Raw genomic sequence first — 60,196 nt, forward strand, 5'->3', positions numbered from 1 at the left:
TATTCGCTTTCTCTTTTGGAGCTCAATGAGATAATCTTGTTTTCTTGAGAGGAAAAAGAAAACGCTTTGAAAATGTTTCTGAAACGATTCCCTGTTCTTAATAGCTGAGAAATTTTAGCTCCTACTTACAAATCTTTTTTTGCAGAGTTTATGCTAGTTAAATTAGTGAATGTGCATCTGCTATATATAGTAAGTATGAACTACAGTATGGCTGTAATTGCTGACGCTGCGTGCAGATTGCACAGACCAAAGATCCATTCAGCCTGAATGGATCCGAGCTTTAGCGTTTTGGATGTAGTCAGGCACCGACAAGGCACCCACACCGCACCTTTAATCACCTTTACGTACTTGACCTTCTGCAATCAATGTATTAGAGCTGGTGTCTCCTCCCCTGTCGTAGTGATCAAGCAGGCTGTGGGCAATGAAGCTGCTTTCTGAATGCAGTGTCTCACACTTTCTGCAGACGAGGATTTCACATTTTGGACACATTTTCCCAGAGTGCGGCTGCCTCAAAGAACATATTTCCTCCCGCGCTGGCTTCAGCTTTTTGGAACCTTTCCTGTGTAAACATCTCCTCTTGTCTTCAAAAAGTTGACTTCTTCCCTGAGGGCTAGAACAGTCAGAAAGAAAGGTGACAAGTTTAACCTGTACACTTCCTAGATGAATGAGATCAGCAGAAGCAATTAGTGTGTGATTTATGAACCCTTCCTGAGGCTGTAGCTATGACACGCCAGGAGCAGGTGCAATGCGTGGTCACCTGCAGAAAACAGGAAGGGACAGAAAAAGTAGAGTCTGGCTCTGGTGCTGTGATGGTAGTGACAAGCCCTTAGATTTAAAACATAGACTTATTAAAAAGATTGTCACCATTTAAACAAACACATAAAAAAAAAATAAGTCAACTAGCTAGGTAGGAGCTTTCTATTCAGTTCTTTAATACACAGCTTTCCCGTGCGTGATCGTGGCGTGAGCCTTGTGTTTGCATGAAAACAAATTTCATACAGCTCTGTGTATCTAAATTACCGGCTTCGGACGTAGTAGACCTCACCTATGCTGTCATAAAGGTGCTTTTTCCACTTGCATGCACTAGTAATTACGCTGGCTAGTAGATAAGCCCTATATTGTGCTATCCTTGAATAGAGATGGCAGGGGTGAAAGAAAAGCACTCTTCATTGAATTATATACCATTGTGTTTTATATAAAATAGTACTTCAAGATCAAGACACTAACCTACATAATTCCTTACGAGAGCTTGCGAACCAGTGCTGCACTGTAGAGACAAGCTGATTTGGCCACACCCTGTGAGAGTTCTGTAGGCCCTAGTGACTTGAATGATTTTAAAAACCACTGCTACGCAATGCGTGTGTAGAAACACATCCAACAAAAGCTGAAGACTGAGTCTTTCCATTAACGTGCGAGTAGCACGGGAGGAGGATGCTGTGTTGCTATTTTGGGGTTTTTTTTAGATCAAACTGGGAAAAATCCATATTCATCACAAATAAGGATCAAGGAAAGCATGGTTTTACTGCTTCAGTTGTACTTCTCTGCCTCCCAAATGCATGCTTCAGTGAAATTATGGACAACAGAGAGAACTCACAGCTGTAATTCACTAACTCCTTGGATGTTTGACTATGTTTCCAGTCCAGTTCCTCAGCAGTGCAGCAAGACAAATCCCAAAGCAAAGCCCTCAGTATTAGCTGTTCTGCAATTGGATCAGTCCAAGAGAAGAATCTGGCTCTCGGGATCATTTCTGGGTAGTGTACTTTAATCTTCTGTCGAGCTTGTAACCAGCTGCTGTGGCTATCAAGCGTAATGTAGTTAGCTGAGTAATTGCTGGGACTTGTGTGCACTTCCTGCTAAGACGGTAATTTCATGTAATTATCAAAGACAGACTCTTTTTAGGAGATCTGTGTAGAAAACAGCTCTTGTAATGGATAAGAAAAGACACTTTTTGGAAACTCCTCCCGATCTTAGCATGATGCATACACTAAGTTTACCTCATGGTAAGGAAGAATAATACGAAGCATAAAAGCCCCAGAAGAGAATTTCTAATCCCGTAAGAATGATGATGATAACTCAAAGCTAATACATGCACAAAGCAGTAAGCTCAAACTCATTTTTGCCTCTGCCTCTGCTTTTTAACTTCGGTTAAAAAGAAATAGTTTTGCATTGCTTGTCTGTTTTTTTTTCTTTTTTTTTTTCCTTCTTTTATCTGAAAAGTAGTAAGCATAAAGGCGCTATTACAGGAACATAAGCAATAATTATGCTCTGATTCAGGAAACTCGGTAGCACTAACTTTGTTGAACAGTGATTTTGGGTGCTGCCCATAGGTTGCCACTGTCCGTTACACCCTGGAGCTATGGATATTGGTTCAACAAAAATGGCAGCAATGCTATTCCTAGAAACAGTGTCCTGGGTTGTCACAACAGGCAGCGCTTGTGTGTAGGCACAGGAACAGAGATGCTGCCCCTCCAGATCTCTCTTGCTGGGTGGGAGGAAGCATACGGAAATGATTATAAGATAAACATGCAGACACCCAAGGTTTGGAGACCTTTATTTCATACCTGCTTCTGGCAGTGACTTGCTAGTTTTTAGATCAAGTTGTTTGATTAGCCTGTAATTGTTCTGTTGTTTGTTAATACAGCAGAGGTAACAAAGGTGCCTGTGGCTCTTTGAAAGGTGCTCTGGAAATATTTATAAGATTTTTTGGTTAAAAATGTATACAAAATATAACCTTGGATGTACTTACAGTTTATTCTTAGGAGATCCAGAGAAGAGACTCAATCCAGAAAATCTCTTCTTAAATAGTCGCTCTCGCTTTTTTCGGCTGTGCTTGCCGTCTCCTATGCTTTCTTCTGTGAGGTCCTTCTTTCCTTTGTGCCAGCTCATTTTATCTGTCGTAACAGCAGCACCTGCTTAAAGGAAAGCAGAAGTCTGAGTAGCTTTTTGGAAGTCTCTCCTTTACTGTGTTGCACCTGGCGAAGTCTGGATCTGTTGCTCTACAAACCTGTAAGTGTCCTGGTTCCGCAGAAGGTTTGGTCGAGATCAGTGAGCAGCCGCTTTCCATCAGATGGAGCAAATACCTGCTTTGAAAAATCCTGCAGCACAAGGCGACTCTGGATATTCTTGCTCAACCACTATTCCACATAATTATGGAAAGTAGGCTTGGACATTAAATATAATAAATATTTTCTTCTACGTGCTCTTTCATGATTAGGCTAGTTGCTGAAAACCAAGAGAGGAGGCGGCTCATTTGATAAAAGCGAAGAACCAGGAGCCAATGAAAGAGTTTTGCGCAGAGAACAGAAGCAGTGAAACAAATGTGAGATGGAACAAACACTGCAAAGCAAAAACCAGAACCCTGAAAAGATGAAGAACCAACTGGGGATTTTAGTTAAGGCTTGGAAATTGTTTCCTTTTTCTTTTGATAAAGCAGTTGATTAGTCTGCATTTCCGCGTTGCGTTGCTTTGTCTCCAAGAATTATCCCTTTGGCCTCTCTGATTGAATTAGTCTCTCTCCTCTACATTTGATGCTTAGTAATTGCATTAACTTTCGGTTGCTTGACTTGGAGGGTCGCGTTCGCCCCCTCCTAATGATTGGAAGCGCTCGTCTGTTCCTACCTCTTCCAAATATTTTCCACAAATTGTCTAAAACAAGTCACACACAGTTTGTAGGCTTAAAAACAAAACTGACAACCATTTTGAACTATGCGCTTTTCTGATTTTACTCTTCATCTTCCCCCTCTCCCACCCCCAACCAGCCTTTTAAGGACAGTTCTCCTTAGCCAGTTCTTACTGTAGGATATACGCAGGCAGAAGGGACTCACTCTGCAAATGCTTTGCGGGGTCACGCCCTGAAATGGTTTTTCATTGTGTTATAGTTATTTACCAAAATATTGACGCACGTGAACAAGAAACTATGAATACCTCAAAGGAACAAAGTGACACACCTTGCTAGTCATGCTTGGTGACAAGACACCCGGCTTTTCAACAGAACCTAGGTAAGGTGGACCTGTTTCTCCCACAGAAATGGCAGAAAAGATTGTTTATGAAAGAAATTACGACCAGTTCATTGACCTGTAAGAGGAAACTGACGCTCAAGAATTACTATGCTATTAAGAAATGAATAAAAATTTGTGAATGAAAGAAAATTACACAGCTCGAAATTATAGACATCTCTTCAGTTTTTAATTTTTGACAAAATACCCTGCAAGTGCAAGAGCCGTTTTAGGAATACAGTGGTGCTGAGGTGAAGCTTTGCAGAACAGACCAATCTGTGGCTAATAAAATCAGCAACCGGGGAGGCAGGAATCTACCTTATCTCCGAGAAGTGAGCTTCAAAGGCTTCTAAATGCAGGGTCTTTCAGTACTAATTCCACTTGTCTAAAAGATCAAGAGGGAAAATGTAACATTGGAAGTACAGATGTAAGTATGTGGAAATTGGTGACAAGGAATCGAAGATATGCAGAAGGGATCTTTTTTAAAGCCTTTTAATCAATAATTTTTTAAAAAATGTACTTTGGACATATATTGTATAGTATTTAATTTCTGTTCTTTTATAGATGAAGTTATCCGGCTATGTTGAGTTTCCAGTGTAATTAATTCTAATGATGTACGGGGAACTCCTCCTATACTTTAACTGGATGTTTAAATGCGTTGACAGATCAGAAGATTTAAATACCCAGTATTTGAATAATTGATTTCTTTGCCTTGCTTTTGTTCTCTGCTTAAATCTTGTGAAACTTGACTACCATTGCTTTGAATATACTGAATAATTGCCCTCACCTTTCTTACTTAGCAATACTGTTTGTTGGGGTTTTTTGTGAGCTAAAGTAGCCAATAATAGTGTTATTGGGGCGAGCTCTGAGATTTACTTTATTATGTGGTCAGACTGTAATCCTATAGATTACATAATGACTCTTTAAAACAGGAATCCTACTTGTAGATCTGGGAGAAAATATGTTTCCTTCAGATGAAGATCACGTAATAGCAATGGGCAGCATTTTCAGGAACCTCAGTAGGTTGTCCCAAATTAATTATAAGCAAGGTCTAATACCTTCAAGACTTCAGATGTCAAAACTGATTTGCACTGATGCTTGCTGTTGACTGCTTTCATTGCTGGACTACCTGAGCAGTGCATTGGTGTCTCTGTAACTGCTTTCATATTTATAAATATGATTTCAGGACAAAGTATGAATGGTATGGGGTAAATGAATGGATGGGGTAAAAAAAAAAAATGACAACCCAAATATTTACAAAGGAGACTGATAGATTTCCCTACCCAGGTCTGTCAGGCTAAAGATGCAGGGAACTATTTTCCAGAAATGGAGCGTTTCCAAGGCCATTCCTCCAATTGCAGCAGCACACGGCTGCCCTGACCCAGCTGATATCCCCTGGGGCAAAAGAACCAAACAGCCCCAGAGGTCAAACCTTTGTCGCAGGGACCGTCATGCAAACACACAGCGCAAAGGACGCCAGACAGGAAAGGAGGTCTGGAGAGAGGAAATTACGTGACTAGCAACTTGGGAAAGATTTCGCTGTGTCCCCAAGATGCAGCTTTTCTGATCCAATTCTGTGTCTTAATTAAATAAAATTTAAGCTGTTTGAACTAATTCTGATCATATTATTTTTGCCACCACAGGGTGTCTCTGCATCTCTTCTTACACCAAAGGCTTTGGTAGCCTTTAATGGCAAACTGTAATCTCAAGGGAATGTAGGGCTGCAGGAAAATGTCCCCCAGATTAGGTGTGGATTTTCTTCAGGATCATGAGCCTTCTTGGGTTGGAATGGTGATGCCTTCATTAGCTGGTAGGAAATTCTACCTTAGCAAGGCCATAGCCCAATGATGCTTTTTAATTTGGGGTTTTTTTTGAGAGCTCACCTGTATCAGATCAAAGAAAGCTGTGGCCATATGGTGTGGTGCACCAATCTAGCTTAAGCTCATTCTGCTCTATGGCTACAATGTTTGAAGCATCATCCCTGTACTGGCGCACTTCTGCTAAAGCAGGCAAGGTGTCTGCCATTTTACCTTCATGCTTCTCTTTCAATCAGGATAAAGCTGGCATGAAGTCAGCATAAACACTGTATCATGTGCTCCGGATAGTTTGCATATTAGAAATGTTTCATGTTGGGTTTGGGGTTTTCCAGGATTTTTTTGAGTCTTAAGAGCTTTGGTCTAGCATCAGTAGTTACTTGTTCTACCCTCCATATAGTCAGGACATGAAGCGATACCGCAGGAAGGTCTACATAGTGGGTCCTTCTGCCCCAGGAGCTCCTGGCCACACTAGCCATGCATGACTTTTCATTTCCTCAGTATTCAAATGTGGTTTGAGTTTTAGGACTAAAAAGATAACGTACCTGGTAGCAGGTGGCCCCAGTATTGGGCTTAAGTCTACGTGTGGGTGTTGGTGTGGCTGTATGCTGTGTGGGTATCATAGAAACATATCGTCGTCTATGATATCTGAAAATTAAACTGTCCTCTGGAGGAAAGTGTTATGGAGGATTTCCAGGTGAGAAGTGCTGAGCTAAGTGGTCTGTGGATGAACAAAGCTTAAAGCTAGTCAGGAATCTTCTGATAGCCATCTGCTTACGTCAATTGGTTGAAACTCCAGCTTTTCATACAGAAAATCCAGTTTGAAGTATTTTTTACTCCAGGAAAAACATCAGGAAAAGTTTGCCAGGGCCAGTCTGTTATGAGTGCAATATGGCAGCAAGCTCTCAGTGATGTGGTCAAACACAGAAAACTAAGGCTCAAAGTGCTGCCCTGAGTGATATTTATTTATTAATGTAAATAATTACCTTCAGTAGAAGAGACAGAATGACCCTCCAGTGGCAGTAGGTACGATGAGTCTCCAATGCAGTGAGCAAGCTCTCAGACAGCAGAGGGAGAAGGAAGAGAGGTTCCTGTGACTGAGTCACTCTGAGGCGTTCCACCCTTCCTAAGGGGCTGGTTCCCCCTCAGAGATGTCAGGGGCTTGTATCTGAATCAGGCTGTGGTAGTGTCTGAGCCTGGATTTAGGCAACAACTGAGTGTCCTAATGTCTGGGCTATGTACCACTGCTGTGGGTGTTGTGACATTCCTTGGTTACTTTCATTCTCTGTGAAAATAATCAACGGGTTGATAACAAGTTTAGAGATTGGGAGTGATGCACTGCTCACTCCTAGTACTTGTACCTTTGCCTGTTTCTTTGAGGAACAACTCACCTTTTCTTTGTTTTCCACATGCAGAAAACACAGATTTGATTGATGACACCAATGTACTTTGTCACCAACAGGCAGGCCAAGATCTGAGCTCTAGATACTTAGAAAAGCTCCGCTGTGTGCTTGGTAAGCCCTTGCCTTACTTGGGTAGATACCTGATTTTAAAGGCTTGTGCTAGCTGTCACTGAAATTGACGGAAAGTTAGTGAAAATAGTGACTGGCGGAGTATCTTCTTATGAGTAAAACAGAACAAGGTATCATTGGGGACAGCAATGTCAAGTTCCCACTTCTTGAAAAACAGATTGCCTAGATTTCCTTCTTCCGTGGCCTCCATTTAGACTATGTGATTGCCTTGGTTTAAGTCCGAAGGAGCATGTTCTGCTTCAGAAGTTTTCCTCTGTACAGGGACGGGGGGTGTGCAAGAGAAGCGCCGATGTTAATGAAGGGGTTTCAAGGGGGAGATTGGATGCCTGGACCTAGGTTGAGCGCAGGGTGAAGGCTGCAAGTGCTCGAAGCCAGGAGCAGAGAGACTTGGCAATGGCTGTATTTCATCTGAGAGACACAATCATGGAAGAAGCAATGGTTGACCTAGCACCTTATCTGCCTCTGATTTTACTCTGTGTTATGGGTAGGGATTACAATCCTGACAATTTTCTTTTTTTTTTTTTTTTCATTTGCAAATACTCACCCATGACAGCGCAGATTGAACTGCACTACCTCTCATGATTTTCTTCTTCCCCTGCCTTTTTTTTTTTCCTTTTTTTTTTTTTTCTTTCTCTCTAGAGAGGAAAGGGAGAAAGAAGGTGGTGACAGAAACACACAAAGGTTTTCATCTAAATCGCCCCCAAGGCTCCCGGCTGGAGGGAGCCCGGCTCTGGTAACCACCCCCCGGCCAGACGTGTCCTGCTCCGCACGGGAGGCGGCGGGATGCGGGCAGGAGCCAGAGGCTCCGTTTGCGTTAGTCGCCCCGGGACTTTCTCCTGCCTGGCACGAGGGTGGGGAGGGGGTACCTCTGTGCCTTGCCTCTGCTTCCTACTCTGTGATGTGAGGCACAGGCATGCTCAGTAGCCGGTGCCTACCCCTCCTATCTCAGCAACAGTGCCTACACTACTAGGAGACCGCTTGCAGCAGGAGCAGAGCCGGAAAGCCATCTTAGCTGGAGAGGGAGGCAGCAGACCCTGGGCCGCTCGGCAGCCGCTCCCCCGCACACATGTGAGTAGCGGGCGGCCCTGCCCGACCCCGCAGCCCCCCGCAGCCGGGGGCCCTGCCCTGCCCTGCCCTGCCCGGGGCTGTCCCACGCCCGGCTGCCCCGCAACGAAAGGCGGGTGGAAAGTTCCCAGCCGCGGCGGGGGCAGGAGAGTTGCTGTGCAGACTTCGGGGGAGTCGCTGGGTGTTACCCTGTTGCTTCGGCGGCCGCGGGGGGAGCAACTTCCGCGAGCCGGCGCGGGGTCGGGGTGTGCGGGACGTGCGGGGTGGGTGGAGGGACGGGAGCGGGAACGAAACGTCCGAGCTGCCGGAGCCTCTGTGGGCGGCATCCGTGCGGCTGCGGGCGCTGGGGAAGGACGCGCAGGGCGTGGGGCTCGGCGGGTGTCTCCGCTGCCGCTGTTAGCCGGCGGGCACCTCGGCGGGGCTCTCGCTGCTGTTTACCCAGCTGCCAGACAGCAGTGGAGAGGATTATCGACGCGGTGCCAACTCGGGTTAATACTCGAAAGGAAATGCTGGGCCAAGGTCCTCAACAGGTTCAAGTCAGGATTGTTTGATAGCCTGAGTCACGCAGTGCTGCTGACCCACAGCTAATGGCTCCTGTTCATTTTCACTGCTTAATGAAATGTTCTCTCCCAAATACTAGCTGTCTGATCAATTCAGCCTCACCATCTCCAGTACCAATGGCTTCCTGTCAGCAGGGCTTGATAATAATCTGTTCCTTCTTGTTTGCATCTCTTCAAATATCTCTTGCAAGTCTTTACATTCAGCATTAATGACAGCGTTAGCGTTCTCTGCTAGGCAGTGATGAAACCCCCAAAGTCAATTCTGAAACGAGAAGTGTGCTGAGGTAAGTAGGAATTGATCCAGACCCCTGTTCATTCACAAAAGCGTTCAGGTAGCTAAATGCATCATTTTACTATCGTCTCAATCGCTCATTCCCAGTGACACCTAAGGGACAGCCAGAGAAGATGTCTAAAACAAACAGTCACTCACACCTGGTGCATGGGACCAAATATTGGTGGTATTGGGTGGTCTTGGAAGAACTGGAGCTTGGTTGATACAAGATGGGGAGTGGAAACATTCCTGGCAACCTGTGATTAGATTACTTTTAAAATATTTCCAATAACCAACGTTCCTCATAAGGGTTTTCAAAATAGAGTCTACATTCACATATTCTGAAATGTTGGATTTTTTTCTTTAATGCTATTTCCTATATAATATCTCGGACAATAAGCTTTTGTCCATGTTGTCTAAAATGTTTCCAAAGCAAGGAACACTTTGTAAGTCAGAAAAATTGCTATCTAAAAGAAGATTCCTTGTGTAAACACTGGACTCCATCTAGCAAAAGCCAGTTTGTTGTAAGCTTCTGTTGCCTAGTTTTGTTTATATCAAGAGCCAGAGGATGACATCAAATACTTTTATTTGTATGTGACCTGTTCCTCAATGATTAGTACAAGAGTTTGCTGCTGCAGTATTATACAATCTAAGCTGTTCAGACACAAAGCAATAACTCGTATAAAGTTTAACTTAACCTGTGTATATTTTGGTGTCTGTGTATATAGGTGTTCATGAAAGCATTTGTAAATAAAGCAGATAAGGTGATGCTAATGTAACTTGCTCATACTTCTTCTGTAGGGGACTCGCATGAGACTTCTGGCAAAAATTAGAAGAAAAAGGGAAAGCAGGTTTTGTCTATTTTGGCAATATAGACTTTCAGTTTGATAATCAAAACAAAGCCAAGACAAATAAGCAGCTTGTCATTGGCAGCGTCAGTTGGCTTCTGTTTCATTGCCAGCTATTGTAATGAAAACTTTTTTTTGAACATCTGCATGAATATCATGTCCCAGTAGCTTCTGAGTTACTGATGAACAACAGAGATAAATGTGTATTAGCTGCTGACTTGTAGCGGCAGCTATAGTCCAGTTCAGTGGGCTATAAAAGCTAATTGCCAGTGAGCACCAAATACTCTGTGGAGTTTCTCCTGCTGCGACACCTATAGAGCATTGCAAACATGGACTCTTCTCGTGTGTGTATACAGACATGCACATAAGACATGGTGCTGGGTCTTCAACTGGTGTGAACTAGTGTCAATAAAGAGGTCCCTCACTGAGTCAAATGACGGCTCCATCTATCCTGGCGTGCTGTCCCTTAAAGCAGCTTGCAGGGAGTGCTCAGGGAAGAGTACAAGAAAACAGCAGGTATGCAGTGGTATTCCCAGAATACTTTCCCAGTTTCCAGTGGTTTAAGGCTCAGGGAGTGTCTGAACCTGAGGAGAGTTCTTTGCATTTCATGACTGCCAATTGGTGTTGGTGTTCTTTCAGGAAGGTGTCCAGGTGCTCCGTGTGCAGTGCCCTGTGGCAAGGAGCTCTACAGCTGGACCGTGCAGGGTGTGAAAGCCTCTTCCTGTTGGTTTGGAGCTAGCAGGTTCTGTGTAGCTGTGACATAAAAGTGTTGAATGAAAGGAGAAGGATACAAGAGGGATCTAAAGCAAGAACTGAGAAGGGTTGTACCATGCCATGGCAGCTGTGAAGACTTTTCCAGGCGTAAGGGAGAGCACTTATTTGGAAAAGGTATGAGGAGCAGTGAAGGCAGATGAGGAGAAGAAAATGGCACTCAAAACTGAGGGGCTTTGTTCCTCTCTGGAAAATAGACTAACAGCAGCAGGTGAAGTATATGGTTTTGTTTCTTTTACAATGGTCACATTTCAATAGGTAATTGTATATAATAGGCGCTTATGGCATCATGTCATCTGTTGTTTACAGACAGGTCAGTGACCAGACAGCAGGGTGCCTTTGATTACATTAATCCAATACAAATGTGCGCTATTGCAGGGTACAACTTTTGTGAGACAAGCAGCAAAGCAAAGCACCTGGCTCACCCTGGGGCAGAATTGCCTCCCTGTATCTCATTCCTCGGGTAGCAGTTAGAGCTTTCTAAAAAAAAATATCCTTCTGCCTGCTTTAGAGTAGCAAGGAGTACATCCTGGAGGGGATGGATGGGATTAAAATGGTTCCACCAGTTGTAATGAGTCTGTTCTGGTTGAATGTCTATTCAGTTGCTCTGAAAAGAATGGCATGGCTATGGTCTCCTGCTGTTAGTAGAGCAGTACTTAGCCCTCCTTTTGTGGGCATAATTTTATGAAACTCGGCAAAATCTCCTTACCCTGCCCTTCTCTTGTAATGAACGGCAGAGGCAAAACGATTTAGTGCTGTTCTCTACACAATCCTGATCCACTGCTTTTAGGGAGTTTAGTGGCTTGCAAAAGCGCGTACAGCCAGTGCGTGTCCTAGGAAAGTATAACCAGCGTGAAATGGAGGGGTACATTTTGTAAGTGGTGCAGGTGTTGTGTGCTGGTAAGTGTCAGTGTTCCCTTCGAAATACATCCTAAAAGATCTCTGGAAATCCATGGTGGCAGGAAGACTTGAGTCCACTGGAGATCTTGGGGTTTCACATCTGGTGGCCAGCTGTCTCAGACCCAGAGAAGCTAGATTCAGTCTTGACATTTTCTGACGTTTTTTCCCTGCACTACAGTCAGCCAGAGGGACCGATGGTTTGAGGGTCTTGCAGTATTGGTTCACACAAGTTCTGTTCTCCCCTTCCTTCCACCACCCTTCTGCCACCAGTTGTAGGATGCAGAACGCGTGGAAGATTCTCACTGACAGCTTTAGCCGAATGTTTATGGTGCCCTGGAAGGAGCAGTACAGTCTGTCCTGAATAAGTTCAAATTGACTGAACTGCTCATTTTAAGCAATTATGACTTAGAGAGAATATCCTCTCACCTACGTCATTCAGTACTCTCTACTGTCATTATTTGTAGCCATTACCAGCAATTAACTAGGCTGGTGTGTTTTCGTGATGCAATTCCTTTTTCCCTGATGTCTGTACCTGAACCCTCTAAACTCTTTTCCATTATCCACTGAACAACCACCAAATGATTGCAAGGTGTTGTGGTTTTTTTTTTTTAACTGCTCAGTTATGTCAACCTTATGTTTTTCTGTGTAAAGTAGTAACTCATTGAAGAAGATCTGTCTGAACATTTGCAAGTAAGTGTTTTGTCAGTTGCAATTATATTGCAGGTTATATACTGGGTGAAATAATTAGAATGGAAGTTCCTGACCAAATGGTCTGAATTACCTGATCTTGGACTTTTCAGATGCAAAATTTAATGAGAAATATGTAGAAACATTAAAGTATTTCCATTTCAGAGTAAATGAGAGAGAAATTTAATTTATCAGATGTTAACGTACACCTGCTGGACTCAGTATCACAGGGTCAAAAGAGGAGTCTTCTAGAAAACAGATTCTCCTATGATGACGTTGTAAAAGATCAAACCCACATTGTTTCAGGAATTGATTTGTTTGTTTGTTTTGAAAATACATTCTCATCTATTGCAGTGCTCTCTAAATGTAAACTGGTAAATATATCGGAATCAAGTGCTGTCACTGCATATTTATACATCAGAGCTGTAGTTTGCTTGTGTTTTGGAAGCATCAAATAGCTGACAGTTTGTATTTGTGAGAAGTCAGTGCTGTAAACTTCACTGGAGTTTTTATTATTATGAACCACGTCGATACCATGCAGAATTGAGACAGCCTTTGCAAGATGCTGGAGACAGAAACAGAACTGATGGGTGGTGGGAATACAGCAGAGGCTGTGACGTGTCCTGCTTCATTAAATGGTGTCCTTATGCTGGAGTCTAAGTAGGAAAGGAAATGTTCACAGAGTTTACAAAACTCCTTATGTGGTCTACGAAAGAGTTGAAGAGAGGAAATACCATGATAAGTGTTGTACTGAACTCTCGTTAGTGCCTGATACTGGATAGATGCTGATTTTCTTTTAAGATGCTCGCGCTAGATTCAGATGGGAATTTATATATTGAACTTTTAAAATTTTAATTGGAAAATGAAACTGAAAAATTGAACAGTATTAAAAATGCAATCATTGTAGGGAAAAGGGTGTTTTATTTCCCATTCTAGATGCAGGAGAATGTGCTATATTATGAAATTATCAAAAGACTTCTTTAGGTTCTTTGAAATGAAGTTGCACAATTTGGTTTTAAATAACTTCTTGAAGGACTGTAGTGCATGTGCTCAGGAGAGATGTTTTGCAAACTGGTTTTGGAGATATTAAAAAATTTGACTGGGCATTGTCCTAAGCAACGTCATCTAGTGGGCCTTTTTTTTTTAGCAGAGGGTTGGACTAGATGATCTCCAGAGGTTCCTTCCAACCTCAGCACTTCCGTGATTCTGTTTGAAAAGGTCAGTCAAAATGGAATATGTTGAAGTTAGTTAAACTAACATTTGGCTGTTTCCCAAACATTCAAGATTTTGACTTTTCATCCATGATAACTTGGTAGCACTTTCATCTTCAACCTGGTGGTAGTGGATGCTGCAGAAATACCTGTAATAGAAGGGGAAAACATATGGTATTTGGGAAGGGAGGCAATGTGGGAGTTTAAAAAAAAAATAATGCTGATCATTGGAATGCATTATTACATTTGGCTTGAATATAAAAGCTCATATTCCTCCCACAGAGAACAAAACCCAGGTTCCCTGAAAGCAAACTTTCTCATCTTTCACATTCAATGCAATCTTCTCCAGCTTGGTGTCTGCTCCCATCTCTACACCATGTCTTGCAATAACTTGGTAGTTTGGAAAAAGCTATTGCTCTGTTCTCCTGTAAACGCTGTCTCAGTAGTGTGGAGTGCACGTTTAATAAAACCATATGTGCTTATATCAAGTTACGGTGTCCAGATCCACAACAGAGTAGAAGCAAATCTCACTGTGACATGCAGCAGACTGGAAGAGAGAGGAATTGCTGGTAGACAAGGTTACCTAGGAGTGGTGCGCTGACCAAGACTGGAGTTGTGACCCACTGCTACAGAGCTGTGACTTTTGTAGCTCAGTTTGTAACTTCTGGAAATGGTGGGTTTAATCCCTGGTTTATCTAGCAAGATGGTGGCAGTTGATTAGAACGAAGGACTGTGTTTCTTCAGGCACGATTGCAGAGGTGGATCCTTCATCGGCAGAGCCGTGCAGGCGCTCTGTGGGCAAGCTCAGCAGACAGTGCTCCTTGTATCCATGCTGGTAGCACATACCTCTTGCTTTTGGGCTGTCACAAGCAGGACAGATCCTTAACCCAGCATCTTCCCTGCCTCTCCAGATCTCCTTCCTCAGTCTAGATTTCGTGTGTCTCTGGAGGAGGTGAGGAGGGAATTTCCCCAGTGAGCCTTATGAACTGCACTTCTTGCTGGAATTAACCTCTGAACCTTCAAAGTGAGCAACGCACCCAAAATACTCAGCTCTACTGAAACACAATTGCCTACATAAGAGCAAGTCGGATCTGTGAAGGAAAGGACTTGGGAATTGGCTCCATAGCCGCCTCAGCATCTCTTCTGCACCCTCAGAAAGGTCGGGGTGCTGGCTCTGGGCGGTGGGGGTTGTTGTAATGCACTAGTTGCCCTTTCAGACACTGAGGTCCTGAGTCAGGCAATGTGCCAGCATTTTAGAAATGTATGGGTCCTGGTAAAGCTTTCCTAGAAACTATGAAAATCATTAATTATCCCTAAACCCACTTGTTATCTGCTTCAGGAGGTTAATGGTTAGAAATTACATTTGTTCATTCGAATCCACATACAAAAATAGCTCTGCTTTATCATGCTAGTGAATGTGGCCCTACTCAGGGCCTTAATTACAGTGTGCTGCAGTAAGGCAAAGGGTGCTGCTGCTTGGAAGCATAAGCCTGATCTGCTGTTAGCCCCCAGCTGTTGGCACAGACTATCATATGGGGTAGTGTTTTGTATGTTATTTTGGAGTTTAGAAGGGAATTCTAAGACTGGGCATTTCTTATTGCTCTTGGTGATCCTGAGCAACACTGAAAAATAGACAAAAATCTCTCTCTCACGCACACTCTTTTAGGTTGATCTGTGGGAAAGCTTCCTGAACTCCAGCTAGGTTTACCGACAGCTCTGATAGAGATTGGTCTCCCCATCTCTTTCCTTCATGTTGTCTCCGGTAGTATCCATTTCCAGTGTGGGCACAGAGAGAATAGCTGCACCCAACAGCTGTCAGCCATGGTGACAATTCAGATGGGGAAAGGGGAAGGGAAGCAAAGAAACAAAGAGCTTTAAGCAGTAGCAGCAAAACCAAAGTTGTCCTCTAACCCTGAAAGGCATAGAGCACTTTGTGCTATCACCAAGCAGCTAAACTGACTGGCATGGCACTTTGTGCTGCCGAACATCTTGAATGGGATCAAAACACACAAAACAATTACCACAAAATAATTGGACTTGCCTATTGGTAAAAATGCAAAGATTCCTAAGTAGGCATCAGATTGAGCATCAATAAGCAGAACTCTGGCAGAATGACCTTGCATCCCTTGTGTCGCATGAGAGTGGTGGATGCTGCAGAACTGATTTGCTAGCACTGCTTCTGGCCAAGTATTCATATTTGCAGGGGACAGTTGTGTACAAATACAGCTTTGTTTGTTTTCCATCACAATTGCACCGAGTGCCAAAGCAGTCCTTCCAGAAGGCTTTGGGTATCTGGTTGTTTCCTGCACTTCAAAAGCTGACTGAGATTTGATGATGACTTATAGCCCATCAGCTTACCAGAGAATTTCAAGGCAGAATTCTCTGAGCTGGTGTCAGCGCTGCGGTTGAGAGCCTTTCTGCTGATTGGGATCCAGGGAGAGCTCAGCTTGAAAGCGGGTACTGCCAGGATGAATCAGCAGATATCTTCCTGGAAGCAGTCGACAGTCTGGGTATCCCAAGTGTTTAGCAGAGGTCCCACCAGGCTATAAAAGTCTGCTTTTGAAATGTTTGACTTCTTCTTTCCAGCAAGGAGCTGTGCAGTCATTCCCTGACAGCTGTGATATTGTCTCCCACACATATGAAGATCACACAGTGACATTTTTCAGCAACTTTGTTTACTAGATGATATAAATACAAAAATATTTCAAGTCACTTAACATTTTGATGCGCTTCTCTTTGCATTGAACATTTTAGGCAGAGTAGAAGAAAAGAACGGAAAGGCAGAATATGCCCCATGTGTCTTGGCATGTTGACACTGACCTGCACATTTTTCATGTCCGTTCTCAATTGCTTCATGTACAGGAAGCAACATGGTCTCCTGTATTTCATCTTCATAATTGATGCGTAGCTACAGCAGCAATGTTAAAGCAAAGACCGTTGCATTAGCATGTTCGTTGCCCTTGTTGTGACAATCAGTTTTATGCAGTTAACTCTAGGGGAGAATGAGCGGATTTGATTTTAAGTTCTGTGCAGAGACTGAAATGTTTTAGCAGTAGAATGGAATGGTCTCCTAACAGAAATTGCAGCTGACAGGTGCCTTTCTTGTTCAACCCGTACCTGGCAAAGACAGTTACGAACTATACAAGTTGATATTTTTCTTGTTGCCGACTCCCAGATAGCTGTTTGCTAAGGATCTCCTTCACCACCATGGTTTTAGAAATAAAGCCTGTTTTCAGTCCTGAGCCCCCTCTCCCAGCCCTTCCTATTTCATGAGCAGTCTGGATGGTGAGACTTGTTATGCCAAAAGAAGGCACTTCGGCTTAGACTAAACCACAACAAATACAGAATCAAACCTTCCCTGTATTTGCATGGAGGAAAGAGCTTAGCAAGTCAGATAGTGTGTGTGGATGAATCAAGAGGGGGCCTGTGCCTTGGGGAAGGGAGCGTTGAACCCAGAAAGAAGAGCAGAGTTCGTCTCAGCCATACCCTCGATCCTGTGCACTGTCAGTGAACAAGAGGTACCAAGATTTCTGAGTAACTTGCTGTAGTCTTGGAGGAATCTGTAGTTCTTGTAGCAAGTAAAAGAACTCCAGAAGCCTCGAGTTTGATTGCACTGGATGGCTGCTAGTATCGAAGTCCCTTAGAAGATTAAGTGCTACCCAGCAAAGGGAAAAGGAGTCCAAGAGGTCATATCTGTTTAGGAAGTTAAATCCAAGATCCTCAGGGGCAACATGGCTGCTGGCTCTAGATCAGACTCAGCTCAGAGCTAAATCATTCTGTACAAGGTATTTTCCCTCTGAGATGCTGCAGTAGCATTGCAAAACTTGAAGGAAAACACTAAAAAAGGCAGAAAAAATGTAGTTCAGAAGGTTACTTGCAATGAATTAAGCATTATGTACTTTGCTGAGTGAACCTGAAAAATCCCCAAATATTGTAAAACATTTAATAATTTAACCAGTGACTAGCCAAATGTTCATTTAATTTAATTTGAAACTGCACTTTTTTGTTTGTTTTTGTGTTGTTTTGTTTGGTGATGGTACTTGTCTCTGGGTTTGTTCTAGCATTGCTTGTCATAGGACAGAATCTGGTTTACAGTGAAGGCAGCTGTTCCCCCAACTTGGAGCAGAGAAGCTGTGCTTCAGTGTTTAGATATATGCAACTATTTGTAAAACTCCTCTAGTTGAAAGGACTTTTTCTCAAAGGCTTGTGTTTATTTCTATAATCTTTGTTTTGCTTTGAAACTGATTGTGCAGGTTTCTTATGGGATTATGCCTGTAAACAGCAAAGGAAGGTACTTGATAAAGATTTCTTTGTATCTTGAAAAAAATTGTCATCTGGGTTTTAGGATAAAAAATGAGAAACGCCTCTTACTTGAAGGGTGGTGGGGTAGTACTGTGAGTAACAGACAGAGGATAGCAAACTGGTGAGCGCATGGGGAAGAAGAGACAAATATAGGTGTTTACGCTTGCAGCTTGCTGCACTGAGCCAACATTCAGTCTCTTAACAGCACAGTCACATAACAGTCTCCGGCAGCCAGGTGTCTTAGGCAGTGACTCATATGCTGAATACAGTTTTCTGTTGTTTTCACTGTGGTCCCTTGTTAACCTGCAGATGGCCTATTTTGAAATGTGCCTTCCCCTGCAACGTCCCTGTGGTGAATGTGACTTGTCCGCCTGAATTTGAGACTTTTCCCTTCCTGAGGTGGCTTGGTTAAAGATTGATTATAGATTTACCAACCAGCAAGCATCAACTACAGCTCCAAGTGACAGTGGGCTCCTAACCTGACTTCCCGTGGAAGCGGCCTTCCTTTGAATCTGTCCTGGGACGGTTGCGTGCATTTCGAGCCTCTAACAGCAGAAACATATCAAGCAGTCTGTCAGTGGTGACAGGAGACAGGATTGCAGTAATTCCCTTGTGTTGTCAAATAAACAAAGGGAATCCCTCTGCTCTGAGCTACAATTTCCTTTAATTTGGTCAAGGTAGAATAATTTGTGTTTATTCTTCTTGGCTGTATCTCTGAGAGAATAAACTAGGCAAACCTGGCTTCATTCTTTTCATGACAGAAAAGACTGGTTATAGGCTGAGGTCAGAAGAAAATTAATTTAGAATATGTGAGGAATTAAGGTGAGGCCCTTGACTCTTTCTTATGTCAAACAGAACTTTTAAATTTCAGAAAAGCCTTTGCATTTTCTGTTCTGCCAAGCTCCAACCTTGCAAATCCTCCTCTCAGGAGCAGTACAAAAAAAAAGAGAATTGCCAGGATGGAAAACGCCTCTTTTACTTTTATCTCATGTCTCAAACGGCAGCATCATGGATGCCTCAGCATTTGCAAAAATACTAGGCACATGAGAGATGGTGTGACCTCCGAACAGACCAAACAGCCCAATACTGTCTCGTAATGGAGACTTGAAATTTTAAGCAAAACTTTCTCTCTCCCAAACTCTTTTAATTAGCTGGTAGAACTCTAGGTTTTCTCACTGTGTACGTGCAGTGGTAAAGAGATGGTCATGCTAAGCCATCCTCTCCCTGTTTCCAGCTAAAGAACTTTTTGGATGAAGGCTGACTGTCTTTGTACTGAACACGTACACTGGGAGCGCAGTGAAGAGAAATAGTATCTCTGCCCTGCTAAAAATGAAGCAACATGATACATTTCCTTATATTCATGCAAAAATTATTACCTGGGCAAAACTGTTGCTTTTACTGCTAACCCACATCTGTCAATGAGCCCTATAGCAGGGCTGAATCAGGGAACACACGTGTTTGGGATGGATTGGGATGGAATAGATTGCTTCTGCCTCCTTTTTACTACAGCTACAGAGAGACTGAATGAAGAGGCCACGAGGGTAGACTAGGATGCACAACCCACTGCTACACTGGACATCACACTGCCTTTCTATTACAGAGAGAAGGAAATTAGTGCTGCCTCTGTCTTCCTGTCTTCAAAGTGGAACAAAGGGAAGATATTGTAGTTGGCTCTCATTTCCCTTAAAAGAAAATAAAAGAAAAGAAAAAGACTCAAGGACTTCATTTAGTTATCTTTAATTACTAGACCTCTGCCCAAGTAATGGGAGGTGTTTGGAACTGGGAATTCCTTATAGTTACTGCCATAACCAAAATAGCATTCTTTTCAAGGAGTCTTTACTTTTCCAGAATGCGTATAGAACTTTGTCTTGGGTATATTCAGATAAATGCTCAGGATGCTTAACTCAGAGATCAAAAAGACAAGTAAGCTGACCTTACAAAGATTATGAGAGAATATGTTAATACTCTGAGGAGTGTGAGATTTCTAGGTGAGAAGATACTCGGTACAGGAACAAACACCTCTGCCTAGGAGCATGCAGACTTTTTTCGAATTGCTGATGTTTTTAATTACAGCTGCTTTGTGCAAATGTGTATAGAGAATGCCCAATTTTTAGATGTTTCCATGATGCTGTGCAAGAGCTATTCTGCATATGAACGTTATGATGCAAAGCATGTTATATTTCACAACTCAGTGTTTTGCTCTGTCTTTAGAAATAAAATCCTGAGAGGCTGGTATTTTTTTGCATGCCTGTGCTTTAGATAGGTTGGTTTGGGATAGGCAATTTGTTTTGTTTATTTTTCAGACTATCTAAAATGGAGAAGTTGTTTAACAATTCTATGATTCTATAGGGTAAAATAAAAAAATTAAAATGTTGGAATTCAGCCTCTTGTTTTTGGGGCCTCATCTCCAGTCCACTCAGGTGGTTGTTGTCCCACTTCAGGCAGTCTGGCTCTGGAGAGCACACGTTTTTTGCCAGTAGTACTTTTCTTTACACAAGATGTGTTGTTGGTTCTTATTTTCTCTATGTGGAGATATCCTTTACAGAAAATTTAATGACAACAAAACAGTAACAACTATTTTAAGTCACGTGTCTATAGCATCAGAGAAATAGCGAATACATTTCATAGAGTGACAGTGTGTGGCTAATGGCTGCACAGGAACTAGCCTGGTTCATAAAAGCTGAAGGTTGTGAACTGCATAATACAATATTAGGTAGAAGAGGATGCATCCAGCATTTCTCTCACTCTTTCTTGTCCCCATTCTGTAATATATATGGAAGTAAAGCAAAGTGAATCTTGAAATATAGCAGTAGTTCTGTATTAGCCATATACAATTGGCTGAAATCAAGAGAAACTTGTAAATGGCCCATAGGCCCTGGATCTCTCACATTTGGTACACCAGAGCAGAGCAACAACATGGATCAGAGAAGTAGGCAGTGATTTGAAAGTTCAAGGGAATGTATAAGGTTGAAAACTACTTGAAGAGGGGTGTGAGAGATTTGCCTCTAAAAACACCTGTCTGAAAGACAAAGCTTTTTTAAGTTGGGGAACAAACGGTGAATTTTAATTAGGAAACTGGTTTTAATAAGCTAAACCCAATCAAAATACCCCTCTGTGTCTTAAAGACAGTGGTACTAGCAACCTCAGCACTGCACAGATTTATACCATGTGAACATTGACAAGTGAACCAAAGAAGAATTAAAATCTTGTTGGAAAACTAAGACAAATATAGCCATTGTATATATTTTATGGATTTTTTTTTCCCTTCAGAATTAGCAACTGTTAATGGGAATTAAGAGAGAAGGCAGAACATCCTGTTTTAAATTGAGTAGCATAAGTGAGTAAAAATGATTTATGTAGTTCTCTTACATACTTATGATTGTCCCAGAGCTTTAATGAATGTCTTCCCTTTGCTGATGTCCTCCAAATTTGTCTCGCAGAATTGAATTAGTGTGGGATCGTGTCTCCATCACAATGCTCCAGAAATTGACATTTTAAAAGTTAAGACTTCTATCCTCTTCCTGAATGTTTCTTCTCTCAAAGTACTAGGAAATAAAACAGTCTGCAACAACCCTTACTTGCTGTTTGGCTGGGAAGGTGGCTTCAGGGTGGTGGCTTCTGCTATTCGTCGTTCTTTGTAATCCCTGCAAGCGTGCCTGGTGTTTGGTGATACACACGATAGTAAGTACCAGTTAAGTGATGAGTGAAACAGAGAAGCAACGGGTTGTAATAGTATGATGCTGGTAGAAGGAAAGATGTTCTAGTCCAGTGAGGCTCACATAAAGTGGGTTACTGGGGTAAAACATAACCACTCCTGCCTTGCTCGTTCTTTTTTGCCTCTTTCCTCACCTTTGATCTATGACTAACTCTGACTACCTTTGACTATCTTTGCATTTCTGTAACTACTCTGCCTTGCAAAACATTTTGTGGAGAGAGTTTGCTCCAGCAGTGTGTGCACAATGTCTGTCTTCTAGATTTTTCATCAGAGGCCACATCTTATGCCATCAGGAATATACTTGCCTGATTCGCTTCTAATTTAAAATTTGATTTCTTCAATGTTAATAAATTTTAAAAAAGCAAAAAAAAAAAAGGCAGTCATGCTGTGACATGTGAAGGGAACAGAAGCTATGGACTGGGGAAAATATCTTCTCACTAGAAAAGATCTTTGAAGGGAGAAAATAGATTCCCTATGGAAAGATCAAAGCCCAGGAAGTTAATGGATTCTGACAAGGTAAAAAAAACCCAAACTATCAGAAACTGGAGAAAATAGTAAGTTCAAACATAAAAGAGCAAAATAGGAAAGAGTGGGGGTTTTTTGTTGGAAATAAAGGATAGTTAGATGGCTAGCTAAGTACTTGAGATTATATGTTGTAGCTAGAGGGCTATTAGTGGAAACAGGGATTTTTTCCCTCATGCCTGGCACAGCCTCAACTTATGTGGTGTCAAAGTTGCCTTGGAGTTGCAGTCCCGAATTCCTGCTCTAATGTAGTGCTCTGTGCTGGTGACTACAGCGTAATGCATCCTGTAGTGCAACCAGAACCTCTCAGACTGACGCAAGACTGATGTAATTGTAATAACTCTTAAAGTCACTTTAATAGGCTGATTAGGTCCTGCTAGGGTCAAAAATATATGGAGTTTGTAAAAGAAAAAAAGGGCAGAAACCCTTCTGGTGAGTGGGTGAAGAACTCCAGAAAAAACTTTTGTTCAGGTTATTGTTAACAAAGATCATCTGTACTGCTGTAGGTATCTATGTGCCTTCTTCATTGCTGCAGTGTTTGATGCCTTACAATCATACAGAAATAGAAACAGAGAAATACAGCTAAGGCACAAAGACAGATCCTCAAAGATCTCGGTCTCAGTGGTGTATACATCAGTGGGAATCAGACATTTGAAATGGCTCTCAAGAAGCTGGGGCCAGGTGACTTTGTCCAAGGCTATGCTGGGTTTCTGTGACAGAGCACCTCACTTCTTCCATTTAGTCACTCATCCTTCCTTCAGTCCCACAACAAAGCAGAAGTCCCAGCAGACTTGTGCCAGTGCTTTACACGTACCATGAGGTTCACCTGCACTAATTACAAAGTAAGTGTTGGATCTCCTGAGAGGTACTCGGCCACTCAAGACTATCAGTAGGTGTTGCTGTTTGCCCCTCTGGTTTATTTCTCTATACATTTGAGCAGTTGCATCTCCACAAACCTGCTGGTTGTTTCCTGGATTGACAGTAATGTCTGCATTGAGTGAGAACCCAACATTTGTTGCCTGCCCTTCTTAGCAACACCTGCTTGCCCTCTGTCTTGGGTCAGTTTCTCATCTGCCTTCCCTCTTGTCTTTCTGCGTACCGAAGTTTATTTTGAAAAAGGCTGCAGATTTATATAGTGACTGGAGGCAAGAAAAGTTTGCATAGGTGGGACACCTCTGTATTGATGATCTGATGGAGAGGTGATCAGTACTGGAGTGTATTTACAAGTGCAGTCTCTTGCCTGTGACGGTATTCTATGAGTGAGGCTAGATGGGGTGAGGGAGGGATTAAGGCCCTGGTAAATTCTAGTCTCCCAGACCTCCCTCCTCCTTCATACTGCCTGTGCTTTGTGTATGTTTGTGCTGTGTGATTTTTATTTATTTTTTTTTTTTACTACCAAGAAGTGGTTGAAAACTTGATGTAGCAACTGTGTTCCTTCCTGCTCATAGGCAACTTCAAATTAAATATATATTTAACTGAATTAAAAATAAAATTGCAAGCCTTTCTTTTTGTGAGACAGCTTCACTTTAAACTAGAAATTCTTTTTCCTTGTTTTACAGCAGCTGCAAGAGCAGTAGTCTCTCTTGTCTGTCTCCATGACAAGAAAGAATTATGTAAAGGAGTAGATTCCAGTGGGTGCATAGTCCAGAAGGAGTAGAGCAAAATGAATACAAAATTCAGTTATTATAGCAAAACACTTATATCATCTATTCTTTTAAGGTCTTGTTTAGTTTGGTGTAGTATAGACCAGAGAAACAAAAAGTGATGGGAACTAGGTGCAGCAAGACTGGGATGGATAGAACAAATGGTTTTGATTAGAAATGTTATTATTGTGCCCATCTAGCAATGAGAAGATAAGAGACCTTGACCTGAATATTTGATAATCAGAATTCTTGATAATAGGATGCCAACAAAATTTAGAAGCAATAATTGAAGGACAGCTGCCATTAGGTGACTTCTGTCAAGACCTGTTACAGTATCGAGGGCTTTCCCATCTCTGGGTATGAGGCCCATGCTTTTCTGTGTTATGAGAAAATTGTGCACTTTATGTTATATCCAGCACCACGGTTGTATCTTTTGCTTTTGTTATCTAAAATAGATATTTGTAGTTGTGGCACTTAACCAAACTCTGCAGCAATTGCTGCTTACCAGTTATATTCTGGGCCTATACAGATGTGTGCATATAAGAGCTAGTAGCCTGATACCTCATAATTAGCAAATTCCTTAACTCCTTCAAAAGCAATACACCAGGTTGTTTAACAAAGGCACTTCTTTTTTTTTTTTTTTTTTTTTTTTTAACCACCCATCTTAGTTCCGCAGCCAAGTTTCAGATACTGGTCCTGAAAACTTCAGATTTCAACCTTTATTTTATCATGTTCCACGTCTGGCTCTTCCTGCCAGGCTCAGATCAAGTGACCTGCTCTATGAAGTAAAAGGGAGTGCTACTCCCAAAGACCACTCATGGGTACAGAAGTGCAGTGTCTCCTTCTCTTCCATCTCTTTCTGTTTCCCAAAGCTATGTATGGCTTTTATTTTGTATATTGCCAATCTTACCACCAATCATTTCCATTTCAGTGCTGATGTATGGAAGATGATAACATACAAAGCATTGCTACAGTGGGGTACTACTATGAGATGATACTGGCAACACATGCAATTAGCCATAATAATTTCTTCTCTTTTAATAGCTTGGAAGAAAACATATGGAATCAGTGAGCAACAAAACCTCAGTTTTCACTAGAAAAAGGAAATAGAGAATGATTCATTCTAAAACCATACGCTCCAAAGGAGGAAGATTTGAATTATTAACAACATATCTAAATATGATGGGTGCTGACACCTTCATCTCTTATATTTTTACTGCCATGGATTTTCTTCACATGCAGTGAGAGAATTTACACTACAGGAAGTGTTAATGGTTTCATGCTTCCTACCCATTTTTAGCTGCCTAATTTATGGAAAGCCATTACTAGGTGAGTCACAGCTTTCACAGGATTAGTGTGGCTGAGATAGAGCTTTGAGTGTTCCTTTGATTTCCATATTTGCTTGAAAGGAACAACAGACCCACATTAAAACTGTTGGTGTTTGGTATTACAGTAGAGTTCAGAGTCTCTGCTCTACTTGATCATGTACAAATATTGTAAGAGATGCTCCCTGTCCCTATAAGCTAACAACTTAAACAAACAAGAAAGAGACTTATCTGCATGATAGATGCTGTGAGTCAGGGTGTCTCATGGTTCAGAATTTGTGCTTAATTGGATGGGAGTTAAATATTTGCAAAGATTACAAACAGAAGTAATACTAGGAATATCACTATAAAGAACTGTTCATCCCGCAACAGCTACTGCAGAAGCACATTTACTCTCTTGTTGATCTTAAGGGGTTTTGGTTAGACATTCACAAGTTACAAAAAATAACAGGCAAACCCTGAGGACTGGGGTTTGTCCCTAATAGTAAATGAACCATGGGTTGAAATAAATACATTTGGGCTGTCTGTGTCATGAATGTAACAGGAGAAGTGCAGTGTGTAAAATACTCAAGCACTGAATAAGGTGTAGATTTCATAGCCAATACACTTTGTAATAAATAATTCAGAAAGATTTTTTCAGTTTAGAGAACAGTCTCCAGCAGGCAGTAACAGAAAAAAATTAAAGGAAATCTTGAAATTATTTTTTTTAACTAACTTACTCTTCTATAAACCTCTTAACTTGTTGCAAAAGGTATGTTACCTATGATGAGACTTCCATCCAATTAGAAGCTCTTAAACATCTGCATAGGTTTTTTCTGCTACAGATTTTCGGTACGAGTCTACCTCCAGAGGCTGTTTGTTTCAGTTATGTGTAAGTTTCTTAATTAAGGAGCCCATATCTCACTGCACAGCACATACCAGGTAGTACAACTATCCATCTGTAGCTTCCTCATTTGCCTCGCTGGCAAGTCTGTTGTGTGATTTAGTCAGTGTGGACCTGCAGCTGGGTTAACTTTGAACTACTGTTGTAAATAAATGATAATTTTTGGGTGCTATCTGTAGATAATAATGAAATGAAGCATCACTAGTTCTCCCTCTTTGTTTTCCACTAGAGATTTTGTGGGAGATGAAACTGGAGAAAGGATGTTACAAGTAATTTATTGCTCAGGGTTCTTTTTTTCTCCCCAATTTCTTTCTATTCTGTCAGCTTCTTTTTTCTCACACCAATTACTCTGCCTTAAGAGATTACACAGCTTCTCATAACGGTGCTTGAAGATTGGTATGTTTGCTGTATAAATTCTGAGGCAGATCTTCAGCTGCCACAAAGTGAAGTAACTCTGAAGCCACAACCTTTTATTACAGATAAAGGTCTTTTGTATACGATCTATCCCTTTTTTCCTAGGGTTTTTAAAATTCTTGAAAGATTTTAAGAACAAAAGGAAAAAAGTAGACTAGCGAATGATATGCATAAGGTTGGGAGACCTTATGCACATCATTCATTGGTCCTACTAGACCACCAAGTTACCAGTGGCTTGTTAAATGCTAAGTTACAGAAACTAAATATAGATCGCATTAATCAATTGGTGTATGTACATGTCTATGTGTACCCCCATGTGTACACTTTTGAAAGGAGTGTTAGAAAATAAATCCCAAATGACCCTTACAATCTGTCATCAAACTGATCACACAAGAATAGTTAATAAGTAATGTAGGCAAGTACAATAAAACATTCTTCAACTACTGTTTTGCAATATAAGTTTGTGGCGGAGATAGAAGCTCATTGGAATGGACTTTTATAAAAAGATTCAAAGTGCTTGGAGTATTTAGAACTGAACTGTTCCATCACACCCATCCAGTAGGATTTTTCTTAATGTGAATATGTGTGGACTACACATTATTCACTGGCCATATATGTGGATTTTCAGGCAAAAGATAGTTTAAATTTTATTCTGAAGTTAAATCAATACAAACATTTGTGGTGGATGCTTTTATTTGTACTTTCAAAACATTCCACATTTTCCACGTTCTTATTTTGTTCAGGGCAGTTGAGTGACTGAACGAAGAATTCAGTGCATTTCTCTACTGAAGAGCCACTGACATGACTGAGGCGTAACACACGTTTGAGTAACAGTAGCAAAAGCAGAGGCTAAAAAGAGATGTCCACATGTAAGGCTTTTAAATAGTTCTGGCTTTGGCCTGCCTTTCCGAGGAAATGCAGCTTGTGTGATTGCCTCTTTAATATTCTGCCAAACTTGATAGAGTGGTAAAGCCCTCCTAGATACAATATCCTAAAAGCTGTTGGGAAATCAGCGGCTAGGTAAAGAGGAGGCCCAAATTATTGTTGCCAGATGAGGAAAAGTCAGTAAGAGAAGCTCAGGAGCTATTGGTTACTGTGGTTGGCTGTACGCAGGGATGGTCCAGACCTCACCACACCAGCAAATGTTCTGATGCTCTCTAGAAGGGGAAAGGGTGGAGAAGAGCTAGTGGATGTGGCAGGAACTGGAAGTATTACAAGTTAGCAAGTCTTGGTAAGGGAGGTGAGCTGGAGATATTTTGGTGACTGGGGAATGATATAGCAATTACGGATACGAAGCCAGGCTTTCTTGGTTTGATTCCTTATGGAACAGTTCATAATGTAGTCTGCAAAGGTTGCTTTTTAACGAATGATATCATAAACCAGGGAATAAATGGAGTAATTCTGAGTATTGCTGACGTTTTAGACCACTAGAAGGGATAAGATTCAGTCGTGGTATCAATAAAAACTCATTGTGGACCCCAACCACAGAAAAGGCAGAAACTGTATACAAAGTGAAGAAGTATGATGATACACCACGGCTGGCTGTTCTGTAAATAAATAAGCCAGTGGACTGAGTATTTGTCCTGCTTTGATGCATTTCGTTTCCAAGCAAACTAACGTACAAATGATAAAAATAAAGCAAGCCATTACTAATACACTTCTTTTGGCACCTTTACTGAAATCCGTGTTTTCATTCTGTGATGTGTACCACAGAGAAATTTGTGAGTCCGATACGTATCTTCAAAGTAATAACGACAAGTCAATAAAAGCAAGAATTTGCAGACTCAGACCTGCCTCTTCTTTCTTTCGTTTGACTCAATACATTCCTACAAGGTGAGACATTCTGGAAAGTGTCAGTGTTTAATGGATACAATCAGAATAGTTGAATGCCTGCTTTACTTGCTGCTTCTTATAATTAGATCAAGCAAAAATTCTTTCCTTTTGGACATGGACAATTGTTTCCAGCTGCACCACAACACATCTAAAATGGTAATATGGAGCTATATGCTACTATTTAAAGCCCCTTGGACATTGCCTGATACATTGTGAAGTTGGTGACAGTAATATTTTACTGTAATTGCTTTCTTAAGATGATGACAGAGCACTGCAATTGCTGTCATTTTTTCAGTATGAGTTAAACCAAATATGTGTGATTCAGGCATATTCGCTTGACAGAATGCTCTGAATTTACATGATTAGAAAGCTCTTCATATTAAATGCAATTCATCAAGGCATTTTTCACAAGTAAAATACCTGTGTCAGATTGTCCACTTTTTTCTTTTTGATGGTAGGAGAGTAATCTTACTGAATTTAAGAAAAAAAATCTCAGAATTACCTGCACATGCCATCAGGTTGGTAGGTAAATAATGTTTAATTAGTTCCAGATGTAAAACTGCATGTGCAAGATTGAAGGCTGAGTTGTTCTTTCAAAAAAAACCCAAAACCAAAGTGGTACTGAAAACAAGGCTTTTTTAGAAAACCAGGCCCTTCAAATCTTTTGAATCTCATGAAATGTTAGTCTAAATCGTAATAGGAAAAAATGCTTAGCGAAGGGTGTTAGAAGGTTCTTTATCATTGCAATATTGTTCAGGAAGATTGTACATAGAAGTATGCAAAAGATTCTCTGGAATGTTGCCATAAAACATAGTGATGTGGTCTCAAGATATCAATAACTACTTACAAACTATTCTCTCATGCTAGTTTCAAGCTCTTTGCAGAAGTATTGGTATTAGCCCACAGTATAATGCACAGACGGTGCATTACATATGATGGCTGCTGGGAATCATGTGAATGCAACACAATTGTTGCAACTAGTAAGAACTTACATTTATTTTTAAAAAGCTGTGGTACTATGTAATAACTCAAATGTTTTGATATTTTTGGAGTCCTGATTCTGCAAGAAACTTTCTGGAGAGAAACTATGAATTTGGTACAGCTTTATCCAGAGAAGATTATAGTAGAATGCAAGAGCGAAGTCAAAAACTGGACAGGTGCTCCCTTGATAAAAGGAGTTGGATCGTCTTTTTTCATTGTGTTTACTTCCCTATGTGAGCACAAAGTGAAAAATAAACCTGCTTTAACTATGCTTCGCGGGATGAATGTTGGTGAGATTGTGACAATTACAGGTTCATTATTGGAAACTGTATGCTGTTCTTTTGATTTATGAAAGACTTAAGAATCTCTGTGTTTAGTGACTTTATATAAAGAGCGCATGAGCAAAATAATTAGCAAGAACACCTTTAAAACTAGCAACATCCCAGAAGATGAGATTGTTAACAAAATTGGGTTTTTTTCTGCAAATTACAGTTTACCTTTCATTTACTGGGATAACTTGGATGTAGCAGTGTGGTGAAGATTAGCATAATCACCAAACATACACTTTATCCTAAATTTGATTTAGCAGTTATTGATAAAAACCCAAATTAATTCAAATGGAGGTTGTTGGGGTTTTTTTCCAAATGAACTGCAGTTTGAATCACAGAATGAGGCCAAAATGCCATTAAATTCTGACTTCTTGTGTCGTGTAGCTATATTACTTCACGATGTACTTTTTAAAGTCATTACAAGCTAGTTTGAATTACAGCAAGGATTGGTTTGTTGATGTTCACATTTCTTTATTTGGAATCTAGCTAGACTTCATTTAAGCATTTGAATTGATAACGAACTAATCTTAGACCATTATGATTCTGTGTGCATCTAACAATTTTTTTGAAAAATCATTTGTAAGTAATCTCTCAGAATTGTTATTCAGTGGATTACTCACAAGCTGTTAGTTGTTTTTAGTTGAAATCTGATGGAAAAAACCTGAAATGTGGTCTGTTCATTTAGGCTGGATTAATCCTGTAATTTTCTCCTCAATTTGAACACTGGAATCAGGCTTCAAAATCTGTTTTCCCAATAACTTTGTAGTTTATCTTTCTGATAATCTTTGTCTCAGTTAACTCGCTCATTTAAATATTCACAGACAGCAGGTACTGCGAATGTTAATGTTTTTATGAATATATTATTAATTTTTTTAGGAAGTTAGCCAATTCTAATTAAGACGATGAAACTGAATCAACCCAGTTTTAAAGAGAACAAGCAATGAGAGAACTCTCCTTTGATTTGAACAGGACCCTTCACAGGTTACCATGTGTTTTGCAAAAGATCTCTTAGATACTTCCACCAGAGTCAGTGTGATTTCTACCAAACTTAGCAAGGAAAATGACTGTTAATTTCCTGTAGTAAATTGCTCTATAGACGTTCAGCCACTCTAGGACTTAATGGATAAAATAAAGAGCTTGCTGTTAATGTTTTCATACAGGCACAAAGATTTTTCATATCCACAACAACTCTTTCTTTTCTAGATATTCCAGTCCCTCAGCGGATTCATGATTGAGGGACCTATCCTACAGATATGCTTTGGCTAGTTGTCACGGGGCCTAAGACTAAATATTGCAAAGCATACTTGCAAGGATTAATGGCTGTATCTTGTGCACAAGGAGCTTTTCTTGAGGTAAAAGTGCTAAATGAACCATCAAAATGTCTGATACAAGTATCATTGGGAAAAAAACAGACAAGGCTGAGGCAGACAAACCTGTTTCAGATCTGAAGTAGGAGTCGTTCCTGCCTGGAGATAAGGCGATGGTCAAGATGAACTCCCGAGACCTTTTCCAGATAAACTTTCTGGTTTTCATTATTCTGTTAGGGGGATGAAAAAAAAAAAAAGTAAAACCTCAGTTAAAAGGATGTCTCCTGCCGGAAACACTCCTAGTTATGGCAAAATCTGTTGCTTATATTGGGAACTGACTGACCTTGTGTGGTTATGCTCCACTTCCCTTTTCCTTAGTTCCCAAAATTTTTACTATCATTCCAAAGCCTAATGAGTTCATATTGCTGTCAAAATAGAATCTTATTTAATTATTGGCTAATTAAATTTAAGGGAATAGCTTATAGGTATGGAATGCTTAATGCCATGCGTCAGCTGTGCATCTAACATAGAATCATAGAATCATAGAATTGTTGAGGTTGGAAGGGACCTTTAAGATCATCGAGTCCAACCTTTAGCCTACCCTGACAAGAGCCACTTCTAAACCATGTCCCTCAGTGCCCCATCTACCCTTTTTTTAAACACCTCCAGAGATGGTGAATCCACCACCTCCCTGGGCAGCCTATTCCAATGTTTAATAACCCTTTCAGTGAAAAAATGTCTCCTAATATCTAATCTAAACCTCCCCTGACGTAACTTGAACCTGTTTCCCCTCGTCCTATCACTTGTCACCAGGGAGAAGAGGTCAGCCCCCATCTCTCTACAACCTCCTTTCAGGTAGTTGTAGAGGGTGATAAGGTCTCCCCTCAGCCTCCTCTTCTCCAGGCTAAACAACCCCAGCTCCCTCAGTCGTTCCTCATAAGGTTTGTCCTCCAGGCCCCTCACCAGCTTTGGAGCCCTTCTCTGGACACGCTCCAACACCTCAATGTCCCTCCTGTAGCGAGGGGCCCAAAACTGAACGCAGTACTCGAGGTGGGGCCTCACCAGTGCCGAGTACAGGGGGATGATCACTTCCCTAGTCCGGCTCACCACACTATTCCTGATACAAGCTAGGATGCTGTTGGCCTTCTTGGCCACCTGGGCACACTGCTGGCTCATATTCAGCCGGCTGTCAACCAACACTCCCAAGTCCTTTTCTGTCGAGCTGCTTTCAAGCCATTCTGCCCCAATCCTGTAGCACTGCATGGGGTTTATATGTTACTGGGGTAACATATAGCACTCTTCTTTCTAGGCTAACACATCTATTGCTGAGAATTACAAGGCATGACTTATAATTGTCACCTTTTAAAGCACATATTTATTAAGTTTTGCTGCATTCAGTAACCATTTTGGTTATCAGGAAGCACAATGATTCTGGGCTGTGCGTTGTCAGGTCACTAATCTCCATCCTGCACTCAGCCTATCAGCCACATGAGAATGACTCATTCTCTGCAAACCTCCTGTTGCTTAGTAGCTGTTTGTAATGTGAAAGAGAGTTGGGAAAGTAGTGGTGAGGTAAGAGGAAAAGGGCTGGGAGGCAGTGTTCCTGGATGCCTAAAAGGAACTTGTGAATGAGGGTATTATTTGACCTTCTAATTGACGGGGAATTTTTCTGTTTCCTCACAGATACAAGGTGCATGAATTTACATGCTCTCCCCCTCTCTCTTCTCTGTGGTATCCAGGAAAGTTAGTCATGCTTGTGGGCCCTTATTGTATGCTTTTATTTATTTACCACCACGGTACCACTTTCTCTTTTAATAGTATCTCTTTGTTACCTAGGGAACTGGTTACAGCCCTGCACATTTCTTCCTCTGTTTGGTGCGTCACGATGCTCCTGTATGCCATACACAAGGTTCTCAATAGTGTTTGAAGAACTGTAAGTCTGAAACCTGTTGTGCCAGGCCTGCATCACAGCGCTGGCACCAGCATGATGACTCAGAAAAGAAAGGATACAGGAGCCAAAGAGAAATAATAATAAAAAAGCAATAGCTCTATCAATGCATTGAATCTTGCTGTAGGTAGGCTGAATTTGTTGTGGACAGGTGAATTTAATTCCCAATATTTAGTTGGGATAGCTGTAGAACGTTATTTAGCTTTTTTATGCAAACAAACTACATGAATAACATTTGCTTCTAGACTAAAGCATGTATTTGTATCCCAGTCATAATAGCAGGAGGTAATATTTTGCCCTTCAAGAGTTGTGACACAGCTGGAAAGACAGAGAGCTTGAAGGGTAGCTTTGACGGCAGGAAATGTTAGCTATGGGAGTGCTTCAGTGATCTGACTTCTTCTTTGTTAATATGAACAGGACTTTATGGTTGATTGTAAATGGCTTGCTTTGTCCCAAATATGATTCTTACCAATTTCTTCTTCTCACCTGAATAAACATATGGACAGTTCAAATTTTAATTAAGTCTTTGACTTTCAAGGCATACCAGGTTTAAATCTCAAGCATTTCTCCTCAATCCTAATGATGTTTTTTTTCAAAAAAGGAGATGAGGAACAAGTGGTTACTTTTGACGTGTTGTAAAAATAATTAACTTCCACATTTCAGATGAATGCTAAGCAAAATAGCAATGCTCACGCAGCAGACATGGAGGAGACTGTTTCCATTTATCTACAGAACCCCAAGGGCTGCTTATAATGATGCAACTCACAATAGATTTTCAGCGAAGTGTCTAAGCATTTTAACAAATAGCAAAAGGCAGTCTCTTGAGTTTAACAAGACTAAAAGATAGAACCAAGATAAACTGGTCTTTCCTGAAATAATAAGTTTATGGATTCATTTTTGGGGAAAAAAAGCAAAATTGGAGTTCAGTTTCTGGACTGTAGCAATTTGTGAATATACAGGTGTGTACAATGTCAATTTAAATATCTCAACTAAATTAGAAAAACAGATGCCATATCTCAGCCTCAGCATTGATCCACAGAGTATGTCTGTAAGCTTCTGAAATCACACTAGGAGTTCTGGAAATGTGATTTAAACACAGGTCTTTGTGTAAAGCAAATATGTTAATTAAAAAAATATCAGAGTTTTGAGAGAAAGACAGATGGTAAGATAAAGATGGGAGCATAGTCTAAGGGGAAACTACAAGGCTTTCAGTGGTCCCATGAGGATGGGAGTCTGAAGAATTTAGGAGAGATGGCTGTGATGATATAGACAAATCTTACTTTACACTTTTAAAGTGCTCAAAACATGTTTCAATATGGATTGTATAATTTTCTATTAGGCAGTATTTAATGAATTCACATTAGTTTGACAAATGATTTATTTGGCAAAGTAGTCTTAAAGATCTTCTTTAAAAGGTCCTTAAAACTCTGGTTTTGTTGTATTCAAAATGTTCTGGGGTTTTGGTTGTTTGGTGGTTTTTTTCATTCAACGAGAGTTTGAAATGAGGAGTTTCTCTTTATTGCTTTACTGTATTTGATTGGTTAAATTTCAGTAATTGATGGATGCTGAAAGTGGGGAGAAGAAACATTGCATGTGAATCATAACACTGTGGGAAGGTAGAGCACCTGTGATAAGGACACTGTCACTTGCAAATGATAGCTCTGTTTCATGACAGCTCTTCAAGAAGTAAACATAACATTTTGTGAGAAATAAGGAAGAAAGTTTGGCTTTACATACAGATACTTTTGCTATTCTCTCTTAACACTTGTATGTACTATGTGACTGCTGTTTAAGCAATGAATAGGTTCACTGTAGTTCTCTTGGCCAAGTAGCTAGAGAAGTTTTAAGCTTAGTAATCCTCCTGATAATTAAGCTCTAATATAAGTAAGGATGGTAATTACTCTATGAAGTTCAGTTGTGATGAAACTGCCACTGAGTAGATGTATATAGCAAGGCTACAAAAACATTTCACTGCTGATGGAGATGTGACTTCCTTTCAGCTGTTTTGTTGTTGCTGGGGCTTTTTTAATTTTAAAAAAACCAAACCAACATGCTAATAGTTTATTTCCTTCTAAAGTGCAACAAGAATGCTGGGAAGTAATTTACAGGGAAATGGAAAGCCCCCAAGCCTCCTAGGTTTTAATTTGGGTCTCCCAAAAGACAGGCACAGAAAACATCCTTGATCCAAAAAATATTACTTAAAAGTGGTGAAAGCATATCAATCTTAACATTCCTTTGAGAGTCTTCCTTGCTCCTCTGTATCAGAGTTAACTTTTAACTGACTGCAACCAGCAACAAATTACAGCAGTTTCTTCTGCACCAGTACATGAGTCAGTGAGTAGGGGATGGCTGAGTCAAACTCTACCCTGATCTTTCCCTCCCACTCCTTGCCCAGCTGCTGCCTGTTTACTCCTGTGGGTATAGCCCATGATCCTGAAAGCCTACACAGAAAGTTAGAAATAGTGGATGCTCTTCCTCCTCTGCATGAGAACATAGGTGAAGTCTAACCATAAGGTGCCACGTCAGCATGAACTTCGAGTACATCAGCTCCTGTCCAGAAACAGGACTTGGGACTTTGCTTAAAGCTGACTATTTCCACTGAACTGTGTCCTTAGCGATTGTCTAGAGGTTGAAAATAGAGGTTTGTGAATCTGGAATATCTGGCAGAGCAGGATGTTTAACATCAGCAGCTTATTCAAATGTACTCTGGCTTTAGAGTCCTAAATTTTTGAAACATTTCTTTAGCAACATATTTGGTATTTATGTATTTCCCCTGTAGTTTCCAAGACAGATTGTGTTTCTTCTTTTTATTCCAATATGGAGAAGAAAATGACAGCAATGATACTGACTGCATTTTCAGTCTATTTATTGCTTTATTCTTGATATTTTTTTTCAGACATATCTCACTAAGGCAAGGAGTGAAGCTTTGTTCTGATAGGCTTCCTCTCTCGCACAGCCTGGTATGCTTTGGCGATTTTCTGCTTTTATCCAGTGTTGTTTCAGTTTGCTATCAGTTTTCGCTTTCCTTAGTTTCTGATCGGTAACTTAGCACAAGAAAAATAAAGGCTTTGTGTCACCCAGCATTTGATTTCTCCATTGAATCTCTTCTTTGGTTTTGTGTTTGGTTGTGTTGGGATTATTTTTGTGGGTTGTTTTTTTGTTTTGTTTGTTTGTTTGTTTTTTAATGCCCAATAAAAGAACTCTCCTGTTTATAAACTAAAATTCCTTTAATAAAGTTTTCTGGGAAGAAAAAAGCAACTCTTCCTGTGATGGTCAGTCTTTGTGTTATTTTCCCAGGTACGTAAGGTAACCTCAGTGTTCAAGAGAGAGCAGTAGTAACTGGAGAAAGGCTGCTACCAATGTACCTTGCCAAGTCAAGAGCTCTCAGGGATGGAGTTGAAGACCACGTCAGGTCAAACGGGCTAGATTAAGATAAAAACATATGGGGCTGATGGAGCATAAGGAACTTTTTTTAAACAAAATTCTGGTATTTTTTGTAACTGTATGTTCATTTACCTGTACCTTTGAATCTGTTTGAAATTGGCAACCTATGCTGAGCCCTAGATTTAATCTATATTCAACTAACTTGAAATAGTAACCATTTTGTGACAAAAACAGATCACAGAGCTGATCTTTGTGCCATTTTTATTGCCTTTAGTGCATATCGTAACCCAGATGCTCAAGGTTAACGTAAACTTCAAAAAAGTTAAAAATAAATTAAAAAAATAAAAAAATAAGCTTGTATTCTTGTAGCTAATGAAGAGAAATTACTAGAAGAGCCTGAAACCTGCTAATTCTGAAATCTTGTAAGAAGCAATAGAAGGTACACTCAGCAGTATCTAGGAACTAGAGATAATACTTCCTTTTAAAAATTGACTTTTAGTGCAATACAGTGGTTTTGTATTTTTCTGTGTAGACATAGCACTGAAGATAGTTTTCAGTTACTAACTATCATGAATATTTCACATGATGGTTTTTGCACGTATTTTTACGAAACTGTAATTTCTATCCAAAAGCAGCCTGGTGCAAATTAAGAATTTAAACTAACAAAATTCTGAAAATAAATTACATTTCTCTTTTCTCACAATATAATGTTAATGTCAATATAAATATTAAGAGAAAGTTTTTTATAATTGCTTACATCTGTATTTGCATTCATTCTCTAATTAAAATAAACTTAATTTAGTATAAAGATTATAGTTAGTTTCAAATCAGCAAATAAGAGAATTAACCCTTTTCTAAGAAAAAAAAAAGAGACTAAAATTGACTAAAGTCAGTGGTCAGTCTGAGGAAATTATCTCAAAAGGAGATTATTTACTTCAGAGTTGTTTATTTATTTCAGTTCTCTGTATTGCCTATATAGATTTGCAGTCCTCGTAGCTGTGAAAAAATATATGTAATTTGATCTGAGATCACCCAGATCTGTAGCTAGTCTGATGCAGAGGTTTGTTAGGGGCAAAGTCTCCTGCTGATCTGAGCAGGGCAGGGGACATTCCATGCTCCAGCGTGTCTTGCTGGCAGTAGGTGAGCAGAGGTCCCGCATGCAGCAAGGTGCAGTGGGGCTGCCCCACAAGCTAACCAGCTCCATTGGGTGCTCAGTAATAGGGATCTCTTCCTTCCCTCTTGCAGTTAATCCCAGAGAGACCTAATTTGCTGCTTTACTCCTCTGGGAAGGTGGGAGACGGGGAACCCTCATTTACTGCCACTGCAGAGGCAAGTGCTATGGTATAAAAATTAAACCCTGTTATCGCAGTGTGTTAGAGCCTGTATTTGGTTAGTCTAGTCTGGGTCAACACAATTCTTATATGGGGTTTAAGTAGCAGACTGAGCTCTTGAAAGAGGATCAGATAGGTTACAGGTTGTAATGGTGACTGTCTACTTGGTTGTCTGCTTCAATAGTTCCCTGCATTTTTGTTAAACCTTTCTTTTGTCCAATGAAATGGAAGATGAGACTGGTCAACTGGGATCTACAGACATGGAAGAATTAGTTTGTGTGTTCAGGTACGTTTTTGCATAGGTGATCACTTACCTCTAATGTATGTTAGACAGTTGGCTTCTATAGTTTAGTTCTGAGTTTTTAATTTGTGAACATAAAATGTGTACGCTAACACCCTGAGTCATCTAACCCTTAATCATCCTTCAAGCAAACCCATAGACTACTCTGCAAAGCGTGATCAGTGGTTAACACATGAATCAATATCCCTGAATAGCGTTGACTTTATCTTAAGCCTCAGCCTTTGCAAAAGATGACAGCAAGGAGAAAGAAGGATCTAAAAAAATCTGTAGTGTTGATATTTCAGAAACGGAATCCTGCCTTGTGTTACTTTTCTGACTAACAGAAACCCCGCCTGAGTCACTGCAACTGGTTGTTGTGAAGACTACAATTTAAATTATAGAAATAATGCAACTCTTTCTGGCAAATTCTTATGTTTGTCACAAAAATAATTTGGCTGAACTAATTGGCTTGACTTAGAATTCAGGTGCTTTGGGCCTTGTAAGTAATACTCGTTTGGCTTGAATAGAAGGTACTGGAGAAGATAAATCAGTCAATCATTACTGGCATAACAAGTGATGATCAAATTAAAGATGATGTCTTAAGGTTCCTCTATTTTTCCTCTGTGTGCATATTTAGCACACCAGATGGTCAATGCAGTCATAATAAACTTGTGGGAATATTTAATTAAATGTGTTCCCAGGACATTAAATGTAGGGTATTGTTCTTTGGCTGATGATCAGAGTAAATATTTTGTAATAAGGGAGAGTCCTTGTAGAATATTGCTGGTAGTACATGAAAATCACATTTGGGAACAGGAATGTGTTCAAAGCAGGCTTTTCTTCACAAAATTAAGACATCTCAAATGCTTATTCCTTGTATATGTAGGGGTTTTTTTTCCTACTACCAATTCGCTATTAGTGGTTACTACCCAATTATTACAAATAGTATGAGAAACTGTTTTAAAATCGATAGTGATAGAATAGAATGAGTCTAAGCTAAAGTCCGTAGCTGTTTAATTGTCAATAGTCACATTTTTGCTGAACACTGAAGGGCTGAGATGGAACACTGAGAAGCACAGTTAAGAACACACATCTCTGTAAAAGCAGTGATGGTTCCCTGGTAGTGAAGGAAGCCTGTCTGCTCTTGTTGGGAGTTAATTCTGCGCCCTCTGTGAAATCTGAGGACTGAAAACATCTTTCCATAGTCTGAAAATCCCTCCACCCACAAGTATGCAAATGTCCACTAGCCCAGCAGTGATACTGCTCTGTCAGTAATGTAATTACCTTTTCACCCTAACCAGTTTTATGGTTAATATCATGACTTTCTTTACTCCCATAAAAGCAGGTTGTTTTTTTTTTTCTCCTGTGAAAGTGAGATTAGTAGAATGAAAAGAAGGATAAACTTAGTCTATTAAAATAGGCTAGTTAATAACTGGAGGGGGGAAGATCAGCTAGAAATCTGAAATACATATAATTAGTGGGCAACTGAGCTGATAAGCAAATGAACTTACTGAGTGCATCTATGTCAGAACTGGGTAGGTCATGCTCTCTAGCCAGGATTTTCTTTTGAAGAGTCCTCTCACCTTAAAGGCAGAGAACATCATTATCTACTTGTAAGAAGGCTGAGAACCTAATTCTGAAGGACACTTAATTTTATGGGCGCGTTAGAAATGAAATAAGTCATCTTTTCTCTGAATGACTCCTGACAGAATTAGTGTGTGGCTTTGAAAGAGTAACAGGACCTGCCATTTGACACTATACCATTTCACTATGGGAAAAGCAAAAATTTGGGTAGGAAGCATTGGGATGGATAGCTAATGTCTCTTGATTTCTAGACACACACATGTATATATTCCCAAACAGAAACATTATTGTTTCTGTGTTAGGCCTGTACAACTGTTAAGTTTGTACGGTTAAGTACACCAGTCTGCAAGGCCCAGAACTTTAGGAGTTTAAATATCAAAGGCCCAAATTTCTTTGAGAGATGGCATGTATATAGGCTAGCACAGAATTTTAGTCTGCCCTGTTTGGTTAGACTGGATTTTGTTAGGACTGTGTCAAACTGTACATAACCAAACTGATTGTTAAGAAAGCTTTTGTGCTAGTTTTGGCTACACTGACCTACTGCAGAAATAAAATCCTATGCGGTAGAATCCGATTAACAGAAAACTGAGAACTAGCAAATCCCTCCAGAAAGCAGAAGACTCTAAGCATTATCAGTAACAGTCCCCCTTTGCAAATTAGCAGTGGAAAAACTGTTTTAGCTTTTACTGCATCGGAATAAACAAAGCAAGTTCAAAACTAACAGCAAACCCCCAGTACTATAGAGCTGATTTATTTCCTTAGAGATCCTCCCTGCCTCAAAGCTTTCAGATGCATCTAAATTCACAGACGAACAGTCTCAGCACCGGGGACAATGTGAAACTACAGTTACTGTTAGGTCCAGGGTTTTTACTGACATCCATAGTCACTAAAGTAGTGTATGAATTTGCATTTGTAGCTAATTTTAATAATTGTTTTAGAGTTAAATCTCAAGAGTGCAAAGCTATGGGAGTGCTCTGATTTATTTTACCATTAAATAAAGGGGGGTTTTGTGGTCGTGGTTGGTTTTTTTTTTAATGCTATTGAAACCACAGACTGTCAAACCCTACTTCAGCAGTCAAGCCCAAATGGGCAGATGCCTTCTGAAGGAGTACCAATGGAAGAACAGTGTCTTAAATATACATAAGTTGGGTTACAACAGTAAATATTTACTATAGAAATATGGTAGCTGGACAGTAAAAAATAAAGAGGAAGAGAGGCAGTGCAATTTTACATTTTATTTGAACAACAGGAAAAGGATTTGAGGGAAGAGGAATCAAACTGGCATTGATAGAAAATTGCCTCTTTCATTTCACTTTTTATAGGGATCATTAGTCAGATCTTCTGCTGCATTGATGCACTTTCGCTGCCCCCTCCCCTGAGCTTTGCCAGCTGATACCAGCTAAAGCTGTCTGATGTAATTCTCACTTTCCTCATGCTGTAACCTTTAACTGTGTGTTTCTCACTGTTTAAGTCTGAGGGGTAGAAAATGATTCCTGCTGTTAGAAATAGGTTGTGAGCTTTGATTTGGAGTCAGTAGCTGAAGAAGGGGGGAGGAGAGGGATGGCAATGAAGAGGCTTGGGCTGCTTTGCCACAGGCTTCCCGAGCCACTGAACAAGTCACTTAATCTCCCTGTACCTGTTTCCCAGCCATATGCAGGGATAATAGCTTTTCCTTAGCTTATTGCAGTGTTGTTAGGATAAAGACTTTGAAGGGATTAGGTCCCATAGCTGGAGGCTTTAAAAGCACTTTGGATGGATAGAACAAGTTGCTGAAAGCAGCTATTGAGGTTCTAATGTAAACTGCACCGAAGTCACAGCGGTGGCCTGGCATCCTCCCGGTATTCGCATTGTGCATTTCTTTCCCTAGCCTGACTAACACAAAGAATTTCTCCTATGTAGCTCACACATATGAACAAAAACTGAAGTATGTGTCAGGCAGCTTCCCAAAATGTTAGAGACACAGTCATCCTTAATGTTCACTGGATATCTCCAATTCTGTCTTAATTAGAGTTGCAGCTCCCTTTAACCGTTAGAGCTAAGTAGTAAATTGTTTCTGAAATATCCAGGTGAGATAAGAAATCTCTTAGTCATGATTTTGACCTACCAGTTTCTGGCCCAGCAAGTAACCAGAAGAACTGAGGAAGTCTGAGTCAGCTGAGACCATTTTACTGAATCACCAGGACAGTCCCCAAATGTTTCTTTATAGGTGGGTGCATACATACACAGATCCAGCATCTGCTTTCAATCAGCCAGATTGCTCATGTGCTAAATGAAGCAAAATCTGGCATGGTGGGAGGTGAGGATGTAACTAATGTTCTATAAAGATCGACCTAACTGCCGAGACTTTAAGCATGTGGTACTGTTGTCCTGAAGTGCATGTACTCGTCACTCTCCCAGAGCATATCCCAGTGCTCTGACATCACAGAGTGGTTGTCATATAAAAACATTTGCTACCCTTTTTCACCAACAATAATAGAGCTTTGTCCCCCCTTCAAAACTAATTTGACCTGGTTTTGGGAGTGAAGATTCTCAGCATCAATGGCAACTTTTTTCCTTTTCCTAAAAAAAAAAAAAAATAATAAAAATACACAAGTCTGATGGCTAAGGACTCAATGATATAGGTTTTACATGGATTTTTGCATTCTTTTGTAGCTCCCAAAAATCATGCCAGACCATGAGAAATTGGCCTTTAAGGTTGTGATGCTTCATGTATTTCAAAAGAAAGCCTCTCTAACATAGTGCTAATGTTTTGCATAAATTTCTTTGAATAATGCTTCTGAGAAATTATAAGGTGATATGACACAGTACTGAGGCAATAATAGAAGAATTATGTAAATGTAGGCTGGACTTTCATTTTAACATTCTTGCACTAAAATATTCCAGAGAACATTGGTGGTTTCCAGTGATTCATTTCCCTTCTTTACTAGAAAACATAGGTTCAAAGGCAAACTCTGAACAGATGCCTTGTGGGACTGGAGCCACATTAGCTCCAGAGGTACTGCCTTCTGCTGCTGCCCAGCCAGGATGATTTCTGCAGAGCTCCAAAACTGGTAGGGTTGAGCCAGAAGCATGGACGCCCCTCTGTCCTGTTCGGAAGTGCCTTGGGAGGCCGGAAGGAGCAGAGGTGATGCAGGTGTCTTTATTCTTGTTTTGTATGTTTTGGGTATTACATGCTGCCTAACGTCAAGAGAGGGCTTGTGTCTTGTTAACCTGCAAGATCTGCTGGTGGCATTAAAGACACTTGCTTAAGGACTGCCTTCCTAGAGCCTGTCTGGGAACCTGCTCTATCCCCTCTGCAGCGGGTGTGGCATCTCTTTTGGTGAGCCCTCTCTGCTTGTGGAGCTCATTGCTCTGACCCACAAGGTCGTGAGAGAGGCAGCTGCTCTTACTGTGTAACTAGAGCACAACTCCAGAGACAAAAGGTTTGGAAAGAGTAGCTCTGCACCGCAGGCAGCACCGAGCTCTGGTTACTCTTGTATTAGATTTTATGTATTTAATTAAGATGGATATGTTAATTACAAGCTTGCTGTACCTTAGCATAAAGATTGCCATCTCTTTGGTCGTTACAGTAACTCCTGCTGGATGGGCAGGGCAGCTGTAAAAACATTTTTCCCATCCATTCGTCCCTTACACAGAGAGCAGAAAAGCCCTAGGAAATACAGTTGAAACCAAATTAGATGGCAGCAGGGAATATGGGAAGAGAACAAACTAGGAAGTCTCTACTTTATGCCAAATCATTTTATGCTCCCCATGCAGCCTGGGAGGTGCAAAAAAGATTAAAATTGCTGGGCAGAAAAGGTATATGGGAGAGCACTGAACTTTTGAGTTATCACCCAGCTTTGACCAAGAACACTGCTGCACTTATAAGCCATGCTTACTAGAGAAAACATGTGGCCAGGAAAAACATTTCTTCTCATGCACTTCCCTTCTGTAGCGTCTGGGTTGCTAACAGTACATGGCTCAAGAGGGGATCTCTGTTAACAGTTGTAGCAGTGAACGGTGTAACAGAATGTTGCCATAGAAAAGATTCTGCTTGTGTTGATTGTGAAAAAGCCTATTTACTTCTTTGACTGCAAAGAAATTTCTGAGCCTCAATTTTAGCACTGTTGTACCAGGAACTCCCTTTGAAGTTGTCAATGCTCTAGGGAGATCTTGTTTTGCGTTATTGGCGTCTGATATACATTATTGTCAGATTTTGATCCTTTGTAACAACAGCATAAACTCAGAATAAATCCTGTTGGAATCCTGGCCCATGGCCCTTCAATAGAGTAATTCCATTGCAGGTGGCAGAAGCATCTGGTCTTTTATGTTTTTAATAGTGGCTGTGAGGTCCTCAAAGGATGAGCAATTTGCGTACAGCTCAAGTTTTTTTCTTTCAACTAAAGCTTGATAATGACATTCTCACCCACAGTTAAAAAAGAGAAGTGTAAGATACAGCAGCGCTCCAGGTCTGCAAACAGCTGCTCCATCACTGGGAGTCTGTGAGGATCAGTGTTATCTGTAGGGATCTCAGCCCGCAGGCGATACTGTCAAACTGAATTTTGCAGCTTAAGGTACCTTTGGGAAGCTAACTTTTGTGCCCCAAGGCACTTTGACAGTGTATTAATGGGACCATAATTCCAGCAGCATTAATCAGACCCCAGGATGTAAAACGGAATGATTCACAGAGAAACACTGTGTTCTCTCAGTCTGTCACTGTGGGAAGGCATCGGTAGGGCATGAGTGGGATTTGTGATATTTTTCAGTTCACATGCTTAGGGATTTCCTCTGCAGCCTCAGGGTTTTATTTCTCTGCAGGAAGAAGTGACACGGGTCCCTTGAAAGGAAAGATAAGGTATCACAGGTAAAGTGTGCGTGTGAAGAACGACTGGCCAGCAGCGTGACTTGCCTGCACGACCTCGTGTATTGAGACAGACCAGATATGTTGTTGGATTTTAAGGAACTTTTGTTTTGTCTTTTGTTTTAAAGCAAGCTGGGGAAAGCCAGTGTTGATGCTTAAGAAAAGAGCTGATGCACAGGAGATCAGAGCTCTGTTCACAGCATTGCTCCAAATATTCATCCAGGGTCCATAGCAAATGTTCAAGCCTGGCCAGCTGCTCTGGTGGGGGAGGGGGCATTTGGTGTGGTGGTTAAGCATTGCTGAATGCCTGAGATGACTAACCTATGCTGTGTGCAGTTCTTCCCCCACTTCTTTTTCCATTTCTTTATCCTCTCCTTTTGTTTATCTTTACCTGGTTAGCTTCCAGCCAAAGACCAAGGAGCAGGGGACTACATCATTCAGCACAGTGAGGAGGAAGGCAGGGTCACAGCCCTGGCTCCTATAGCATCAACACAAAATACCTGTAGCAGAGTCTGTTTCCTTAGTGGGGTATAGGCTCTGCCCTGCTCGTCAGGCCTGTGATTATTTTGGCCATTGCCCTAAGTTAGGGTAGCAAACCTGAATTGCTTGCTGTTTAAAAAGGCAGCAAGGGAGGGGAAGAGTTCTTGGTAGAGTCCTATCAAGAAATAGTGTGAAAACTAATTGCAGCTTGGGAGGGAATGGGACACGGGGGTTGTGATCCAGGAATGGAAAATGTGGGCTATGAGACAATGGAAAACTCCTTTTAAGAGATAACTTATTTTTGACTTGTTCCAGAAAAGGGGTAGTGAACAACAAGTGAAGATGGTTTCAGTCACTTTTTATGTTCTCTGTTTTTGATCTAGGTCTGCTCCAGCTCCTACCCAAGGTCCCACCAGTGCTGGGGCTGCAGGGCCACCTTCTACTAGCAATGTGTCAAGCAACAAACGGCTGCAGCAGACACAAGCCCGGGTGGATGAAGTAAGTGGTTCTAGGTGATTTGTTGCTCACCACAAGGGTGCTGATGTGATTTTTTTTTTTTCTTTAAGATACTTTCCTCCCTAGTAAGCCAGTAGCTCTTGCTTGTCTGAAGGCAGTGTATCTAGGAAATGAGGTTTACCAAAGGATGGCATTTATTGAGAAGGCAGATAGTACAAGAGAGATTCTGAGTATGAATATCCTTGTACTGGTAACACTTCTGCAGAATAAATGTGAGCATTGGCGCTAATTCAGGAATTCATCCCAGTCAGGTTAGGAGGAAGTGTCATAGCAGAACCAGCTCTTTTAATGTGTTCCTGCGTTTCTGAAGGTTAGATGCTAACATAGCAGGCTGTTTCGCAAGGACTGACCATAAGCTTCTCATAGATTCAAGCCATAAGAATTGTACAGCTGAGGCCGTGTTCATTACCCAGACCTCTGTTCATTAATCATCACACCTTATCCCCAAATAAAGGCACCCACACATGATGTCGTAATAGCACCTTCAACAAATCTCCACTCCTTTTGTTGGTCTTGGAGGACCATGTGCCTGTTCCAGCATGGATCCTTAAATTATTGTAGCATACAGACTATCCCCCCCGCCACTGTGGCTGTAATGCCAGTGTCCATCTAACTGCTGTGATAACAGAAACAAGTGAGCATACCACCGCTCGTGGGTGTAGTCCCTGAGTGTACCAGCAGTACAGTAGCAGCTGTAGCATCCTTGCACATGTGCTGTGCAGATTTGTGTGCTGGCTATTAAGTATAGAGTTTTGTTAAACCCCTATAAAGGCTTAAGTAACTAATTGCTTACTGTCCGTGGGGAAGTGGCCTGGGCTCGTGTGATCCTTTAATGGCAATTCAATAAAATACACATTTGAAAATAACTATTTACATGCATAAAGGCCTCCATTTTCAAAAGCCCCGGGTATGCTTTAAAAATAGTAGAGAAGACCTCACAACATCAAACTCAAATGCATTTCTTAAATTGAATTAAGTACATCTGTCAAATTGAGCTTTGTCTTTTTGAGAACTTTTTCTTTGCTGAAGATCCGAAACAGGGTCTTTCTTGCCTCCCCATTGCTGGTGCCTGGAGCTGATCACAAGAACATCCTCTGGCTGCAGAATTTTCTAGGCCCGGTTCTGTCATTATCACTGACTTGTCATATCACACTAACTTCATTGACATTAGTGGACTGTCTCTTGCAATGGGGAAAGGAATATTACATTTCAGCTTTTGTCAGAATAATGAAATAAACTTCTTGTCCTGAACATATTACATCATGATGGTGCTGTAATTGTTTATGTAAGCTGCAGTAAAAGTAATTGTCCTTAGAAGATGAAAAATAATTGCTAATTATTGTCTAAAACAATTGATGCAGGTCAGACACATAGGGTTCTTCAGGCAGATCAATGGAGATGGCTCCAGGGAGGCTAGTGAACCTCCATTTTGTGTTTAAGATACTCTGCATTCTAAGACTAAATTTGTCTTCTTGTGAAGCATGATTGAGTAATTTTGGCAGGAACTCTTACCCAGTATGAGGGGACAGTGAGTAGCTCTTGGATTTGGGGATTATGGAGGTGATAATCAGGATCCATGGGGTTTTTTTGCCTCCAGTTTGACAGGGAGGCTGAGGTTGGTATGAGTTTTGAGTGGATAGCACATAGTCAGCCGATCCTTGTTCCATAGGCAAATCACAGTATAAGAACAGCCAAGGGAGAAAAACACCACTGGGCTTTCAATACTGTGAAGTCACTAGGGTGAAACTGGTTTATAGCACCTAAGGGTCTGATCTGTTAAGCGTTGCTGTGACCTTCCTACTAGATCTTTCCTGGTTGTTTTTCTTCCATGTCTTGTGGGGAAGTAATCTGTAGGTGGCACCAAACACCACAGCACAGCACTACGTGCTTCTGGCTATTCTGCTCCAAGTGCTGTTCTGCACAGTGCTTCAGACCCAAACCCAAAACTCAGCAACACCATCACGATTTTGCTTAAGAGAAAATTTTTGGTCTTAGTAAAATGACCGATATTTTTAATGCTATATCAATGCTGATATAGTACTTCAGCTATATCCATGTTTGGTTTTCCTCTCTGATTTCTCTAGGCATCCTAGAGATTATTTTTTAAGGCTCAGATCTTGGTTTTAGTCTAGACAAACATTTATTTGACAAAAATGCAGTCTTGTCTGGACAAGTGTTTACTTCAGTCAGGTTAAATTCAATAAATAATTCTGGGCAAAAAAAAAAAAGGAGAGAATGGGTAGGAAATGTTACAGTATTTTGTTTCAGCATTTTCAAATAGTTAAAAATTTTCACTATGAAACATTTTACAGAGACAAAATTCATCTAAATACTTGCTGACAAATTAAAACAAAAGTTTTTTTTAATTTTATGGAAGGTTTTGGTTTGGAAAAGCAAGTAAGAAAATTTGGGTTGACCGTAACATTTGATTTTGTTCTAGGCTTGGTAAACAAGTGAAAAAAATCTTTTGAGTTTTGGAACAGCATTTAAGCCTCTGCCAGTCCTTTCAAAGATTCTTTCACTACCAGTTTCATCTCACTGTATTTAAATCATGGGTCTTTTTAATAACTCTGGGCTTTTGCAGGTAGTATTTAAATTACATTAAATACAAAAAACATGGAGTTTTTTATTACAGAGTATGAGAAGTAACAGACCAGCAACCATATTCACTGCTAGAGTAAGTGGACACAACTTCACTGAGATTGCTATACTGTCTAACATTCACATTAGTGATGAATTTGTATAGGATTTCTATTTAGAGCTATTGGCTTGCTAGAAGAGATTTTTTTGTCTAACTCAACATATCAAATATATGCATGAATGGTCCTTACCTATTGTGTACTGGCTGTGCACACTTCTTTTTGCTGAGGCTGTGTAATGAGGTAGCATGGGGTCCCTGCTACACTTCAGGCTGAATTTTGTCAGGTACAATTTTCTCCTCCTCCATTTTCAAGCAGCACTTCAAATTATGGCTGGGAAGTCATCTTGTCTGAGAAAGATCTGCAGAATGAGTAAGTTCCTTGGTCAGGAAACGCATACAGTTCCCTTTAGAGCAGGCTTTATCTAACCAATTTCTTTAGTTCAGGTAAGGAAATTATATTAAATGTATAAGGAAAATAATGGCTTGGTCTTAGTGATGACTGGACAAATGTCAACCAAATTGTAGTAGAGGTACTGGTCTCCATCAGTTTTTTGTATCTATAGTGAAATAGTTAGTCGTAGGCTAAAAGAAACCAAAAGCTTTGATGAAACTAATTACGGTATTTCATAATGTCCCTTTATTTTTTACCTTTAAGGGCATCTGAACATAGCTATGTTCATCTTGTTCTCACTGTCTCTCTTTCCATAGGCATGGGTTTTGACACACTGTCCAGGTAATTGCCATCACATACCATAATGGCAAATGGCTGCTTTAAGTATGATATGTGATATTCCAGAGTGTGAACATATGGGTGACTTTTGGCTTTACCGTGTGTGGAATCTAAGCATGAGGCTGTGCCTTTGCAGGTGGTAGACATCATGAGAATGAATGTGGACAAGGTGCTAGAAAGAGACCAGAAGCTATCAGAGCTTGACAACCGGGCAGATGCATTGCAAGCAGGTGCCTCACAGTTTGAAACCAGTGCAGCCAAACTGAAGAGAAAATACTGGTGGAAAAATTGCAAGGTAAGGAGTACAAATACTTGTTAAGAATCAATTCATGGCAGACATTACTTTCGCTTGCATTTGATGGGATTTTGCTTGCAGCATGGCATCTCTAAGGGTCTTTTCTTGTCAAGGGAGAAAGAGATGCCTTGCCCTCCAGGCTCCGCAATAATAAGTTTGAACTTTACCAGAACCTATTCTTTAGATAATTTCTGCAGTACATAAACCGTAGATAAAAATTTTGATGCTTCAGTCAGTGCCTGCAGATAGGGATAGGAGAGTATTCCATGTTAATTCATGTCAGTTCCCTGTGTGAACCACAAAACCTGAACAGGTGTAATGAATTCTAGTAGTGGGAGAAAATAAGTTTTTTCCTTGTGGGAGATCATCAGCCTCTTGATCTTTCTTTAGGGTGGTAAACTACCAAAAAAAATACTTGGTTCCACAAACTTCTGTGAGAAGTGAAGAAACTACAGTATCTTTTTAAAGGGGCGGATTAGGATAGAGCAGGACTTTAATCAGCCAGCTCCCTCCTCTGCTGGTACTTCAAAGTCTCATCCTTTTCCACAAGTGGAGGGAACCTTTGCTTTTTCAGACCTCCTCCAGGATTTGTGTTTTCTAGACCCAGAAACTTCAGCTCCTCTTATTCATATAAGACCCCACAGCCTTGCTTTTTTCTACTCTGCACTACCAACACATGTACACTATGCCAGAAGTTCAGCTTTGTTTCCATTTCTCTTCAATACCATCTTTGCTGATGATTATTCATGTCCACCCAAATAAAGCCCCCTGTTCCCAAAGGAGAATGCCACATGTATCTCTTACCAGTCTGCTGCCTGCCTTGTCTCTTCATAGTGCTATGAAATATAAAGCAAGGCAAAATATTCTGGGTAAACTACGTGCACAAACAGTCCAGAAATAAATGGATCTAGGTTAGAAATTCAACCAAACAGCTCCTCTGGGCTGTTGCCCAGTTGCTTTGCCTGACAGTGCAGGAAGCAGGGCTTCTGGGAGCTACAGACGCAAATTTTGAGTTTGGTCACCCATGCTAACTGCAGTCACCACTGCAGTACACTAGACCTTCAAACTTGCCCTCATTCTCCTTTCCTTATTGTCCCTTTCTGCTTTACCATGACAAACAGAATCCCCCTGTCCTTCCTCTGGCTCCCAAACTCTGGAAGGACGGGGGGAGTGGAGCAGAAGATCTCCTGCAAGCCAATGAAAGCCAAGGGAAACTTACTTCAGAAGTTTACTTTTTCTTTACTTTACTGCTGGAAATGGACAAGGTTGGTCACTGCATCTTAGCTGATGGGAAAGAACTTGCTAGATTTGACAAGAAGCTAGTCCATTGCTGGTGGTCAGCTGTTCCTAAAATTGACATTAAATTTGGGGGCTTAACAAGTCTGTTGCAGGGAGTCTTTGCGAGAATTAAAAGTGCAAGGAATAAGCCACTAAGTAAAAGCAAAAAACCTGAGGGGTTAATGTCTTTCATGTGGAAACCTGACTTCCTCTTTATTTTTTCTCATAACTTTCTTTTTACAGATGATGATCATCCTTGGTGTAGTATGTGCAGTCATTCTCATTATAATTATAAGTGAGTAATTCATTTTCTCTTTTGTTTATGATCCCAATAGCTCTGTGACTTACAAAGTGCTGATATATTAAAAAAAACCCAAACAAATAAAAAAAATGGATATAAAATATTTAAACTGATTAATGTGTGAAACTCCCCTTCTAGTGTCATGCTGTTATAGTAAGAATTACTGCAAACTCTCTGGACGCATATATAGGTAGAATTTGTTGATATTGAATGTATTTTACATTAGCATGTTACATAACTTTCTCTAGGATTAAAGACTCTCCCTTTTCATGTTTATATAATTTTTTATGCAATCTCAGATATCTTCCTTTCATTACAACTGGTGCCAAAGTCGTGATGTTTTCTGGTGAGAACAGTAATGCTTGAATTGCCCCATGCCTATAAAAAGAGGGTGAAGGCCCAATGGGCATCTGATGCATTTTTTAAAAGCATATAGGTGCCTAGTTCCCACCAAATCAGCTGAAATTTGAGATGCTGGTGCTTCTGAAAATCCCTTTGCATCTTGAATACCTAAATATTGTTAAAAGATGGCCCAAAGTCTTAATGATTTCTTGTCTCCAAAGATCATCTCATTCCACACATTTGTTACAGGAAAGATAGCATATGAATGAATAATAGCAGTCATGCTGGTTGGGAGCCAGGGATCTTGTAATGACAGGAACTGAACATTTTATTTATGTAACCTCTGTGTTAGCAACAGCCGTTATGTGACATAACTGTAATATGGCATTAACTCCTAAAAGGGAGATTTCTTGAGTTAAACAATCCAGCTAGTAACCCAGAAGAGATTCACCAGGAGGCTAGACTACGGATGGGAATTAATTCCCAGCTCTCAAATTACGTGCCTTGTATTCAGCATGTTTCCATTTTCCTCTGTTGCTTCTGTAAAGAAGGCTTACGGAATCACCTGTAAACACGACTAAATGGATTGAGATACATGTGGCAGTTTATTAGTCTTATGAATGCTGGCACCAGAGTGACCCAGAATAATTCTAGGGTTTCGTAACACTGATACAGCAAGAATGAGAAATGGCTAGGTATTAATTAACTATATTAACTGGGTACTTGAGGCAACTGGCTTCAAGGGAAAGACAGGCCTTTGTTCTGCAGTCTAGTGCAGCAACCTGGGAAGACAGATGTGCAGCCATTGAATTGATTGCTGTGTATATATGCATCATTAAGCATTATGTGTATCTTAACAAGAAAGTTAAAAGCAGGCAAGATAGCTCATAATTTGTCTTTAGAAGTTAAGCCTGAAATTATAAATAAATAGTAATATTGTTTCCCTCCTGGTTTTAAAATTTTGGATGCCTGTCCTGGTAAGTGTAGACACAGAAATAGCAGGTTTGACACGGCTTAGGTTGTGTTTAGGGTATTTAATCACAAACCTGAGTGTCACATCATCAAACCCGGGTCATGGCTCATCATAGTGAGATCTAGTGCAAGTTTGGTGAGATTTAAATGTTTTTAAGCTCTGGATCTTAAATTATTTTTTCAGTCTATTTGATCTTTCTGTAATAGTGCCGAAAGGTTGCAGCTGCAGGAAGGACCCTGTGTATTGAACTCAATGATGTATTTATTTACAGTAGCTCTCAAATACGTATTTGAATCCTGTTGACATCAGGCATCTGAATGCTGTCACAGACAAGGCCTGCATGGGTTCTCCAGTCACGGAGGAACAAGATCATACCCTCCAGGCAGGACTGGCTACAGCTGCAGATAAACTGGGTAGTTCCTCACAGCAACAAGCTACCATGGGTGGTGAAATGGGCCAAGCCACACTTCCTACCAACCTGGTAGTGGGGCCCTGGAAAAGCAGGCCGGCTCCCTGCTGAAGGAAGAGTTACAACGTGTAACAAGAGTTACAGGTGTTGCTGGAGCTGTGGGTGGTGGCTGACATCGCCAACAGTCCTTGCCCTTTCTATCTTTGGAGCTGCAGTCTCCCCTGCTTTCCACTACAGTTCCCCCTCCGAACTCCTTTTGAACGAGGAGGAGCAGCCTTGTTCCAGCCAGGAAGGCATAGCATGTGCAAGGCAGGTCATGGTCTTTCAGCAAAGGTGCGCTAAAGGTGTTAGCCTCTCACACGCTTCTGTGAGATAAAGCACAATAGTAACTTTGTAATAACTGATGGTTTATGTCTTTTTTTTTTTTTTCCTTCTGCTTTCTTTCCCAGTTTATTTCTCCACTTGAAAAAGCGAAGAAGGAAGACTTGGCACAACTTTGTTCATATCAACCAATGATATCAGTGTTCCTTTGTTGAACTCCGCTTTTTAATTCCCGGTGTCTTGGGATTTTTGCTTGTAATAACCCATAAGCATTCAGTGTGGTGTGTTTTGGAATCCTGTTGTTTCCACAAGAAACTGTACCAGCTAAATACTGCCAAGTAGTTCCATACACTGTCTTATCACTGTGTCTTAAAATGTGTACGCACTGACCTTCAGAAACTGTAGTATATGAAAAGCATCCTAAACATCTCAGAATCAGAGAATGCAGCTATGGGGAAGCTCCTGCTTAAAGGGACACTGTCAGGTGGATTGGACCCAAACCAAAGGTTGCAGCAAACATGATGTAACTTTTTGAGGTAGTATCTGCTACTCCCATTGAAGAGAGCAGTACCTACAAGTATTCACGTAAGACATCTTATTTCAACTTAGCCAACCAAACACTGATTTTTTTTTTGGAGATTATTTGTAGTATCCAAGTCTAAAAACATTGCCTGCAGAAAATAAATAGGACTGGATTATCGTCTTTTATGGATTTAAATTTTTCCTTATTGGGTGTTCTGTACAACCAGGATGGCCTCAATATGAAAGCCAGAAAGAAAACTGTATGACAGCCAAAAAAGCATTAGCTAGCACAATCTTGAAAAAATCCAGTGAAATGCAAAAATACAAGCATCATAAATGACAAGGTACAGACTCTTGCTAAAAACTCAAGGCACTGTTTGTGAGACTTCATGGGACTCTCTTGAATGTCAGTCCCCAATACTTACGGCCCTAACTTAAAGCACATGAAAAACTATGGTGATGTCTGTGGCTTCCCAGCACAACTGTAGGAAGCCACTTCTGCACCATTTTGCAGAAATGGTCCCCACTGTGAGGACCGTTCAAAAATCAGGAAGAGAAAGGTATGGGTAAATAGAGGGAACAGCGGAGACAGGCTGAGGAAGGGAAGGGTGCCTCCAGCTTTCCTGGAGAAGAGGAAGGCAGAGAAACACTGTTCCAGTGGTGGTGTTAATAGGCTTTTTAAAAATTTAATTTGTGTGTGTATAGTTCAGAAACTATAATGTCTTCTTTGTAAAGTGCTCAGCTGAGATATTTTTCGTACTCAATTAGTTTAAACTAATATTTCATGTAATTAAGAGAAATTATATATTGTGGTTTGGAAGAAAGTTCTTGTATGCTGTTGTTGTAGGGTTTCTCACAAATGTTGAATTCCTTGTTTCAACTTTTTAAACACTGAATAGTTTCATCATAGTTAACCAAACTAAAACTGAATTATCAAATGTTGAGCCAGGAAATTCTGAAAGGGTCTTTTTAGGATAGCTCCTTCAGAGTATCTAAGACAAATTTGTAGAATTAAAAGAATATTATTTTTTTCCCACAATTTAATTAGAGCATAGAAATGGTGATAATAGTAGTGTAAATATTCCCACTGTGGAGCATCTCTCTTGACGTGGTCTTAGATTAAAAAACAGAGACCCAGACCAGTTTGTTGCAGTGGATCTGTACACAAATTGTGCTTAAGTAGAATTTTGCAGAGAGAATATGCAATGATCAGTTGAAAGGTTACAGTTGCATTTTTTTCCCTATATATTTATTACTTCATATTCACACGTACTGTTTCATATCCTTAAGTAGTAGGTGGCCACAGTCTTAATGAAACTTAACTTTGAAAGTTACTAATGTGCTACTGGACTTGCTGGTATGCCCTGTTCACTTCAGCCCTTCAGCAGAGTGAGTACATAAACAATTCTAAAATCCTCCTGGGCCAGACAGAAAATGCTGCTGTCATTAAGGGCCTGACTCCATGAGGTGCTACAACTGAATGCTATGTATAATTGAGCCTTCACTGTAAAAGGAATAAGCTGCCCAACTTCAGCACCATTTTTAAACTACTAAGATACTTGGCTAGCTGATATGAAAGAGTTACCTCCTGAGACCCTGCCACCCATACCCATCTTGAGAATGGCTTGATCCTCACAGGGTTTCTCTATGAGAATGCTGAAAGGACTCAAGAGATAAAGATGGCTTTCACTAGAGATGGTACAATCAGTAAGGTTATATACAGATCCTTAATTGTAGACAGTGCCTTCTCCTATGAGAGTCTGAACTGACAGCTGATACGGCTGCAAATACTTCAAAGAGTGTGAATCCTGTAGCTACAAGGATGTAAAGTTTCCGAATGAAACTGTAATGAAACTCCTATAAGGATGCAAAGCTTACATCCTCCTAGCTAATGTATCTCAAGCAAGTTAATAACCAAAGTGGGAGCTTCAGGGGACAGTGGAGAAGAGAAACCGCTGGTTGTGGAATGTGTACTCATTCTCCCTCAAAACAGTAATTAATGAGACTGACTGCTAAATGTTAGTGCAGATTTGCAAGGAAGAGTTTAGTCAAGAAACCTAGCCTCTAGTGGGTTGTAAAATGTTTGTGAAGAGACAGTTTCCTCCTGTGTGCTAATGACATATGCTAAATTAATGTGTTTAACTCTTTTAAGCTGTTTCCATGTAGTGTGCTTGTGAGTGTTCACCATTTGCTAGTTGTGCTGTGCTGGTTGTTGCAATCACGAATAGAAGCCATGTAACTTTTCTAATTCAGCCCAGGAAGCATGAATAAGTATGTCCTTCCCTGGTGTACAGAGCCAGCATTGAACTGCTCCTGCAGAGGGTTAATTCTTCTGCAAGGAGAATATGGTAATATAGGACTGTTCGGGGTCATAGATTGTGCAACACCATCACGTATACGTAGACTGGTACAGAGGACAATCTATATAAACACAGTTGGAAATCTTATTTTCGTTGAAGCCAGGATTGATTGCTTTCCACTCGCTGCCTCTACATTTAAAATGTCCATGCGTAGTCACAACTGCCTACTTTTAAATTTCCCATGAAAAGGTTAGCTCATTCTTGTTTAGTCAGCATTGATTAGGATTTCAATTACTGAGTAGAATTTCAACTACTACTCTTCATCACTAACTACTGCCTAGGCTTTGGATGGTAAAAAGGCACAAAAGGGCTTCCTTTTACTCGCTCCCCAGTGAACTCTCAGGGGACTGCAAGGCTGATTGCTTTCTGACTGCCATCTTGGGAATGGAACTGAAGACTGAATGGTCTTGGATTCCAATGGTCAATGGAACTGAAAATCCTGGAAGCAAGGATTTTCATAGCTTTAGCCAGAGTCAGACATTGTTTGAGACCTGCATATTCTATCCTTATAAGAAGCGCTTACTCTTCCTCTGATTTCTGGGCTACAGCTGTACAGCAAGGATGCTAGCATGATATGCCATTCAGAAACAGCGTAGCTGAAACGGATGATTAGGAGCTGGTCTGTGCTTGTACCACAGCTGCTGTTTGGCTTGCCAGTGAGCGCACATCAGCTTCTGAGGTTGGAGAAGTGTTATTTGCAGCCATTATCCACAGGCTAGCAAGGTCCTGCTTGGGCATTAGACCTTCTTCCTTCTAATTTAGCTCACCTTGCAATAAAATGAATGTGGCTTTAAACCTAAAAAAGGGTACATAGAATTTGCAGGAGCAAGTAGCGTGGAAGCCCAAACGGGGCACTTGACCTGTTTTCACTTGACATTATGTAACAGCCCAGTCAATCCAACATAGTCCAACATAATCCAATATTATTAGAAGGAGGAGGGGAGAATCTGATAAAGATTCTGATGTAACCTAGGATCTGTAGGACAAGAAGTGATTTAGAAATGTAGTCAGTTTGATTTTTGAAGCTGGCACTTTAATTCTATTGAAACCTGCATGAGGTTAGCCCCAGGAACAGTTCAGGCTTTTTCTTTTTAAATAGTGATCTGCAATAAGTGACTTAAACACCCACAACGACAGAAGAACAGGATGGTATTAACTGTGCAAGGAATTAATTAGAGCCGCCACAATCTGCTATGTTTTTGTATGGGTAGCAAGACCTTTCAAAATTCCTCTGTGTCTCATTTCTGTCCTCTACTCATTTCTGCTCATTTCTGGTCCTCTGACAGGACTTCACATAACTTTAACTTTATGAACAGCTGCGCTACTTCTTGTCTGAATACAATGAATTTTAGCTTTTCAGAGCAAGTTCATGATTTGACATCTACATTAGAGCACACCTGTAAAACGGTGATGTCTGCTACTCATAAGTGCATCTACCATGGGAGATTCAAACTTCAGGAACTTTTAGAAGCTCAGATGTTACTCGGCTTTCTGGCATGCTTTTACAGAGTGAGCTTTTCTCTATTCCATAGGAGGTGATTGACCCAGTGGGAGTATGTATAATTTATTATTTTTTTACGACAGCTCCTTGATAGCACATGTTGGTGCTAGACCTTCTCAAAGAAACTAGAGAGCACTTGGGTGTGATCCAGGATTTAGATCTCAACCCTGCTTTTCCTGCCCTTTAAACAGGGAAGAGGACTGAAACAGTAGCCATAAAAGGCACTGGGCTTGCTCCCAATGTACACAGTGAGTATTGGAGAAAGGCCTCAAAGAGACCAAAGTCGCTTTCATCTGGATTCATGTCTTGATCTGAACTTTAGACCCTTAACAGAGCATAACCTTTGGGCCCCCTGTGTAGTCAGAAGAGTGAGATGCTCTTCCAGCCAGTCATTCCTCTCACCTGACTTAGGTCGCTCTTGCTAGATGAGACATGTTTGAGCACAAGCACCCTCAAATTACCTTCTTTAAAACCGAAACAAATAGGGCCAAACAATGTAGTTTGAAAAAAATAAATTGTATCTAGAGAAATGATTGGCTGAAGATTTCTCAGGTGGTGACACTATTTTCAGGAGGGATACTAGATTGGGATGTACGAAAAAATCAAACTAGAACCTCATTTCAATTGCTCTTTCTTCATCCGGTCTCTTTCAGAAACACTTCTCTATTCCACTTCAAGAAAGGATTTTGTTTTCCTCTTCAGCTAATTTCCCTTCCTTATTTCATTAATGTATGTCTCCATTGATGTGCTCAGTAGCTTGTTTTCTCCATTGAGAACCAGAAGACTGTCTGCCTTTAAACACATGCATAAAAAGAGATCTGAGGCACCCAAGGAGTATACCTTTCTTCCTGATGCACTGACATTTAAAAGCTACATCTTACAATAAAGCAAAAAAACTGTGGCAGTCTGGATACATGCAGTTTTGGTGGAGTAAACACTCGATTATTCAACAATGAGTCATTTCTGCAGTAACCTCATTCTGTCATGACTGTATCACATCTGCTAACTCTCCAAAGCAAAAATGATAACCTGTACTGGTTTAAAACATGAATACAGCCTTGTCGTTCATACGTAACACTCTATTCAACCAAAGAAGCCATGTGCTAGAAGTTTAAAAGGGCAAAATACTTGTTCTCAAAGAGAAAATATCATAGAGAACAACAAAAATAATTATGAAAAAAGCTTCTCCATTCTTTAGGTCTTCTCACAGTGGATTGCTTCTCCATTATTCTTCAAGTCTCTCTTCATTCTCTTAGAAAGCCTTTTTGTTATTGGAGTGTAGTACATTTGGAACTATTTGGGCTAGGGAGTTCTGCAGCCCTCTGAGTTGACTCCCTGCCTTCTGCCATACTGTTATTGTTGACCTCAATCAGAGCTGGGGCAGGCCTGAGTGGAGCAGGACCTCCTCCCCATAATGCCCTGTGTCCTCCAGCCAGGCTCCACTGATGGGACGAGAACAATGGAGGCTGAATACAGCTCCTGGATCTTAATTTGGTTCACAATTATGCGATACAGAAGAAGGGTCCTGACTGCTAGACAACAGCATTTTTGCCAAACTACTTTAGTTGTAACACTGCAATTTTCGTTACATGTATTTAACATTTCTTGTAATAGCAATTTCATCAATTTTGATGGAAAAGAGAGGAAACAGCCAATAAGGATAGTGTGATAATGACGAGATAGAAAATTGGGAAACAGTTTAAGTGAAATACAGCCAACATTCAGTAAACTCCTTTTTATAAGTGGCTATACCTAAGAGCACCTTTCATATGTTAAAACTAAGCAGCGCTAGTCTCCTGAAGTGCATATGGACTACTACTTAAAATGAACTATGACAAATGGCAGTTGAATTTAATTCCTTTCACTTTTTTCTTGAAAACACAGGAGATACATGCAGGAAGGAGGATCTAGTATTTTTTGCAGAGAGTGCCATTTAGGGTATACCATCTGAAGGGTAGAGATTGTAGGTTGTTGGTTTGTGATTGTTTTGGTTGGGGTTTTTTGTGTGTACGGTTGGACTCGATGATCTTAAAGGTCCTTTCCAACCATGAAGATTCTATGATTCTATGCTGTTGTCAGCTGTAGAAGTGGTTGAAGATTTAAGTCGAATAATGGCTCCAGAGTGCTCGGTGCAGTAAAGATATGTACTGAATGCCCACTTTGTTGTATAGCAATTTGATCTGCCAGTAATGAAATCTTTTTGACACAGCATGATTATTTAGCTTACCCTTGTTCTATTCTAATATCTATGCTTGTCCACCAATAAATGGTCTAAGGAAAGGATGGAAAATGACTTTGCTGAATCCATTACATTCCTGTCATGTATATGTGAACATGTGGTGGTGGTCTGAGCTTAGATAATGAAAAGAGTTTAAAAGACTTAAGAGGTCTCAATATCTTAGTCTATCCTTTGAAATTAGTTTCTCCCCTGATAAGCAGCAGGTTTGTTTAAAATAAGAGTAAATAATGGCAGCTGCTGTTGTTTTCTTTGTAAGATCAATGTTTGAGATAGTGCATATAATGGAGCCACAAATTCATAGATGAACAATGCATAATTGTTTTCAGAAGTTCAGCTATGAATATTTATAGCATTGACCTGAAAGGTTGCAACAATTTCTGCATTAGTCACAGGAGTGTTAGCTGGACCTGAAAATTCAGTGGTCAGCACGGCTACCATGCTGTTAGCAAGCTACAGTGTACTAAATAACACAAGTTCAGCCTTTTATGAAACTTAAAGGGAAAAAAAGATTTTGAATAAAAGTAGAAATGTATAGCAAAGGCCATGGGTATACAGTTTAACCATTACTTATTTAAGTATTATTTATCTATTATTTAAGCGATTAGCAGCTATACAAATATTTTAATAATTAGCTTACAAAGCCTATTTATTAACAAAATGATATTTTTTTTTCTCATTAGAAATGCTAAGTTCAATCTATGTTCTATTTTCTTTTTCCCCAGATTGGAAACAAAATAAAATGCTAATGTAGCTAAGACACACTCACAGGTCTCCACGATAAAATATTACTGATAGCCCACCACTTGTCATGAAAAACATCATTACTTTATCTTGTAAATGAAAAATCGTCCCTCCTCCAACCACATACGTGGTAAAATATTAGTCACATTATGTATATCAGCACTACTGAAAGATTAGAAATTAGTACCTCCTACTCAAGAGTGGGGCTTAAAAACATCCTTTGTCTGTTGCAAAAATACATTTTGAGGGGGAAACACCAACTGTTGTAGAGG

General features: G+C 40.5%; 1 protein-coding gene across 2 annotated transcripts; it reads left to right on the forward strand.

The window, feature by feature from the left end:
- The first annotated feature begins 8,143 nt into the window (after positions 1–8,143).
- LOC134517460 (vesicle-associated membrane protein 2-like) lies at positions 8,144–57,382 on the forward strand. 2 transcript variants are annotated; one of them, XM_063338989.1, is made up of 6 exons: positions 37,382–37,407; positions 37,756–37,857; positions 45,139–45,253; positions 48,779–48,937; positions 50,459–50,510; positions 52,690–57,382. In XM_063338989.1, the coding sequence occupies exons 2-6, from the start codon at positions 37,796–37,798 to the stop codon at positions 52,704–52,706; spliced, it is 405 nt and encodes a 134-aa protein (XP_063195059.1). In that variant the 5' UTR covers positions 37,382–37,407; positions 37,756–37,795; the 3' UTR covers positions 52,707–57,382. The 2 variants fall into 2 exon arrangements, with proteins under 2 accessions (XP_063195060.1, XP_063195059.1); XM_063338990.1 differs by lacking the exons at positions 37,382–37,407; positions 37,756–37,857 and adding an exon at positions 8,144–8,409.
- Positions 57,383–60,196: the final 2,814 nt, after the last annotated feature.

The sequence above is a fragment of the Chroicocephalus ridibundus genome, chromosome 6, assembly GCF_963924245.1.
Source record: "Chroicocephalus ridibundus chromosome 6, bChrRid1.1, whole genome shotgun sequence".
Taxonomy (NCBI): domain Eukaryota; kingdom Metazoa; phylum Chordata; class Aves; order Charadriiformes; family Laridae; genus Chroicocephalus; species Chroicocephalus ridibundus.

Coding starts and splice junctions, on each gene's coding strand:
- LOC134517460 (XM_063338989.1), top strand. CDS start 37,796: ATGGAAGATGAGACTGGTCAACTGGGATCTACAGACATGGAAGAATTA. Junction 45,254..48,778: donor CACAAGCCCGGGTGGATGAA/GTAAGTGGTTCT, acceptor GTGCCTTTGCAG/GTGGTAGACATCATGAGAAT. Junction 48,938..50,458: donor ACTGGTGGAAAAATTGCAAG/GTAAGGAGTACA, acceptor TTCTTTTTACAG/ATGATGATCATCCTTGGTGT.